Raw genomic sequence first — 71,840 nt, 5'->3', positions numbered from 1 at the left:
TTGAGAAAGTCGAGTTCTTTTCTGTGAAGAATTGATTTGGTGGGATATCATTTGGGAGTGCACAAGTTGAGATGACACATAGTGAGTATGGTTCCTTTTACTTGCATTTGGAATCACATGTGATAGGTTTTGAGCTGCTTCCTTTAGATCTGGTTAAAGTGACCTGGTATATTGTCTGGTGTGCCCTGAGCTGAGTCTGAGACTCTTGAGGAATACTGAGTCCCTGTGGTAAATGGAAAACCCATTTATCTGGAGTTTTATCTGAAGATGCCTGAAAAGAGTTGGATATGAGATTTAATGTAGTGATCCCCTTAACTTAATATGTATCTATCAGACTTTCTAAGTCTATGAAACTCTATGGAATATATATGAGTCCATAAGATATTTTTCCTATGGTACTATGGAGTATTGTCTGAGGGATGTTTGAGCAGTGTATATGTTTCCCCAAATTAAGGCAGGGTCCAGTGAGGTGGGTGCAGGGCTTATTGTGAGAGCCTGAGACCCTGTGAGTTGCCTGGGGATCCTTGATCTGAATCTAGGTTACCTGGTTTCTCTGGTGAATTCCTAGGTGATTTGTGGGTCTGGGATCTCTTGAGCTGAGCCAGGGTACCTGAGATAGGTCTAGAGTCTCCCAAATTGTATCTGGCACTTAGAAAGTGGATCCAACTGAGTATGCCTCTTCAGATTTGTTTGGGGTCTCCTGAAGTGTGTTAAGTTTAGTTGACATGTGTTCAGTGCCCCTAAAGTTTGTCTAGGGTCTCCTGTAAAGTTTTGGTCTACTGGAGTGTTTGGATTCTCCCAAAGCAAGTTTAGTGTTTTGTTAAGTGTTTCTATAGTCTCTTGACATGAGTCTGATGGGAAAGTCTGCTTATGTCTACAGTGTTTAGGTGAATGTGTATCCTCTGATGTGGTCTTGGGCTGCCTGGGATGGTTCTGGGGCCTTAAGATTTATTGTATGGGGTTACATGAGTTCAGTGTGGGTTCCCTATGTCGATCTAGGGTTCAGCAGTAACACCTGGGTTCTTTGAGGTTGGTCTGCACTTTCTGAAATGAGTCTGCATCCATAAACTAAATCTGGATGCCCTGAATTTTGTTGGAGGCCCCTGAGATATGTTTTGAAATCCTGTTGTTGGTGATGTCCTAGTTTATTCTGAATATCTGAAATATATCCTAATTGACCTGAGTAATTCTGGGCACCTTGAGGTGGGTCTAGGACCCCGAGTTGTATTTGGACTTCACTGGGGTGATTTTGGTAGCCATTATGACTCCCTGTTCCTTTCAAGATGGTGTTGGATCTCAGATGCATATGCTATTCTGGATATTTGTGTGGAAAGGCTCCTTTGCTTTTGACCTTGGGTTGAGACTTGGCTTTTCAGAGAGATGTTTTGGAACCTGTTGCTGGTGTTTAAAGTCGTGGTCATTTTTGTCATTTATAAAACACACAAATAAACATCTGGCTCTGTGGTCTCTGTTGTATTTTTACATGGTGAGACTTCCCTGATAAAGACTTGGGCCCTCTTTAGCCTAGTTCCAGTTATCTTAGCTGAGCCCAGGTTTCCTGAGCTGAATATGGGACCCTGAATTGGGTTTTTGGACACCTGTACTGCGTGGGGGCCAAATGGTGTGTTGTTTGAGGATTTGAGCTGACAGTGGGTCCTCTGTGCTGAGACTCTGTCTTCTGTGGAGGGTCTTACATACCTTGTGCTGAGTATGGACCTTTTGAGGTACTGGTTGGAGATACCAGAGCTGACTCTATATGTGATTAGGTGCATATAGAATGGATCCCCTGTGGTATTTCTTAAGTCTCTTTATTGGTCTAGGACTCCCTGAGTTTATTTTGGCACCACTTATGGTATTGACCCTGGTCCTCTCAGTGGGTAGGTTCTTGAGCTGAATCTCTGTATCACATAAGGTGGATTTAGTGTTCCTTGTGTTGAATGTGGTTATGTTGTATTATTTGGAGATGACTGGGCTGAGTTGAGTCACATTCTGAGCCCGTGTCCCTTTCATGGTAATTTGAATCCCTGTGTTAGTTTTTGTGCCTCCCTATATGGATCCCTGATTTTAGTTTGTAGCCACCCGGTGTGTACTGTGAAGTCCTCTCATCTAAGTCTGGGTACCCTTAAAATGTCTGGATTATGTGTTGTTTTTCCTGGTTCCTATAGGTTTTATCTGAGATACCTAGGTAGACTTGGTTCTCTATGGTTAGGTTTGGTCTATTGTGGTGGAACTGGGTCTTCCTTTGAGGGTCTGAGACCCCTGTGATGTCATCGGGGAATGCCTTAGCCCAGTCTGTATCTCATGAACTGGGTCTTGGATCTGTTAACTTGGATCTCTGGTCTCCAAACTGATTCTGGATCACTTGAATCTGTGATCTGGAATATCTGGAGAAATAACAGGTGTGTTTGGGTTATCTTATTTGAATATGGGATCTTCTACACCTGTCCTGGGGAAGCTCTCTGGGGTCCCCAAAGATGTTTGTGTGGTTCCTGAATTGAATTTACATTTCTTGAAATGAGTCTGAGGATTTTGTGAATGTCTGAAACCCAATGCTGATTTCTGAGATATCTGAGCCAAGTTGTGGTCCCTTGATGTGAGTCTAGGTGCCCCTGAGTGTAGAGAATCCCTATTGAATTTTGATTGCCAAATATGAGTTTTGTGTACCCAAAGTATGTTTGGGTTCCTTATGAGGTGTGTCAAGATCTCAGCTCAGCTAAGATACCCCAGAGTGGTCTGGAATCCTGTGTGGTGGGGTTGCCAACTCCAAGGTGGACCGGGAGTGGCCAGAACTGGGTGTGCCTCTCACAGTTGGATCTAAACATAGATGTGGTGTGTCTATTCCTCTTTGAGGCAGGCTTGAGACCCTTTGAAGTGGCAAGTAGACACTACAGTGATGAGTGATGTGACTCTGCATACCCTGAATTTGGTTTGTGTTTTTCTGAGATGTGCTGGAGTATCCAGAAATGAGTTTGTGTTCCATGGTGTGTGTCTGTACTCTTTTGAACTGGATATACACCACTCTGACATGGTTGGAGATATACTTAGCTGGAATCTGAGTATCCTTAATTGTCTTCTGTATTCCAGTGCTGAACTTCCGTAACCTATCAGAGATCTGAGATCCTTACAGGTGGATCTGAGATTCTTGTGTTGAGTGTGGGCCCATCAGGATAGTCAAGTCAGCTTGAGTCAAGTCTGATATCAATAAGCTGATCTGGGATACACCATGTGTAGTTTTTAACCCTTCATAGGGTCTGAGACTTGCAGAGTAGCATCTAAAGAACTACCTGATGTGTTGTCTAGAGTTTCCTATGCTGAGTCTGTGTCCTTTTAGCTGAATCAAAGTCTTCTGGATCCCTTGCAGTTAGTCTACAGTCCCCTAAGGTGGGGCTGAAATATGTTTTGAGTATGGGATTAAGTTAGGGTGTTCTTTGAGGAGGCCTCTGCTTAAGTTTACATTCCCTATGCTAGTATTTGTTCTCTTAGTTGGGTATAAGATACATTTAATTGGATTTGTTCCTTCAGTTTGGTCTGTAAATCTGAATTTGTTATGGGGTCCCTTCGCTAGTTTGAAGTTCCTTAGGTACATTTCAGTCTCTGAGGAGGTCTGGTTTGCATGTAGTGTATCATGTGCCCCCTGGATTTTATCTGGGTATTAATGAGCAGAGTTGAGTCTCCTAATATGGAAGTGAGTTCCACCATGCAGGTCTAGGTTTTTTCTTTTCTTTTTTTTTTCTTTTTCTTTTTCTTTCCCTTTTCTTTTTTTTTTTCTTTTCTTTTCTCTTTTCTTTTCTTTTCTCTTTTTTCCTTCCTCCCTTCCTTCCTCCCTTCCTCCCTCCCTTCCTCCCTCCCTCCCTTCCTCCCTCCCTCCCTCTGTTCCTTCTCTCTCTCTTTCTCTCTCTTTCTCTTTCTCTTTTTCCCCTCCCTCCCTCCTTTCCCCTCCCTCCTTCCCTCCCTTCCCCTCCCACCCTCCCTCCATCTTGTCTTATCTTCTCTTTTCTTTTCTTTTTTTCTTTCTTTCTCCCTCTCTCTCCCTCACTCCTTCCCCCGCCCTCCCTCCTTCCCCCCCCTCCTTCCTTCCCTCCCTCACTCCCTCTTTCCCTCCCTCCTCCCCTCCCTCTCTCCCTTCCTTCCTTCCTCCCTTCCTTTCTTTTTGAGAGTATAAGACCCTGTAATGTTGTTTTGGATACCTAAGCTGAATCTGGGTGTTGTGAGGTTTCTCAGAACTCTCCTAGTTTGATCCTATGTTTCTGAGGTTTGTCTAGATTACTTAAGTTATGTTTCAGGCATGTTTGGGCCTTTTTGTGGTATATTTATGCACCCCAGCTGATGTCTGAATGCCATATCTGAGTTTATATTTCCAAATTTAGTCCCAGTTTTTATTATGTGGGCCTTGGGAAATGACTCTGGGCTTTCTGGTGTGGGTCCATATATCTTTCTGGTCTCAGGTGGGCTCTGTGAGATGGATTGGGATACTCTTAAATGATTCACTGAGGTAGATCTGTGTCCCTTAATGTGGACTTGATCTCTCCTGTTCTAAGTTTCAGGTTGTTGAGAGTGTTACTTTCAGATGCTTCAGTTGAGTCTTTGTTTTAATAGGTCTGAAATTCCTTGTTTCAACTCTTGGAACCCTTCATTGGAGTCTGAGATAGCTTTTCTTATGTCTTGGAAATACCCTATGTCTTATGAATGGAACATTTAGTCCATTTACATTCAGAATAATTATTGAACAATATGAATTTAATACCATTGTATTACCTGTAAAGTTGCTGTTTCTATAGATAGTCTTTTTCCGTTCTGATCTTTGTTACTTTTGGGCTTTCCCTGTGCTCAAAGACTCCCCTTAAAATCCTTGCAAGACTGTTATAGTGTCCATAAATTCCTTTAGTTTTTGTTTATCTTGGAAATTATTTATCTCTCCTTCGATTCTGAGTGACAGCCTTGATGGATAAGGTATTCTTGGCTGCATATGTTTTCCATTTAGCACATTGAATACATCATACCAGTCTTTCTGGCCTGCCAGACCTTTGTGGAAAGGTTCCTGTGAGCCTTATGTTTTTACCCTTATAGGTTAAGGACCTCTTGCCCTGAGCTGCTATCAGGACTTTTTCTTTATCTCTGAAATTTGCAAGCTTCACTATTATATGTCAATTTGTCGACCTATTTTTATTGATACCAAGGGGCATTGTCTGTGCCTCCTGGATTGAATGCCTGTTTCCTTCCCCAGATTAGGGAAATTCTTACCTATAAATGGTTCAAATAAACATTCTGCCCCCCTCCTCTGTCTCATTTTCTGTGCTCTGTTATTCAGATATCACTGTGCTTTATTGGTATCGCCGATTTCTTGAAGTCTCCCCTGATGATCCAGTAGTTGTTTTTCTCTGTTTGTCTCAGCTTCCTTATTCTCCATCATTTTGTCTTCTCTGTCACTGACTCTCTCTTCTGCCTCATTTATCCTGAGCCTCTATCTTTTACTGCATTACAGTAATAACATTTTTAATTTTGGCCTGATTAGATTTAGTTCTTTTATTTCTACAGTAAGGGATTCTCTAGTGTCTTCTATGCTTTTCTTCAACCCCAGGTAGTATCTTTATAATTGTTGTTTTTGAATTCTAGTTCCAACATATTACTTATATCTGTATTAATTAAATTCCTGTCTGTGAGCACTACCTCCTGTTTTTTATTTTGGGGTCAGTTATTCTGTCTCATCATTGTCTCCAAAAAAGAAAAGAAAGAGAGAGAAGACAATAACAACAACAAAAGAAAATAAAACAAATGAGAAGAAAATAAAAAACAAAATAAAATAAAAGACAAGAAACAGAACAGAACAAACAACTAAATTCTGGGTGTGTTTTGTTCTGCATATAAAAAGAAGCTAAATCCCAGCATAGGAAAGAAAGAAAAACTTACATGTATGCAAAAACAAAACAAAATAAAATGGAACCATCAATCAATCATGTATATATAAAAATTAAAAAAGAAAAAAGTTGAAAAAATAAGAAAATAAGTGAAAAACATAAAACTGGAAAGACTAAAGAATAAGAATAAGAATAAAACATGTATGCTACATACTGTTTTCCCAAAGGCCTGGAGTTTTACAGTTCTCTGTGATAGGTAAAGTTGGTGCTAGCCAGTTGTTCCTGCTGGTGCTCTTGGGGAGGGGCCTCTTGCTCTGATTTTCAGGTTACCTTGTACTTGTGGAAATGTGCCTCCCTTGCCAGGGGGCCGGGCTTAATGTAAGTGGCTCCGGATTGCACTCTGTGGTATTATCTTGCTCCCTGAAAGCTTTCAGCACTGATGGGGGGATGAATATGGTAGCACCACAATCTCTAGCCCTAGAGCTGAAAGTTCATATCCTTCACACTTTAGTGAGCCCTTAAAGAAAAATAATCATTTTTGTCTCTGTGATTTCCATCTGAACCTTGTGTTCACCCAACTGAGTGTTTTTCTTTCAGGCACACAAGTGCCTTTCAAGTCTCTAAATTTTATGGACTCCTGTGGTGAGAACCCATACTTTTCCTTCCAGGGGAAGCAGGGGAGTCTCACCTCACTTCTGTCTTTTGCTGGGCCCCTGCCCAGAGAGTGGTTGCTCGACTGTAGCAGTTTTCCAGTTTATGGCAACACTGAGCAGAAAGCCAGCACCTAGACTTGCTGTTCTCAGCCAGCTTCCCTGCTCCAATGCCTGGGAACTCTGTTGCACTCAGTAATCCCTGTTCTTCTTGTTACCCCAGGGATCCTGAGACCACACTGTCATACCTGTGATTCTGCCCCAATTTGCCATCTAACCGCCTATAAGCCAGACACATCCCCACTGTGGCAGACTTCTGAATGTTCCCAGTTTGTGCTCTGCTGCTTATAATCCTTTGCAGTAGACTGCTCCAGTAGTCTCCTTCCCGCTGTCCTATTCACAGCTATATTCCATGGAGTTCAAGTCTCCACATCTCCTACCTTCCAAACGGTGGTCACTTTTCCATTTGTATAATTGCAGCATTTTATTCTCTCAGATCCCTGATTGATTTCACAGGTGTTCAGAACGATTTGATAACTATCTAGCTGAACCCCAGGGACAAGATGAGCGCAGGGTCCCCTACTCTCCCAACATCTTAACTCCCACCTCAGTTCTTTTTTTAAATGTTTTATTTAAATTCAATTCATTTAACACATACTATATTATTGGTCTCAGGGGTAGAGTTCAGTGATTCATCAGCTGCATATCACACCCGGTGCTCATTACATCACATGCCCTCCATAATGTCTATCACCCAATTACCCTATCCCCCCACCCACCTCCCCTCCAGCAACACTCAGTTTGTTCCCTACAGTTAAGAGTCTCTTGTGGTTTGTCTCCATCTCTGGTTTCCTCTTGTTTTATTTTTCCCTCCCTTCCCCTATGTTCCCACCAGCAGGGTACAGGGTTTCCAAATTCACCAAATTCTTGCCAACTTTTATTTTTGTTTTGTTTCTTAAGTTCCACATATGAATGAAATTATGAGATATGTATCTTTCTCTAACTTGTTTCACTTAGCTTAATACACTCCAGTTCCATCCATGTCAGGATTTCATTCTTTTTATGCCTCAGTATTTCCTATTTTAGTGTTTTTATTTGAATGTAAGTGTGTGTGTGTAGTAAAATATATGTATATCAGTTGATGGACACTTGGGCTCTTTCCATATTGTGGCTATTGTAGATAATGCTGCTATAAATATGGGGGTGGGTGCATGTATTGTTTTGAATTAGTATTGTTGTGTTCTTTGGGTAAGTATCCAGTAGCAAGATTGCTGGATCTTATGGTAGCGCTATTTTTAACTTCTCGAGGAACCTCCATACTGTTTTCCAGACTGGCTGTACCAGTTTGCATTCCCACCAACAGTGTAAGAGGCTTCCCCTTTCTCCACATCCTCGCCAACACCTCTTGTTTCTTACGTTGTTAATTTTAGCCATTCTGACAGGTGTGAGGTGATATCTCATCGTAGTTTTATGATTTTCATCTCCCTGATGGTGAGTGATGTTGAGCATCCTTTCATGTCTGTTGGCCATCTGGATGTCTTCTTTAGAGAAATGTCTGTTCTTGTCTTTTGCCCATTTCTTGACTGGGTTATTTGGTTTTGGGGTATTGCGTTGCATTGGTTCTTTATATGTTTTGGATACTAATCCTTTATCAGATATGTCATTTCCAAATATTTCCTCCCTTTGTGTAGGTTGCCTTTTAGTTTTATTATTTCCTTCACTGTGCAGAAGCTTTTTATTTTGATGAAGTCCCAATAGTTCATTTTTGTTTTTGTTTCCCTTGTTTCTAGAGACATATGCAAATACACACACACACACACACACACACACACACACACACACACACGGCTACTGCTCATTCAGGGAAATTATTCTCTGTGCTCTTTTCTAGGATTTTTATAGTTTCAGGTCTCACATTTAGGCCTTTAATGAATTTCAAATTTATTTTTGTGCGTGGTTTAAGAAAGTAGTCCAGTTTCATTCTTTTCCATGTTGCTGTCCAGTTTTCCTAGCATGATATGTTGAAGAGATGATCTTTTCCCCATTCTTTCCTGCTTGTCAAAGGTTAATGGCCACATAGTTGTGAGTTTATTTCTAGGTTTTCTGTTCTCTTCCATGGACCTGTGTGTCTGTTTTTGTGCTAGTACCATACTATTCTGATTACTAAATCTTGAAGTCCAGAATCTTGATGCCTCCAGCTTTGCTTTGTTTCTCCCAAACTGCTTTTGTTATTCAGGGTCTTTTGTGGTTCCATACAAATGTAAGGTTTGTTTGTTCTAGCTCTGTGAGAAATGCTGATGGTGTATTCCGTTGTTTTGGGATGGATGTTCTGGATATATATGTTAGATCCAACTGGTCCAGTGTGTCATCCAAAGCCATTGTTTCCTTCTTGATTTTCTATTGCATGATCTATCTATTGATATGAGGGCTACTAAGTCCTCTAGGTTTATGTGGCACCATTAATTTCTTCCTTTATGTCTATAAATGGTTACTTATGTATTTAGCTGTTCCCATCTTCTTTGTCTCCTATTACAGGCTTTACTTTAAAGTCCGTTTTGTCTGATGTAATATTGTTATTCCAGCTTTCTTTTTGCTTTCATTTACATTATAAATGTTTTTGCGTCCCTTTACTTTTGATCTGCATGTGTCTTTAAGTCTGAAGTGAGTCTCCCATAAGCAGCATATAGATGGGTCTTGTTTTTATCCATTCAGTCTCTGTATATCTTTTTATTGAAGGGTTTAATCCATTTATAATGAAAGTAATAATGGATAGGGATGTACGTTTTGCCATTTTTAAACTTGTTTTTGTAATTCTTCTTTATCCTTTCTTCTCTTGGTCTCTTCCCTTGTTCTTTAATGGCTTTCTTTGGTGTTATATTTGGATTCCTTTCTCTTCATTCCTTGCATATCTATTATTGGTTCTTGCTTTGTGGTTACCATTAGGTTTGTATACAATGTCTTCTGTATATAGCAGTCTTCATTAACTTGATGATTGCTTAAGTTTGAACCCATTCTAAAAGCACTAAAATTTTACTGCCTGCCATGTTTTGTATATATAATGTCATACTTTACATCCTTTTATTCTGTGAATCCCTTTGACTGATATTATAGACACAATTGATTTTATTGCTTTTGTGCTTTAACCCCATAGTGATTTGGTATGTGATTAATCTACTACTTTTACTTTGCCTTTTCTTTCCATTCAAGGAGTTCACTCTAAAGTTTCTCATAAGGTTGGTTTAGTGGTGACGAACTTATTTAACTCTTGTTTGGAAGACTTTATCTCTCCTTCTATTCTGAATAATAGCTCAGCTGGATACAGTATTTTATTTATTTGTTTGTTTATTTATTTTAAATTTTTTATTATATTATGTTAGTCACCATACAGTACATCCCCGGTTTCCAGTGTAAGGCTCGATGATTCATTAGTTGTGTATAACACCCAGTGCACCATGCAATACGTGCCCTCCTCACTACCCATCACCAGTCCATCCCTTTCCCCAACCCCCCTCCCCTCTGTAGCCCTCAGTTTGTTTCTCAGAGTCCATAGTCTCTCATGCTTCATTCCCCCTTCTCATTGTCCCCCCTTTCTTTATCCCTTTCTTCCCCTACCGATCTTCCTAGTTCTTATGTTCCATTGATGAGAGAAATCATATGATAGTTGTCTTTCTCTGCTTGATTTATTTCACTTAGCATTTTCTCCTCCAGTGCCATCCATGTTGCAGCAAATGTTGAGAACTTGTTCTTTCTGATAGCTGAGTAATATTCCATTGTATATATGGACCACAACTTCTTAATCCAGTCATCTGTTGAAGGGCATCTCGGCTCCTTCCACGATTTGGCTATTGTGGACAATGCTGCTATGAACATTGGGGTGCATATGGCCCTTCTCTTCACTACGTCTGTAACTTTGGGGTAAATACCCAGTAGTGCAATGGCAGGGTCATAGGGTAGCTCAATTTTTATCTTTTTAAGGGACATCACACTGTTTTCCAGAGTGGCTGCACCAACCTGCATTCCCACCAACAATGTAGGAGGGATCCCCTTTCTCCACATCCTCTCCAGTAATTGCAGTTTCCTGCCTTGTCAAGTTATGCCATTCTAACTGGTGTAAGGTGGTATCTTAGTGTGGTTTTGATTTGAATTTCCCTGATGGCTAATGATTTTCAGCATTTTTTCCTGTGTCTGTTAGCCATTTGTATGTCATCATTGGAAAAGTGTCTGTTCATATCTTCTGCCCATTTTTTTTTATTTGTTTATTTGTTTCTCACGTATTGAGTTTGAGAAGTTCTTTTACATCTTGGATTCCAGTCTTTTATCTGTAGTATCATTTGCAAATATATTCTCCCATTCCGTGGGCTGCCTCTTAGTTTTTTTGACTGTTTCCTTCGCTGTGCAGAAGCTTTCTATCTTGATGAAGTCTCACAAGTTCATTTTATCTTTTGTTTCTCTTGTCTTTGTAGATGTGTCATGAAAAAAGCTTCTGTGGCCGATGTCTTAGAGATTGCTGCCTCTGTTTTCCTCTGGGATTTTGATGAATTTCTGTCTCACGTCGAGGTCTTTCATCCATTTGGAGTTCATCTTTGTGTATGGTGTGAGAGAGTGGTCAAGTTTCATTCTTTTGCATGTAGCTGACCAATTTTCCCAGCACAATTTATTGAAGAGACTGTCTTTTTTCCACTGGATGTTTTTTCCTGCTTTATCAAAGATTAGTTGCCAACAGAACCAAGGGTCCATTTCTGGGTTCTCTATTCTGTTCCATTGGTCTGTGTGTCTGATTTTGTGCCAGTACCATGCAGTCTTTGTGATCACAGCTTTTTAGTACAGCTGGAAATCCGGCAACGTGATGCCCCCAGCTTTGTTTTTCAACAATTTGTTTTTCAACAATTCCTTGGCGATTCGGGGCCTTTTCTGGTTCCATACAAATTTAAGGACTATTTGTTCCAGTTCTTTGAAAAATGTCATCGGTATTTTGTTCGGGATAGCATTGAAAGTGTAGATTGCTCTGGATAGCATGGACATCTTAACTATGTTAATTCTTCCGATCCATGAGCATGGAATATCTTTCCATCTTTTTATGTCTTCTTCAATGTCTTTCAAGAGTGATTTGTAGTTTCTAGAATATAGATCCTTTACGTCTCTGGTTAATTCCAAGGTAACGTATGGTTTTTGGTGCTATTGTAAATGGGATGGATTCCCTAATTTCTCTTTCTTCAGTCTCATTATTCGTGTATAGAAATGCAACTGATTTCTGAGCATTGATTTTGTATCCCGCCACCTTACTGAATTGCTCTATAACTTCTAATAGTTTGGGAGTGGCTTCTTTTGGGTTTTCCATATAGAGTATCATGTCATCTGCAAAGAGAGACATTTTGACTTCTTCTTTGCTGATTTGAATACCTTTGATCCCTTTTTGTTGTCTGATTGCTGTTGCAAGGACTTCTAGTACTATGTTGAATAATAGTGGCGAGAGTGGGCATCCTTGTCGTGTTCCTGATCTTAAGGGAAAGGCCTCCAGCTTTTCCCCATTGAGAATAATATTTGCTGTAGGCTTTTCATAGATGGTTTTTATGAGATTGAGGAATGTACCCTCTATTCCTACACTCTGAAGGGTTTTAATCAGGAAAGGATGCTGTATTTTGTCAAATGCTTTTTCTGCATCAATTGAGAGGATCATATGGTTCCTGAGTCTTTTCTTGTTGATATGATGATCACGGTGATTGATATGCGAGTGTTGAACCACGCTTGAACCCCGGGTATGAATCCCACTTGGTCATGATGGATAATCATTTTAATGTACTGTTGGATTGTGTTACTGCACTTTTTTTTTTCCTTTTAAGCACGTGGAATATACTGCCACTCACTTTTGCCCTGTGAAGTTTCTAATGAAAAATCAGCTCATAGCCTTACAGGGTTCATCTGTATGTAAGCACTTGCTTTTGCTGCTTTTAAAGTCTTTTTTATTATTATTATGATATGTTAGTGACCATGTAGTACATCTTTAGTTTTTGATGTAGTGTTCCATGATTCATTGTTTGCATATAACACTCAGTGCTCCATGCAATATGTGCCCTCCTTAATACATTACCATCACCGGGCTAGCCCATCCCCCCACCCGCCTCCCCTCTGAAGCCCTCAGTGTGTTTCCCGGAGTCCATATTCTCTCGTGGTTCATTTCCCTTTCTGTTTACCCCCCTTTTTTCTTTTTTAAATATTTATTTGACAGAGAAAGAGAACACAAGTAGGCAAGGTGGCAGGTAGAGGAAGAGGGAGAAGCAGACTCCCCACTGAGCAGGGAGCCCAATGTGGGACTCGATCCCAGGGCTCTGGGATCATGACCTGAGCTGAAGGCAGTTGTTAATGACTGAGCCACCCAGGTGCCCACTTTTGCTGCTTTAAAATTCTCTCTTGATTACTACTTTCTGTCAATTTAATTACCATGTGTCTTGGTGTGTACCCCCTTGGGTTGATTTTGATGGGAGCTCTGCATGCCTCTGGATCTGGATGTCTGTTTTCTTCTCCAGATTTGGGAAATTTTCAGCTATTACTTCTTCAAATAAATTTTCTGCCCTCTTTCTTCACTTCCTGGGATCCCTATAATGTAAATTTATTATGCTTGATGATGTCACAGAGATCCCTTAACCTATTCACAGTTTATATTATTCTTTATTCCTTCTGTTGCTCAGCTTGATTACTTTCTATACACTATCTTCCGGCTCACTGATCTAATTTGTTACTGAGTTTTTCATCTGAGACTGCTTCTTTATTTTATGTATTTGTGTTAAGGGTCTCACTGATGTGTCTACTCTTTTCTCAAGTCCAGTGAGTATTTTTATGATCATTACTTTAAATTCTTTATTAGGCATATTGCTTATCTCCATTTCATTTAGCCCTTTTCTGTGCTTTTTGTTTCATTCTTTTATTTGTGATGTAATATCTGTCTCCTCATGTTGTTCAACCCTCTGTGTTTATTTCCGTGTGTTTGAGAGGTAGGCTACACCTCCTGGTCTTGAAAGTAGTAGTCTTAAGAAGAAGTTTTGTATTGCTCTGTAGTGCAGTATCCCCTAGGGTACCTGAGTATCTCCTATTTGTTCCTGCATTTGTGCTATATTGTGGTCGAGGCTTATTTACCTTCACTTCAGTTGGCTTCAGTGTTCCCCTTTTCTCTGCTGTGGGTGCAGTGGCAAGGTTTGGTGCCTGTGCTATTAAGGAGTCGTGTGGAGCCAGCATGGACTTGTATTTGGGTTATGCCAGATGGCTGTCTTCAGCACATTTGCTGGACTGCATTCACATGGTTGTGTTCCCATTACCATATGGCAGGATCACTTTGGAGTGGCACCAATTGCTGCTCAGGCTCCTTGCAACAGTCTTTTGGGGCAAGAGCAACTTTAGATGGATAATAGTTGAATGGGGCAGGTTGAATGCAGTGGATCCACCGGAGCATAGGCAAATGGGGCAGGTGATGTTAGCAGTCTGGGTGGAGAGTGTTTGCACGGATTCTTGCATGTGTCTGGGTATCTAGACTCAAGGTGTGAGGGAAGTGGCACATGTCACTTCTTTTGTTCTTTGAAAAGTCTCGTAAAGGTCACTGCCCTTCCAGCACATGTTCTGAGATTAGTAAATACATTTCCTTCCTGTGTACCCTAGTAGTTTTTCAAATTGCTGTTGCTGTACTATATTTCAAGGGAGCTGTTTCTTTAAGGCCATAGACTCAGTTTCTTCTTGCCCTCTGGCTCTCCCAGAGCTGTGCCTGCTGATTTTTAAAGTGCACAGAGTTAAGTACCACTTATTGTAACATCTGAGAAAATTAAACTCTGATTTTTGAAGTCAAATTATATGGGGACTCATCTTCCCAGTGCAGGTCCACCATGTCTACAATACCTTGTGTGGGGTCTATTCTGTTTCTTCTCCATGCTTGTGGTGTCCCTCCCATTTTGGTGTTTCATCAAGAACTTATTCCCCACCATGTCTTTTCCCCTTCTACCCTTTTTGGTATGGCCTCTTTTCCATGATTAACTGTGAAAAGTCTGATCTGCTAGTCTTTGAGTCCTTTTCTAAGTTGGGTGTACTGAAGTAGCTGTTATCTTGGTATGTGTATGGGATGAGGTGAGTTTAGGGTCTTCCTACTCCACCATCTTTTCTAGTTACCTTGTAGAATAATTAAAAACCCAGTATAAAAACCCCTGTCACTGTTATGGGTAGGGGGCATTATGGTTTTGTTAACATTGGGTGAATATCTTCCTCTCTAGCTTTATGTTGCTTCCACTCTCTTCTTTTTACTTTATTTACACTGGCTTTCCTTAAATGTCTTCAACACTGAATGTTTTTTTCCCCACATAGGCCTCTAAACCAAGAGTAGGAACTCCATTCCTAGTCCTATTTTGTTCGCTTAATTTTATCCTTAACCCAGATTTCAATACAAGCATTAGCTTAATAGCACTTAAAATCAGTGAATCCATTATTTGTTATTATAGCATTGTGCTCTCATTTTTACTAATTTTTAATATAAAAATTATCACTTTATAAGTTTATTACCTTTAGACATTTTGAGGGCTGTCATAAAGCTTAAGTTATTAGAGCAGTGCCTTTCACAGACTAGAGGAAAGGGGAAGGAAAAAAGAAACAGTTGGGGTTGCTGTGGAAATACATGAAAAGACTACTCATTGAGTTTTTTAATATCTAAATCTGCTGGAAGACATTAGTCTTTTTTAAAGTTTTTATTTAAATTCAAGTTAATTAACATATAGTGTAATGTTGATTTCAGGAAGTGATTCACCCCTTACATGTAACACCCAGTGCTCATCACAAGTCCCTCCTTACTATTCATCACCCATTTAACCCATCCTCCACCTACCTCACCTCCAACAACCTTAGTTTGTTCTCTATAGTTGAACACCTATGGTTTCCCTCCCTCTCTTTTTTCCCCTTTCCCTGTGTTCATATGTTTTGTTTCTTAATTCCACATATGAGTGAAATCATATGCTATTTGTCTTTCTCTGACTGACTTATTTCGCTTAACATAATATCGTATTGTTCCATCCATGTCATTGCAAAAAGCAAGATTTCATTATTTTTGATGGCAGGTAATATTCCATTGTATATGTATATCACATCTTCCTTATCCATTCATTACTCAGTGGACATTAGGGCTCTTTCCATAGTTAGGCTTTTGAATTTAATGCTGCTATAAACATTGGGGTGCATGTGCCCCTTTTAATCCCTACTTTTGTATCTGTTGGATAAATACCTAGTAGTGCAATTGCTGAGTCGTAAGGTAGCTCTATTCTTAACTTTTTAAGGAAACTTCATACTATTTTCCAGACAGGCTTTACCAGTTTGCATTTCCATCAACACTGTAAAAGGGTTCCCTTTCTCTGCATCATCACTAACACCTGTTGTTTCTTGTGTTGTTTATGTTAGCCATTCCGACAGGTGTGAGGTGAATTCTCAGTGTAGTTTTGATTTGTATTTCCCTGATGATGAGGATCTTTTCATGTATCTGATGGTCATCTTTATGTCTTCTTTGGAAAAATGTTTGTTCCTGTCTTCTGCCCATTTCTTAACTGGACTTTTTATTTTTAGGGTGTTGAATTTGATCATTTCTTTATAGACTTTGGATACTAACCCTTTATCAGATATGTCATTTGCAAATATCCTCTCCCATTCCATTGGTTACCTTTCTGCCTTGTCAATTGTTTCCTTCATTGTGCAAGAACTTTATATCTTGACGAAGTCCCAAAAGTTCTTTTAGGTTTTGTTTCCCTTGTCCCCAGAGACATGTCCAGTAAGAAGTTGATACAGCTGAGGTTCAAGAGGTTGCTCCCTGTGTTCTTCTCTAGGGTATTTAGGAGAGCATCTGTTGTGATGAGCATTGGGTGTTATATGCCACTAAGGAATCGTTGAACACTACATCAAAAACTAATGATGTACTATATGCTGGGTAACTGAACATAATAAAAAAGAAAGAAAGAAAAGAAATTGATCCCATTTATAATTACAACAAAACCATAAGATACCTATGAATAAACCTAACCAAAGAATAAGACATCAGTACTCTGAAGTAATTACACTTATGAAAAAAAAAATGAAGGAGACACAAAGAAATGGAAAAATATTCCATTCTCATGGACAGGAATACAAAACATTGTTACAATGTCCATGGTTCCCAAAACAACCTACACATGTAATGAAATCCCTATCAAAATACCACTATCATTCTTCACGGAGCTAGAACAAGCGTAAAATATGTACAGAACCAGAAAAGACCCCAAGTAGCCAAAGCTATCTTGAAAAAGAAAAGCTGTGATCACCAAGACAGCGTGGTACTGGCACACAAACAGACACATAGACCTATGGAACAGAATAGAGAGCCCAGATATGGACCCTCAACTCTATGGTCAACTAATCTTTGACACAGCAGGAAAAAACATCCAATTGAAAAAAGACAGTCTCTTCAATAAATGGTGCTGGGAAAATTGGACAGCTATGTACAGAGGAATGAAACTGGACCATGCTCTCACACCATACACAAAGATAAACTCTAGATGGATAAAAGACTTCAATGTGAGACAAGAATCCATTAAAATCCTAGAGGAGAACACAGGCAGCAACCTCTTTGACATCAGCGACAGCAACTGTGACCCATCTCCAAAGGCAAGTGAAACAAAAGTTAAAATGAACTTTTAGGACTTCATCAAGACAAAAAGCTTCTGCACAGCAAAGGAAACAGTCAACAAAACAAAGAGGCAACCCACAGAATGGGAGAAGATATTTGCAAATGACATTACAGATAAAAGGCTGGTATCTAAGATCTATAAAGAACTTCTCAAACTCAACACCCAAAAAACAAATAATCAAGTCAAAAAATGGGCAGAAGACATGAACAGACGCTTCTTTTTTAATAATAATATTTTTATTATATTATGCTAGTCACCATACAGTACATCCCCAGTTTTTGGTGTAAAGTTCCATGATTCATTACTTGCGTATAACACCCAGTGCACCATGCAACACGTGCCCTCCTTAATACCCATCACCAGCCTATCCCATCCCCCCCTGAAGCCCTCAGTTTGTTTCCCAGAGTCCATAGTCTCTCATTGAACAGACACTTCTCCAAAGAAGATGTACAAATGGCTAACAGACGCATGAAAAAATGTTCAAAATCATTAGCCATCGGGGAAAGTCAAATCAAAACCACACTGAGATACCACCTTACACCAGTTAGAATGGCAAAAATTGACAAGGCAGGAAACAACAAATGTTGGAGAGGATGTGGAAAAAGGGAAACCATCTTACACTGTTGGTGGGAATACAAGTTGGTACAGCCACTTTGGAAAACAGTATGGAAGTTCCTCAGAAATTTAAAAATAGAGCTATCGTATGACCCAACAATGCACTACTGGATATTTACCCCAAAGATAAAGATGTAGTAAAAAGAAGGGGCACCTGCACCCCAACATTCATAGCAGCAATGTCCACTATAGCCAATCTGTGGAAGGTGTCGAGATGCCCTTCAACAGACGAATGGATTAAGATGTGGTCCATACATACAATGGAATATTACTCACCCATCAGAAGGGATGATTACCCACCATTTGGATCAACATGGACAAGACTGGAGGAGATTATGCTAAGTGAAATAGTCAAGCAGAAAAAGACCATCACCATATGGTTTCACTTATATGTGGAATATAAGGAATAGCACGGAGGACATTAGGAGAAGGAACAGAGAACTAAAGGGGGGAGACAGAGGTAGGGGGATGGGCTAGCCCCGTGATGGGTATTAAGGAGGGCATGTGGTGTAATGAGCAAATGATCATGGAACACTACATCAAAAACTAATGAAGTGCTGTATGGTGACTAAATAACATAATAAAAAATAAAAGATAAAAGATACATTGGGGAGGAAAAAAGAAAAAGCTGGAGGCATCACAAGGCAGACTTCAAGCTGTATGACAAAGCTGTCATCATCAAGACGGTATGGTACTGACATTACGTCAAAAACTAAGGATGCATTGTATAGTGACTAACATAACATAATAAAAAATTATTATTAAAAAAAAAAGACAGTATCGTACCAGCACAAAAACAGACACATAGATCCATAGAACCGAATAGAGAGCCCAGAAATGGACTCTCAAATCTATGGTCAACCAATCTTCAACAAAGTAGGAAAGAATATCCAATGGAAAAGAAAGGGAAGAATGAAGGGTGGGTAAACAGAAGGGGGAATGAACCGTGATAGACTATGGACTCTGAGAAGCAAACTGAGGGCTTCAGAGGGGAGGGGGGTGGGGGAATGGGATAGACTGGTGATGGACAGTAAGGAGGGCACATATTGCATGGAGCACTAGGTGTTATACGCAAGTAATGAATCATGGAACACTACATCAAAAACTAGGGATGTACTGTATGGTGATTAACATAACATAATAAAAAATTATTATTAAAAAAAGGAAAAAAAAGAATATCCAATGGAAAAAAAGACTGTCTTCAATAAATGGTTCTGGGAAACTGGACAGCCACATGCAGAAGAATGAAACTGGACTATTTCCTTACACCATACACAAAAATAACTCAAAATGGAATAAAGACTTAAATGGAAGACATTAGATTTTGCCCTTGCCCTCTCTTCTGTGTTTTTAATTGCTGTTTTGAATGAGGACATGGTAGAGATAAAGCATTTTTTAGTCATTTTCAGGATGGAATTCAAGTAATAAAATTGGTGAACAGAATGATAGAATGAGCTCAAATAAAATCATGAAGCTGATTTCACAGGTAGCTCATATGAAATATATATTTATTTTTATATAATTGATTTTATATTTTCTGTCCAGTATAGCAGAAACTAACCTTAACCAATATATTCCTCCACTGAATTGAAAATCCTATGATGTGTTCAACTTATGGCACACTCCAAATGAGATTAGGTAAAAATTTTTTTTTTAAAGATTTTATTTATTTATTCGACAGAGATAGAGACAGCCAGCGAGAGAGGGAACACAAGCAGGGGAAGTGGGAGAGGAAGAAGCAGGCTCATAGCGGAAGAGCCTGATGTGGGGCTCGATCCCATAACGCTGGGATCACGCCCTGAGCCGAAGGCAGACGCTCAACCGCTGTGCCACCCAGGCGCCCCTGGGTAAATATTTTTTGAATTGTTGCTCTTTGCCTGAGATTGTCATCAGAGAGAAGTATTTGCAGCTGTTGAGATAATTTTCTACAGTTGTAATTTCTATCATTTTCTATACTGATCTGTAAGTTATTTTAATCTATTATTGATCGGTATTTTATAAACTTATTTCTCTCTTAGCACATATGGGTTTAATTCTTTTAATTATTATGTATATGTAGAAGGTAAGTAAAGTTACATGGTAATACCAAATAGATGATATTCTTTACAAGGTGTGGGAATGGGATATTCATTGTCTCACTCCAAAAATGAAAGTTAATATTGAACTAAATAAAAGTTTGTTTTAATTTTTAAATTACATTTAACTTTAATAAATTTGTTATGTGTAACATTTCTGGTTGGGTAATTATAAGAGAAGAAGGCAGTTATCTCATAAATACGTATTATGATGTCAGACATTCTATATGCTATAATTTCAATCTCAACCCTGGCAGCAACTCGACTAGAACCCTATCTTGCATTCACTTCCACTTGAGCCAACATGAGATCTCCACTTTGCTTCTACCAGTTATGGGGATTGTTTTTTCACTGCTGTGGTGGTAAGTTACACATAAATGGAATTTTTTTTCCTCTTCTTGTTTGTCTTATTACTGGGGAGAATATTTTTGATTTTACCTAACTTTTTAAAATATCTTCTGTTTATCTCATTTCCTGCTGCTTATTCATGCTTCTCTTTTACTTAATCTTACATTTACCTTATATAATCTTTCATTTACCTTTCTCATTCTTCTCTATATTTTCTTATTTCTCATCTTCAACAAACAAAAGATAGGATGACAAATCTCATTAATCATTCAGCAAGATGTTGTTTTTCATGTTATAATTACCTCTTCCCCTCCCTATCTGGCCTTTTAGTACCCAGTTCTCAAAAGCAGTGGTTAACCTCATTGACCCCAACGATTGCCCCATTGACAGCGTCCAGCAACATCCCATGGCTAGTGTCCATGGCTGAAACCTGCCAGGGCATTATTCTGAGTCGGTGGTGGATCCTTTCCACAGCCAGCTGTCTGAGTAAATTGTAAGTACATCTAGAGTAATGATAAAGGGATCATAGTTATGTATACATTTTATATTTGTTTGTCAAAATTACTTTAAGAGTAATTTTTTATGTTATACTCACCATACTATACATCTCAAGTTATTGATGTAAAGTTCCATGATTCATTACTTGTGTATAACACCCAGTGAACCATGCAATACGTGTCCTCCTTATTACCCATCACCAGGCTAGCCCATCTCCCATCCCTTCTAAAGCTCTGTTTGTTTCCCAGAGTCCCTAGTCTCTTGTGGTTCATTCCCCCTTCTGTTTACCCCCCTTTCTTCCCTTTCTTCTCCTACCGATCTTCCTACTTCTTATGTTCAAAAAATGAGTGAAACCATATGATAATTTTCTTTCTCTGCTTGACTTATTTCACTTAGCATTATCTCCTCTAGTTCCGTCCATGTTGTAGCAAATGTTGAGAACTCGTTCTTTCTGATAGCTGAGTAATATTCCATTGTATATATGGACCACAACTTCTTAATCCAGTCATCTGTTGAAGGGCATCTCTGTTCCTTCCACGCTTTGGCTATTGTGGACAATGCTGCTATGAACATTGGGGTGCATATGGCCCTTCTCTTCACTACGTCTGTATCTTTGGGGTAAATACCCAGTAGTGCAATGCCTGGGTCATAGGGTAGCTCAATTTTTAACTTTTTAAGGGACTTCCACACTGTTTTCCAGAGTGGCTGTACCAACTTGCATCCCCACCAACAATGTCGGAGGGATCCCTTTTCTCCACATCCTCTCCAGCAATAGTTGTTTCTTGCGTTGTCAATTTTTGCCATTCTAACTGGCATAAGGTGGTATCTCAGTGTGGTTTTGATTTGAATTTCCCTGATGGCTAATGATTTTCAACATTTTTTCATGCATCTGTTTGCCATTTGTATGTCTTCATTGGAAAAGTGTCTATTCATGTCTTCTGCCCATTTTTGATTTGATTATTTGTTTCCCGTGTATTGAGTTTGAGAAGTTCTTTGTAGATCTTAGATACTAATCTTTTATCTGTAGTGTCATTTGAAATATCTTCTCCCATTTCTGACTGCCTCTTAGTCTTTTTTGACTGTTTCCTTGGCTGTGCAGAAGCTTTCTATCTTGATGAAGTCCCACAAGTTCATTTTATCTTTTGTTTCTCTTGCCTTTGGGGATGTGTCATGAAAAAAGCTGCTGTGGCCGATGTCTTAGAGATTGCTGCCTCTGTTTTCCTCTGGGATTTTGATGAATTTCTGTCTCACGTCGAGGTCTTTCATCCATTTGGAATTTATCTTTGTGTATGGTGTGAGAGAGTGGTCAAGTTTCATTCTTTTGCATGTAGCTGACCAATTTTCCCAGCACAATTTATTGAAGAGACTGTCTTTTTTCCACCGGATGTTTTTTCCTGCTTTGTCAAAGGTTAGTTGCCCAAAGAGCCATTTCTGGGTTCTATATTCTTTTCCATTGGTCTATGTGTCTGATTTTGTGCCAGTACCATGCAGTCTTTGTGATCACAGCTTTGTAGTACAGCTTGAAATCCGGCAACGTGATGCCCCCAGCTTTGTTTTTCCTTTTCAACAATTCCTTGGCGATTCGGCGCATTTTCTGGTTCCACACAAATTTAAGGGCTGTTTGTTCCAGTTCTTTGAAAAATGTCATTGGTATTTTGATCAGGATGGCATTGAAAGTGTAGATTGCTCTGGGTAGCATGGACATTTTAACTATGTTAATTCTTCCGTTCCATGAGCATGGGATATTTTTCCATTTTTTGTGTCTTCTTCAATGTCTTTCAAGAGTGATTTATAGTTTCTAGAATATAGATCCTTTACGTCTCTGGTTAAGTTAATTCCGAGATAACTTATGATTTTTGGTGCTATTGTAAATGGAATAGATTCCCTAATTTCTCTTTCTTCAGTCTCATTGTTCGCGTGTAGAAATGCAACTGATTTCTGAGCATTGATTTTGAATCCCGCCACAGTACTGAATTGCTCTATAACTTCTAGTAATTTGGGGGTGGATTTGCATTAGATATTGATGCATTCAAGGGACTTTGTCTTTGGAAAATAATATATTACAAATGAAGCTTGAGGAGTGCCTGGGTGGTTTAGTCTTTAAGCCTCTGATTTCGGCTCAGGTCATGATCCCAGGGTCCTGGGATCGAGCCCCGCATTGGGGTCCTGCTCAGCAGGAAGCCTGCTTCTCCCTCTCACACTCCCCCTGCTAGTGTTTCCCTCTCTCACTGTGTCTCTCTCTGTCAAATACATAAAATCTTTAAAAAAATGAAGCTTGGCATTCTAAAATCAAATTCTATTCAGTGTATATTGTAGAGCATCATTTTACAGGGATGTAAATAGAAATTTGTTGGATTACATTGCTAAGCAAGCAAAAGCTTTACATTAATATTTCAGCAGAAATGGAAGTTTAATGAAATGTTTTCTTTTCAGTATTATTTCATTATGCTGTTTTTCACTTTTCTATTCTTTTAGGAAACATTTGCATTCTGACATTTCAGGAGTCATTGACCAAGAAGATATCTTACTTGGCCATAAAATATGCCTGCACCCCAGTTTTGCTGCACAAGGTGGAACAGATCCAGTCAAAGGAGACATAGGAGTGGTCCTCCTGCAGTACCCTATCAGGAGGGAAAAAATACCACTTTATCACACTTATAACATCTTCTGGAAGAGCTGTTATAACTGCCAATACAGACACTGCAGGGTATACCAATATCAGAGTAAGCCACAAGAGTCATATTCTGTCATATCATAAATGTAGCTCGTATAATGATACAGAAAAAGGAAAGCAAAATAATGGAAAATAAAATAGGAGTTAAAAAAATCTGGTAAATAATTAAATCCATATTACTCCACTTTACATGGAGTAGAGAAGGTAAAGTGACAATATCATGGGTTATAATATTCTGTGTTCTATTAAGAAGGATTTAGGAACAGCTAAAAAATCCAAGAAAGTGTGAGATAAGTTGTATGAGATAAGATGGTAGGAAAAGAGAAGTCAGAATATGTCAATAATTTTGTGTAATTAAAAGATTGAAAGCTATACCAATCTAGTAATAGATCATATAATGTAACAGCCCATAACTCATAGTCCTTTCTATTTCTATTCCTTAAGACCACAATAACTTTGGCACCAGTATCAAGAAGCTGTCAGTTAAGCTGCTGGATCTCTCATTCTGCCACCACCAACATATTCACTTGACTAAAAGTAACAATTTATGCATCTGGAGTCAGCCACAAGAAGACTGCTGGGTACTTACTATATAAGGGCAAAGTTACTATTGCGGGGAGATGTAAAAGTGTATTTAAAATATAAAATGGATACAAGTTCATTTATGTAAATTGAATAAGTTCTGGAGATCTGAACAATCTAGTATATATAGTTAAGAATCTTATACTGTGCACTTAAAAATTTAAGAGGTTTAGATAACATGTTTACTATTATTCCTTTAATAAAAAAGAAAGTTTCTTTACTTTCTCATGCAGTTACAGATGTAATGTTTATGTGATTATATAATCATAAATACATGTCAAAAAAGATTCAGAGATGTATTTATTGTTAAGATCACAAAAAAGCAGAAATATTTACATCAATAAAATTTCAGAATTAGAAAACTTGCTAAAGTATGTTTGAAGAAATGGGAAGAACAGGTTATCCTTGGATTGTTAGAATAGAATAAGAATTTTGTTTTACAAATACAAACTGAGTATTTACTTAAAAGTCTTCAGTTATGAGATATAATTATTATCCCTCCATCCTGAAGCTACAAAAATATTGTAACATAGAATTAGTGATGAGGAGTACCTGCTACCAATATATATTTTTAAAGAATACGGTGGCATTTTTTTCTAAAGCTCAACAAGGGGATCATGTAATACATTTTAGAAAGAGTAATATTTAGTTTGTAACACAGATAAAATTTAAAAAGTCCCAAATGGCAACAAACAAATTTAAGGCAAAACAAAATAAGAGAGGCAAAAGTAAAAACATTGAAATTTACAAATAAGGAGGATGTTAGAATACATTATGAAAAAGGGATATGATATCAAATTCTTCTTCACAAACATATTGCCAAAACTTTGTCAAGCCCAAAAGACCAAAGAAAGAAACAATGTTGAAATCAATATTTGAGGAGCTTGAAATTAAGCAAGACAAGGTAACCGCAGCATGGTACATTACAAATTAATAGGTACAGAGAGAAAACAGGCCTGGTTCCAGTTCTTAGAAGATCCCAGCCTGGGCCCAGTCACCAGAGTCTATGATTTGATAGAGAATAGTGCAATATTTTGGTATGATATAATTTTGTTAATTTTCTTATAGAAATCTTTATTGTGAACAGTGGAGATACAATTATACATACGTTTGGCTAGGTAAAGGGGATGCTTAAAATTTTGAGAGGAAAGTAGCTCTTCACAATAGAGACAAGATGTGTAAATGTAACAACCATTTAATTCATAGAAAATATTTGAATGGTAAAATGTGTAGGGGCACATGGTGGTAAGAAAAATATTCAAAAAATGAGGAAAAAAATAGGGGCGCCTGGGTGGCACAGCGGTTGGGCGTCTGCCTTCGGCTCAGGGCGTGATCCCGGCGTTCTGGGTTCGAGCCCCACATCAGGCTCCTCTGCTATGAGCCTGCTTCTTCCTCTCCCACTCCCCCTGCTTGTGTTCCCTCTCTCACTGACTGTCTCTATCTCTGTTAAATAAATAAAATCATTTTAAAAAATGAGGAAAAAAATCGCTTTGACCATATTACAAAGTAATGGTCCATTGACTTGATTGTTGAAGTCCTTGGAGTCACAGAAAGATTTTAATACAAAAAGATGCATTTTAGAAGAATCACACATTTTCTGTTCTGAAAGGTGGTATGAAAGATGGCCTTTAAAATTAAAGAAGCCAGATTTATTTAGGACTCTAACCAAGTCTATTAAAAAGTATCTTTGTACTCTTCACATTTATTTCCTCTGATCTGGCATGAACTGAAAAAAACAATAAGAAATTATTCATTCATTAAATATTAAATGCCTAAACATGATTTAGTGCTATGCTAGAATTTAGCATTTTAAAAAAGCATATAATTATCCTTATCCTTATGAAGCTTGCAAATTATGGGAATGAAATAGAAGAGTAAAATGTTGAGGGTATAAAACATACTTTTAAGAAAACAATTGGTGATAGCAAAATGATGAAAATGTGCTATCAAAAAAGGAGAAATGCAGAACGTCTTTAAAAATGTTCTATTTGACCAAAAACCTAAAGCGCTTGAGAAATCAATCAAATGCAATTCCAGGCAGAGGAAACTACTGTGGAAAAATTTCTGTGAAGAATGAAGCAAATATAATGGTACCAAAATGAACAAAGGAAAAATTTGAGCTGAGATCAGAAACTAATTAAGAAAGACTTTGACTTGCCAGGAGGAGAAGAAAGCATGGAATAAGGTTGGGTATGACAATGGCTTGAAAATAAGAAACGATGACAACTTGAACCACAGTAATGGCAGTGGAGGTGATAAGGATAAACACAGTCATTACATATGATTGTATAAGTTGTGCCTTGCCTAAAAATATTCAGCAAAGGGAATAAGTGATATCCAAATAAGGAATGTTGAATATGTAATTGCTATTTAGAGTCTGGAAGTTTTCTCTAAAAACCCTCTGCCATTTGGTTTTTCTCTTTTAACTGGAGTTACGCTTACGTGTAAGTCATATTCTGGAGTTTTGTGAAGTATACACCAGGTAACATTTATTATTGTGCACCATGTCATATGGGTATGTGGTAGAGAAATACATAAATTGTACGTATTTCAATGTACATATAGACAATATTATGTATATAATATATAACCTTTTTACAATGTATATATGTAGCCATATATCTTATAATTAATATATATCATATATTTATATATGGCTTATGTTACATATATTTTAATATATGTTTACTCTGTATGTTTATGTATCTGCCTGTTTGTCTCATATAAATATGCCTTACATTTTTTTCATCATTCAGGTACAGCAGGGTAGTCCTGTTCTCTGCCTCTTTGGCAACCGCTGGGAACTGGTAGGCCTGGTCAGTGAGTCCTCAATGGCCTGTTACAACCCTATTCTTGTCATCAAGACAGCCCCATATTTATCTTGGATGAAATGGCTTATCAAGACATCCCAGAAGCCGTTGGATCCGATTTTTTCCATACCCTGCAGTTTTACTTCTGGTGTAGAACATGGCCCACAAGACAGGCTTACCCTGAACAGGGGCACTGCCATTTTGACCTCCCATGGATTCTCTGTTCAGACATGGAAGAGAAGATTAGGCACTTCCCCACTGAACAGACAGCGCCGGAATCCTTCTCCTGTATTTTTCCGTTCAAATAATAGAGACTCTTTTCTTGTCAGTAGACAGTCACACCTTCAAACTAGTCAGCTACCCTCAACTATCAAATTCCCAATGATACAATCTTGGACCTCTCTTGTTACCAAACAACGGGATCCTTCTGATATGTTTGAGCCCTGGAATACCCCAATAACTGATACTTCTGAAACTTTGGTTCTTTCTGGACCCCCAAAGCCTCGAATACCTGATGAATTTATACCCCAGGACCTTTCTCTGAAAGATAAAATGAAATATCAATACCAGACTATGACCAATTCAGTAAACTCCTGGGTTAATCCTTTAGCTGGTATAATTGGGCTTCATACTCTACCACTAGTTAATTCTGCTATATCCTGGCTTTTGTTTTCAAGTGGCATAGATGGGTCCCAACTTCTTTCTGGGGTTAATACTGTACAGTCTCAAGTTCAGTCTAGTAAGGTTCCTTTCCATGGTCAAATTCTAGCTAAACCGTGGTTAGAAATCACCCCTGATGTTGGACCTTGGACACATTCTGTACTTGATAAAACAGGAACAGTGATGCAAATCCAATCTAGTGAAGAGAATATTGGAAGCAAAATACACCATGTAGTTGATAGAGTTCACACTTCTTTTAAAACAGTAACTTATAACTTGAATGCATGGGTTCCTTTAACAGTTAATAAAAATGAATTCTGGACTCATTCCACACTAAATGCAGATGGATCTCAGTATCCTATAGGAACTCTTACCTTAGAACCCTGGTTTCAGTCAGTCTTAAATTTAGATGGATCCCAAGAACTTGTAGAAAAGACTAATGAATACTGGATTCACCCTGAATCTAAGTCACCTCAGCTATGGACTTCTTCAGCACTTAATATGCCTCTTACTTGGGTTCCATCTGCAAGCAACACTATTAAGTCTTGGGCACAATATAAAACTAGTCTGATCAAAGTATCAAGTCAAGTGGATAGAATAAGTCCATTGAGTAAACATGAGTCTATTATGGTCAAACCCCAGATTCAAACTGAAGATACAACCTGGTTTTTGATACAAACTATTACAAATGTAATTATGCCTTTTATTCAGTCTAATGCTGATACAGTCAGACCCTGGACTATACCTGAAGCTGACATAGTCCAAACTTGGACCCAGCAAGAAACCCAAAGAATAAACCCACTAACTCAGCTGAAATCAAATATAATCAGACCATGGTTACAGACTAAAACTGAAAGAAACAGACCCTGGATTCAACCTAAGTTTCAAATAGTCAGACCTAGAGCCCAGACTGAAAATGGTAAAGACAAACATTGGACTCAGCCAGAAGCAGATATGATTAGATCCATGACCCACACTGATATTAAAACAGTCAGGCTTGGGAACAAGCCTAAAGCTGGTACAGCCAGATCCTGGTCATGGATTAGGTCTAATCAAAGGAGAGCTAGGTCCCAGCCAGACTTTCAAACACTCTACCCTTGGACTCAGCCTGAGGTTGATATAGTGAGATCATGGATGAAGCCTGAAGCATCAATATTAAGAATCTGGACACAGTCTAAAGTTAATACAGTTACACCATGGACAGGGCCTGAAGCTGAGGCAGCTAGACTTTGGTTGCAAATTCAAACCAATACAGTCAGATCATTGAGCCAATCCGAATCTCAAACAACCATTTCCTGGTCTGAGCTTGAAGCTGATAGAGTCAGATCTTGGCTGCAGAGTCAGATGCATACATTCAAACCTTGGGTTGAGACAGAATTTCAAACAGCCCACTCCTGGACCCAACCTGAAGGTAATATAGCCAGGCTTTGGGCTAAATCTGAGACTGACAGTGTCAGACATTGGTTTCCGACTCAAGTAGAGATAGCCACAACATGGACAGAGCCAGTATCCCAAACAGCCCACCACTGGATACAGTCCAAAACAAAAATAGTCAGGCCCTGGAACCAGCCTGTGGGAGACAAGCTAAGAGCCTGGATACAACATGGCATTTATACTGTAAGGCCCTGGGATGACCTTGAAGGTGATAAAGTTAGATTCTGGATGCAATCTGAATCTGATACAAGACCTTGGATTCAGCCAGATGTGGGTATAATCAATCTTGGGACACAAAATGAAGCTGATACATCAACACCATGGGCATGGGTGCAGGATGAGAATCCAGAAGTTAATCCCTGGGCACAGTCTGAAACTGAAACAGCTATACTCTCAACCCAGGGAGAAGTTCCAGCAATAAATCTTTGGACAGAGATTTTAGTTGATACTGTCACAACATGGGCAAAGACTGAATTTCCAGGACAAAAGCTCTTGATGTATCCTTTATCTCATATGGTCACACAGTGGACTCAGCCTGAACTGACAGCGGCAAATCTCTGGACACAGCCTGTAGATGATACGGTCACTCAGTGGACCCAGGGTGAACCTTCAGAAATAAATTCCTCAACAAAAACTATAGCTGACACAGCCATGTGGACACAGGCTGACTCTCCAGCAGTGAATCCCTGGATATGGTCTGAAAATGATACAGTCATATCATGGACCCAGGATGAGTCCGTAGGAATAAATCCTTGGACACAGCCTATAGCTGATACAGTCACACAGTGGGCCCAGGATGAACCTTCAGAAGTACTTCCTTGGGTGAAAATTATAGCTGATACACCATGGATGCAGGCTGAATCCCCAGCAATAAACCCCTGGACACAGACTGAAAGTGATATAGTCACACCATGGATGCAGGCTGAGTCTCCAGCAGTAAATCCCTGGACACAGTCTGAAACTAACACAGTCCTACTGTGGACTCAGGCTGAATCTCCAACAGTAAATCCCTGGATAGATACTGTAGCTGGGGCAGGCACACAGTGGACCCACGCTGAATCTCTGGCAGTAAATTCTTGGACCCAGCCTATAGCTGATACAGTCACACTGTGTACTCAGAATGAGTCTCCATTATTACATTCCTGGAAAAAGTCTGAAACTCATACACTTACAACATGGACTCTGACAGAATCTTTAGCAGGAAATTCCTGGAAACAATATGAAACTGATAGTGCCTCAATGTGGACCAAAAAAGGAAATCTAGAAGTAAATCCCTGGACACAGTCTGAAACTGATACAACTTGGACCCAGGCAGAAACTCCAGGAGTAAATTTGTGGCCACAACCTATAACTGAAATAGTTTCACCATGGACTCTGGCTGAATCTCCAGCAGTAAACCCCTGGACAGAGACTGTATCTGATAGTGGTATACCATGGATCCAGGTTGAATCTCCAGCAGTAAATCCATGGACACAATCTATAGCTGATGTAGACACACTGTGGACTCTGGCTGATTCTATAGCAGTAAATCCCTGGACAGAGCCTATATCTGATAGTGTAATACAGTGGACCCAGAGTGAACCTCCAGCAATAAATCAGTGGACACAAACTGTATCAGATACAGTCACATCATTTACTGAGTTTGAATTTCCTGCAGTAGAAACCTGGACAGACCCATTGGCTGATGTCACATTGTGGACCCAGACTGAAACTCCAGTAGTAAATCCCTGGACAGAGACTGTAACTTCCACTGTCACACCATGGACCCAGACAAAATCGTCAGCAGTAAATCCACTGACAGAGGCTATAGTTGCCACAGTAATACCATGGAATCAGGCTGAATCTGTAGCAGTAAATCCCTGGATAGATGCTGTAGCTTTCACACTGTTGACTCAGGATCAGGCTCTATCAGTGAAACCCTGGACAGAGGCTGTAGCTTTCATAATCACACCACTGACTCTGGCTGAGTCTTTAGCAATAAAGTCTGTGAGACAGGAAGTATCTGATACAATCATATTCTGGAACCAAGCTGAATCACCTCTAGTACATCCCTGGACACAGTCTGAAACTGATGCAATCACACAGTGGACTCAGGGTGAGTCTCTAAAAGTAAATCCTTGGACACAACCTGTAGTTGACACAATCACACCATGGACTCATGTTGAGTTCCCAGAAGTAAATCCCTGGACAGATGCTGTAAGTGACACAGTAACACCAGTGAGCCTAGCTGAATCTCCTTCAGTACATCCCTGGACAACATTTGAAATTGATACAGTCACACTGTGGACCCAAGCTGAATCTCCTGCAATGAATCCCTGGACACAGTTTGAAACTGACACAGTCACACCATGGACCCAGGCTGAATCTGCTACAAGAAATCTGTGGATCCAGCCCAAAACTAATCTCGTCACACTGCAGACCCATGGTAGATACCCACCATTAAATTCCTGGGCACAGCCAGAAACTGACACATTTACATCATGGTCTCAGGTTGAGTCTCCAGCAGTCAACCCATGGACACAGTCTGAAACTGACACAATCACAACATGGACCCAAGCTGAATCTCCTGCAGTAAATCTCTGGACACAACCTGAAAATGTTACAGTCACACTGTGGATCCAGGCTGAATCCCTTGCAGTAAAACTCTGGGCACAGCCCGAAAATAACACAGTCACACCATGGACCCAGAATGAATCTCCAGAAGAAAACACCTGGACAGAGACTGTTTCTAAAACAGCCATACCATGGACCATGGGATTTTTTCCAACCATGAAGCCCTGGATAGAGACTATATCTGTTAAAGTCACACCAGCCACCAAATCTCAATTTTCAGAAGTAAAACTTTGGACACTGCAGTTGTCCAAAACATTGGACACTGATGTAGGTACAGTCAAAATGTGGACTCAGTATGAATCTCCACCCTTAGTTCCCTGGACAGAAGCTATAGCTTCCATAGTCCCACTATGGACCCAGGTTGACACTCTAGCTGTAAATCACTGGACACAGCCTATAGCTTATAAAGTCACAAAATGGACACAGACTAAATTTCCATCAGTAAATACTTGGACTCAAGTTCAATTTCCAGCAGTAAATCCCTGGACACAATCTGAATCACCAGCTCTAAATATCTTGACAGAGTACAAATCTCCAGCCCTTAAATTATCAATTGAGCCTGAGGCTACTATAGTCACATTGTGGACTCAGATTGAATCTCCAGCAGTAAATCCTTGGATAGAGCCTGTAGCTTCCATAGTCATACCATGGACACAAGCTGAATATCCAGCAGTAAGTTCATTCACACAGGCTGTAACTGATAGAATTATACTCTGGACTCAGACAGAATCTCCAGCATTAACTCCCTGGACAAAGTCTGTAGCAGATACAGTCACAGTGTGGGCCCTGGATGAATCTTCAAGAGAAAAACTGTGGACACAGTTATTATCTTCATCAGATATATTTTGGACTCAAGCCAAAACAGTAAATCCTTGGTCTACTTTTGAAATATTCCCACCATTCACCCAAATTCAATCTGTAGTGGTTAAAACATGGACACGATTTGAGAGTGACACAGTCACAGCATTGACTCAGGGTCAGGCTCTTGCTATGAATCGCTGGACAGAGGCTGCCACTATCAGAGTCACACCATGGATCCAAGTTGTACCTCCAGCAGTAAATCCCTGGATAGAGGCTCGTGTATCCAGATTCACTCCATGGACCCAAGGTGTTCATCCAGCAGTAAATCCCTGGACAGAGGCTGGTGTATCCAGAGTCACTCCATGGACCCAAGCTCCTCCAGCAGTAAATCCCTGGACAGAGGCTGGTGCTTTCAGAGTCACTCCATGGACCCAAGGTGTTCCTCCAGCAGTAAATCCCTGGACAGAGGCTGGCATATCCAGATTCACTCCATGGACCCAAGCTCCTCCAGCAGTAAATCCCTGGACAGAGGCTGGTGCTTCCAGATTCACTCCATGGACCCAAGGTATTCCTCCAGTAGTAAATCCCTGGACAGAGGCTGGTGTATCCAGAGCCACTGCATGGACCCAAGGTGTTCCTCCAGCAGTAAATCCCTGGACAGAGGCTGGTGCTTTCAGAGTCACTCCATGGACCCAAGGTGTTCCTCCAGCAGTAAATCCCTGGACAGAGGCTGGCATATCCAGATTCATTCCATGGACCCAAGCTCCTCCAGCAGTAAATCCCTGGACAGAGGCTGGTGCTTCCAGATTCACTCCATGGACCCAAGGTGTTCCTCCAGCAGTAAATCCCTGGACAGAGGCTGGTGTATCCAGAGCCACTGCATGGACCCAAGCTGTTCCTCCAGCAGTAAATCCCTGGACAGAGGCTGATGTATCCAGATTCACTCCATGGACCCAAGGTGTTCCTCCAGCAGTAAATCCCTGGACAGAGGCTGGTGTATCCAGAGCCACTCCATGGACCCAAGCTGTTCCTCCAGCAGTAAACCCCTCAACAGAGGCTGGTGTATCCAGAGTCACTCCATGGACCCAAGCTCCTCCAGCAGTAAACCCCTCGACAGAGGCTGGTGTATCCAGAGTCACTCCATGGACCCAAGCTCCTCCAGCAGTAAATCCCTGGACAGAGGCTGGTGCTTCCAGATTCACTCCATGGACCCAAGGTGTTCCTCCAGCAGTAAACCCCTCAACAGAGGCTGGTGTATCCAGAGCCACTCCATGGACCCAAGCTGTTCCTCCAGCAGTAAACCCCTCGACAGAGGCTGGTGTATCCAGAGTCACTCCATGGACCCAAGCTCCTCCAGCAGTAAATCCCTGGACAGAGACTGTTGCTTCCAGAGTCACTCCATGGACCCAAGCTGTACCTTCTGCCATAAATCCCTGGACAGAGGCTGGTGCATCCAGCGTCATGTCATGGACCCAAGATATACCTTCTGCAGTAAATCCCTGGACAGAGGCTGGTGCATCCAGAGTCACGTCATGGACCCAAGCTATACCTTCTGCAGTAAATCCCTGGACAGAGGCTGGTGCTTCCAGAGTCATTCCATGGACCCAAGCTCCTCGAGCAGTAAATCCCTGGACAGAGGCTGGTGCTTCCAGAGTCATTCCATGGACCCAAGCTCCTCGAGCAGTAAATCCCTGGACAGAGGCTGGTGCTTTCAGAGTCACTCCACGGACCCAAGATGTTCCTCCAGCAGTAAATCCCTGGACAGAGGCTGGTGTATCCAGATTCACTCCATGGACCCAAGCTGTTCCTCCAGCAGTAAATCCCTGGACAGAAGAAAGTGCATCCAGAATCAGTCTGTGGACCCAAGATGTTTCTCCAATAGTAAATCCTTGGACAGAGGTTGTTGCATCCAGAGTCATTCCGTGGACCCAAGGTGTTCCTCCAGCAGTAAATCCTTGGACAGAGGCTGGTGCTTTCAGATTCACTCCATGGACCCAAGCTCCTCCAGCAGTGAATCCCTGGACAGAGGCTAGTGCTTCCAGAGTCACTGCATGGACCCAATCTGTTCCTCCAGCAGTAAATCCCTGGACAGAGGCTGATATATCCAGAGTCACTCCATGGACCCAGCCTGTACCTCCAGCAGTAAATGTTTGGACAGAGGCTGTTGCTTCCAGAGTCATTCCATGGACCCAAGCTGTACCTTCTGCAGTAAATCCTTGGACAGTGATACTTGTTTCTACAGTTACACAATGGACCCAGGCTCCCTCTCCCCTAAATCCTTTGGCAGAGACTAAAGTTTCTACAGTGGGACTAGGAACTCAAAGTGATCATTCGTTAATAAAAATCTGGACATATTCTGTACTCTCCACCACTACATCCTGGACTCAGGCTGAATATCAAGCAGTAAGTTCATATATACCAAGTGTTACTAATACAGTCATATTTTGGACAATGCTTAAATCTGAGTCTAAGAAATCTTGGATACTACCTGAAGCTGGTATATTCAGTATTTCATTGCATCCTCACAGTGATATTTCTCAATCGTTGATTCAAGGAGAAAATCAAGCATCTCTTCTGTCAACACATCCTGGAATTAATAATGTCAATACATGGACTTTGCCTGAATATGAAACACTGGTATCATGGATAGCGGCTTCGTCTCAAGCAGCCAGACTTTCACCCCTATCTGAAACTGGTATTAGCAGATATTGGTTTAAAACTGAAACAGAAAGAGTAAGAATCTTGACCCACTCAGAATTCCAAACAGTGAGTACTTTGACCCAGTTTGAAACTGGAACATTTGAGCCCTTGGCCCAACATGAAACTCATACAGTCATATCATGGATTCCAACTAAAACTGGTATATTCCACCTCTGGAATAAGTCTGAAAGAGACAGAGTAAGAAACGGGACCCTTTTTGGAGGTGATGCCTTACGACCATGGATTCAGATTGAAGCTAGTATGTTCAACCTCTGGATCCAGTCTAAAAGTAGTACAGTCACACCCTGGACCCAGCCTGAGTCTCAGTCAGTCAGTATCTGGACTGAAGGAAATACAGGCATATTTTGGTACTTGACTCAAAATGATGCAGTTAGTCCCTGGTCCCAGCTTGAATCTCAAATGACATCTTCTGGGACCCAAAATGGTATAAGTAGCTCTTGGACTCCGTATGAAACTAGTAAAGTCAGATCCTGGACCAAGCTTGAAATCAGTACAGTGCAACCCTGGATTCAGGCTGAAACCGCTACAATTAGATCATGGGCCCAGTCTGAAAATGTAGGAATATACCCTGTGACCCAGTCAGAAACTGATACAATAATAGGACATTGGTTCCAGACTCAAATGGATTCAATGAAACCGTGGAACCAGCCTGAAGCAAATACAATTAGATCACGGACTCGACCTGAAACTGAAACAATCCAAATTTGGACCGAGAGAGAAAGTGAAGTAGTAAAACCTCCAACCTTATCTGAAGTTGATACAATTACATCTTGGTTAGAGACTCAAAGTGATACAACTCGACTGCGGATTAAATCTGACTCCCAGTCTGTCAGTCCTTGGAGTCAGGCTGATGTTGGTATAAATCACCCCTGGACTCAGCAAAGAGGTACTGTGAATCAACCCTGGACCTACTCTGAAATCCAAACAGTCAGACCCTGGATGAAGCTAGAAGCTGATGCACTTAGATCTTGGTTCTACATTCAGATGAATAAAGTCAGACCATGGACCAATTCTGAATCTCAGATCTTCAGCTCCGGATTGCAGCCTGAAGTTGGTATGGTTCATCCTTGGATCCACCCTGAAACCCAAGCAGTCAGATCCGGGGCTTACCCTGAAACTGGTATTATTGCATCCTCTGCTATTCTTAAACATGAGAAAGTAAGAACATGGATCTGTACTGAAGTAGAAATCAGACCTGACAAGGCATTATAAACCTGATAGAATTATATCATTTGTTCCCTCTGAGGTTGAGCCAGATGGAGCAACTCTCTTAACTAGCCATTTCAGTTCCTGGTCTAAACATGTACCTTTTTTACCAATAGAAGTAATTCCTTCCCCAGATCAGTATTTTATAGCTTTGTCAACTGAGATAGCTACAACAGAAAGTCAATATCAAATCAATTCTCTCTGTTTTACTGAGCGCACAAACATTCCCTTTCTTCCCCTTTCAAATGCTTGGCTTCCTGAAAGACTTCATTACCTGAAGTTTGGCAATAAATTACAAATTACTAAAACAAATGAAAGTCCTGATGTAACATCTACTTCTCTTAGCTCCCTCTCTCCATCATTTTCCTTTCTCGTTCCTTGTTCTCTCCCATCACCATGTGCATTGTCCCATTCCTGTTCAGTCATTTCTTCTTGCACATTCCCTTTATTCTGTAGTTTCCCTTCTTGCGCCATTCTTTCTCCAGCAGCCTCCTCTCCTTTTCTCCTGCCCTTAGCCTCATCATCTGATAGCTCTGTCAAGGAACTGTCTTCCTTAAAATTTACTGAAGAGAGCATTTTTTCTCATACTTTTTTCATATCTGCTTCCAGCGACACTTTTAACAAAAGAACCTTCTCTGATGCCTGGATCTCAGTCTGGAACCAAGTCTGATCAGCCTGAACAAGATCCTCTCAAGTATTCAGAACTCAACGTTTCTTTGGCTGAGTGTCAACTGGGTGTGGTCTGGAAAGAGAGTGTCCAGGCTTTCTGGCTCTTCAAGACAGCTGTTATTTCTCATGAAACCACAGGCAAGTTCAGTGTAGTCATCTATTTGAGTTATTATCCTTGAGACCAAGCTCATTGTTAGAGTCCAAAGCAAGAGTTTCTGTATAGGTCAGAAGTCATGTCCTCATATTTGGACAAAACAAAATTCAAACCTTTGTTTAGATCAGAGAATGGGCAACAGACAATAAAATCTTAACAGACATCTACATATTATGAGAAGACTAATTTTTGCTAGAAGCAGTTTGTTTTATAAATATAGTTCCTTTCAGAACATAATATAAAAATACTTTTAATGCTTAGAAATGGTTTATTCCATTTGAGAAATGAATAGACATGTTATTTTCAGTGAGTGTATTCAGACAGTCTCTGTTCCTATACCAATCTCTATAGGGTTAAAATTATGTATATTCAAGCACTTTCTTGAATTTGAAAATTTACAAGCACTTTTATAAACTTGAAAAATAGGAAATCAAACTGTTCAGGTAAAACAGGTGATAATACTAACTTCAACCTATTGAATGGATTCTTTCTGCAGAGTGTGGATTACGAACTGGCCTTGTTCCCCACTGTCCCAACTGCTGGGAGGCAGAAGTGGGTGAATTTCCTTGGATGGTTTCTGTGCAACTGTCTTTCTCCCATTTCTGTGCTGGCTCTATACTGAATGAACAGTGGATCCTTACCACAGCTAGATGTGCAAATTTCATGTAAGTCTGAGTAAGTTGTTTCAAGGTTGTTTAAAGAAGGTACATATCCATAAACATAATTAAAATTATTATAAAAAAGAATATTATATTTGTTAAGCCTTTGTTGTTGTTGTTGTTGTTGTTGTTGTTGTTGTTGTTGCCAAATGCAGGAACCAAATTCAGCTAATTGAAAGATACTTTGTATCCAGTGTGGACACCAGTAACTGGGGGGCAATGAGTAAACTCTCTACCTCAGTCTCTAATTATACAACATTAATTATTGAAGGGAAATTACAATGAAATAAACTTTTCTAAGCATAAGAGAATTTTCAAACAAATCAAACTATAATAATTCAGTGGGAGTTAGATAAAATTGAATGTCCTGTGCCATGTTGAAGAGTTGGGTAAATGTTCATTTGTTGGAGATGCAACTAAATTAACTTTTAACTTTATACAAGTTGGTTCCCTCCCTTGCTAAATGGTATATTTTAGGTATTCAATTAAAAATTCTAGATATTAATAAAATTGATCTCACTGTATTGCAGTGACCACAAATAATAAAGATGGCAAATACTTATTTAAAAAAAAAGAAGGTACATATTCTGTTTGCTACAGAAATCAAATTTAGTGTATCTTCTTGTAGTAATCACATCTGATATATTTTCTTAACTAAAGAGAAAGTATCTCCTCTTGTATCTTGTCATTTCCTTAAGTATCCCTAAATTACTGTTTTACCTATTTTTCAGGGCTAATTTCATGATCCAAACCAATAGATATGTAAAAAGATACCTGTTTTGTATAATTTTAGCTATAATAAAATGAAAGTTTAAATAACTAACATACTAGGTTCACAGTTTTCCATTTTTTACTTCAACCATGTTATCTCTTAAATATATGAATCTGTAGGAGAATTATAACTATTTGAAAAATATTCTATTGAGTATAGTTTTATTTCTTCTTTTAATATAGTGAAATAAAGGCCAAAAAAGGAAGGGGCTCACTTGGCTGACGACATAGGGCTTTGTGCAATATTCATCGAAGTGACTCAAAATTCCCACCTGCACCCATGTGTCCTTTTGTTGTAGATGGCACACCAGAGGTGCCCCTAAGTCACCCTGCAAAAAACAAGGAGCAAAATGTCCATGTCAGTTTAAAGGAGAATAGGCCTCCAAAAAAGGAATAACTGTGCAATGTTTTTTACGTTTTATGAAGTGAGATATTTCAACTCCTAACGTTCAAAATGTATTTCATGAAGTGTTAAATAATAAATAGTAGAATGCCTAATAATTTAAGTTAGGAATTTTCAATAAAGAAATCCTTTGCATTGTAATATTTACCTCCTCATTCCTGAAGATGTCTAAACATAGCATTCCTAATAAGACACAAGTAGAAAGGGAATAGGAGTAGTACTTTAATGCTCATCTGGACTTTATCTAATTCATGTTAACTCTAGAGTTCTTTTTCACATTGAAATATGTAATAATAAAATGCTTGATAAATTTCCCTCCCAGAAAAAACTCAGAAGCATTAGCCGTGGTCCAAGTGGGGCTTATTGATCTTCAGGAGCCTGCTCAAGCTCAAACTGTAGGCATTCACCGTGCCATGCCCTATCTAGGTCCCAAGGGACCTTTGGGTCCTGGGTTAATCTACCTGAAACAGCCACTGCATTTTCAACCCTTGGTGCTTCCTATCTGCCTAGAGGAGAACCTGGAGCAAGAGAAAAATATACAGCTGTATGACTGCTGGCTACCCAGTTGGTCCCTCATGAGAGGTGAGTAATGCAGAATAATTACAGGGATTTAATAAGATTGATATATTTGGAAAGAAGGAGTAAAATCCTTTCATGTAGTAGGATATTTGTTATTACCTTTTTCTTCAGCCATCTGTCTCCCTCCAACCTAGGGTAAACCTAAAATCCTCTCTCTTCTCCATTTTCCACTAGGAAGTCCTGGGATTCTGCAAAAAAGGCACCTAAGCATACTTCAAGTCAGCACATGTGCCCAGTTTTGGCCCAAGCTGAATGAATTCACATTCTGTGTAGAAGCCAAGAAAGCTATGGGCGAGGCTGGCTGTAAGGTGATACAGTTGAGGGGTGTGGAAAGCAGAACTTACTTCTTCAACACCAGAAGTTACTTGCCAGTCTCCTTTAAACTGACATGGACATTTTGCTCCTTGTTTTTTGCAGGGTGACTTAGGGGCACCTCTGGTGTGCCATCTACAACAAAAGGACACATGGGTGCAGGTGGGAATTTTGAGTCACTTCGATGAACATTGCACAAAGCCCTATGTCTTCAGCCAAGTGAGCCCTTTCCTTTTTTGGCTTCAGGGAGTTACACGGCCCAGCCATGCACCATGGTCCCAGCACGGGGCCATGACTACCTCTGCTTCCATCTCCCTTTCAGTCTCTACCTCTATGAATGCCTCGGCTTTTACTGCTACTCCTGCCTCTATCCGACCACAATTCATCTCTCTGCTGCAGCCGCAGAGTAAGGCCCAAGAAAATGGTAGTGAGGGAGGTATGGGGGAAAAAAAGGAAGAGAAAAGGATAATGGAATTAGAAAAGGAGGGGGAGAGATTTTTTCCAGAGAAATGCATGAGTTTTTAATACCAACCAAATAATAGGAATCATTAACCTCATAACTTCCAAAGGTATTTCATACTTGGTGTATTATTTAACTTTCATAATATTTCTTTCTGATATAGATGACATGATTATAATAATTTTCTTAATTACTGTGATACCCATAGAAATAGAATGGTTTCATCACATTATTAGAATAGAAAGAGGAAACAAGCTTAGCATAGACACTCAAACTTTTTATTCTTCTAATACAAACTTCTTTACTACTACAGAGTCTTACAAATGTAATGTCAGAATTTTAAGTTAAATATATACTTTCCTTTTTTTTCTTTTTATAATTTTTATTTTGTTATGTTAGTCACCGTACAGTACATCCCTGGTTTTTGATGTAAAGTTCGATGATTCATTAGTTGCAATAACACCCAGTGCACCATGCAACACGTGCCCTCCTTACTACCCATCACCAGTCTATCCCATTCCCCCACACCCTTCCCTCTGAAGCCCTCAGTTTGTTTTCCAGAGTCCATAGTCTCTCATGGTTCATTCCCCCTTCTGTTTATCCCCCCTTCATTCTTCCCTTCCTTCTCATACCGATCTTCCTACTTCTTATGTTCCATCAATGAGTGAAATCAATATATACTTTCTTGCTAGTAATATTTAATGATTTCTCTAATATGCTATACTGAAATCTATTACATTGTGATCATCTTTCTTTTCCTGACTATTATGAAGTCTTATCATGCTGTCATACCTCACTTTATTTCTTTCCTTAGAAATTGATTTCTAGCACAATCATATTTCTTCATGTTATATGCTCATGTAATTAAACTTGTTTATCATGTTCATACTCCATAGTATACTCATATCCATAGTAAACAATGCTTTTAAAACATAACTGAGATTATCTAACAACTTTGGTCAGATATTTCAAAGTCCTTATCACTTTGACAATTTAAAGACTGTAATTCCCTGAATAGTCTAGATTCTATCTTCACCTATTCTCTTCCCTTTTTCCTTTTTATACATACCTTATCTATTACCATATTTTTTGTGTATGTATTAATTACTATTACTTCAACTCAAAACTTTTATGACAGACTCTAAACTTCACTTTCCTAAGTTGCAAACCTGAAAATTATATCTATTTATTTTTTTAATATTTTATTTATTTATTTGACAGACAAAGACAGCCAGCGAGAGAGGGAACACAAGCAGCGGGAGGGGGAGAGGAAGAAGCAGGCTCCTAGTGGAGGAGCCTGATGTGGGGATCGATCCCAGAATGCCGGGATCATGCCCTGAGCCGAAGGCGAACTCTTAATGACTGCACCACCCAGGCGCCCCTGAAGATATTTAAACTAACAATTGCCTATCACATTAAAGTTTTATTTTTTAAGTTTTTATTTAAATTCCAGTTAACATACAGTGTAATATTAGTTTCAGGTGTAGAGTATAGTGGTTTCACACTTCCATACATCATTCAGCATTCATCATGACAAGTGCCCTCCTTCATCCCCATCACCTAGTTCGCCCATCCCCCACCCCTTGGTAATCTTCACTGTGCTCTCTAGAGTTAACAGTCTGTTTCTTGGTTTGCCTGTCTCTCTCTCTTTTCCCCATGTTCATTTGTTTTGTCTTAAATCCCAAATGTGAGTGAAATCACATGGTATTTGCCTTTCTGTGAATGATTTACTTTGCTTAGCATAATTCCCTCCAGTCCTGTCTATGTTGCTGAAAATGGTGAGTTTTCATCCTTTTTGATAGCTGAGTAATATTCTATTTATATATGGAGCACGTCTTCTTTTTTTTTAATGATTTTTTATTATATTATGTTAGTCACCATACAGTACATCCCCGGTTTCCGATGTAAGGCTCGATGATTCATTAGTTGTGGGTGTTAACCCAGTGCACCATGCAATACGTGCCCTCCTTACTACCCATCACCAGTCTATCCCATTCCCCCACCCCCCTCCCCTCTGAAGTCCTCAGTTTGTTTCTCATAGTCCATAGTCTCTCATGTTTCATTCCCCCTTCTGATTACCCCACCTTTCTTTATCTCTTTCTTCCCCTACCGATCATCCTAGTTCTTATGTTCCATAGATGAGAGAAATCATATGATAGTTATCTTTCTCTGCTTGACTTATTTCACTTAGCATTATCTCCTCCAGTGCCAACCATGTTGCAGCAAATGTTGAGAATTCTTTCTGATAGCTGAGTAATATTCCATTGTATATATGGACCACAACTTCTTTTTTTTTAAGATTTTTATTTATTTATTTGACAGAGACAACCAGCGAGAGAGGGAACAGAAGCAGGGGGAGTGGGAGAGGAAGAAGCAGGCTCTTAGTGGAGGAGCCCGATGTGGGGCTCTAACCCAGAATGCTGGGATCACGCCCTGAGCCGAAGGCAGTTGCTTAACCGCTGCGCTACCCAGGCGCCCCCTGGACCACAACTTCTTAATCCAGTCATCTGTTGAAGGGCATCCTGGTTCCTTCCACGATTTAGCTATTGTGGACTTTGCTGCCCTGAACATTGGGGTGCATATGGCCCTTCTCTTCATTATGTCTGTGTCTTTGGGGTAAATACCCAGTAGTGCAATACCTGGGTGACAGGGTACCTCTATTTTTAACTTTTTGAGGAACCTTCCACACTGTTTTCCAAAGTGGGTGCACCAGTTTGCATTCCCATCAACAGTGAAAGAGGGTTCCTCTTTCTCTGCATCCTCGTCAACATGTGTTGTTTCTTGTATTTTTTATTTTAGTCATTCTGACTGGTGGGGTGGTATCTCATTGTGGTTTTGATTTGTATTTTCCTGATGACAAGTGATATTGAGAATCTTTCACATGTCTGTTAGCCATCTGGATATCTTCTTTGGAGAAATGTCTATTCAATTATTTTTATATTTTATATACTAAACCTTTATCAGATATATTGTTTGCAAATATCTTCTCCCATTCTGTAGGCTTCCTTTTAGTTTTATTGACTGTTTCTTTTGCTGTGCGGAAGCCTTTTATACTGATGAAGTCTTAATAATTAATTTTTGCTTTTTGTTTTCCTTGCCTCTGGAGATGTAACTAGTAAGAAGTTGCTGCAGCTAATGTCAAGAGAAGTTACTGTTCTGTGCTCTCTTCTAGGATTTAATGGATTCAGCTCTCACATTTAATCCATTTTGAATTTAGCTTTGTGTATAGTATAAGAATGGTCCAGTTTCATTCTTCCACATGTAGCTGTCCAATTTTCCCAGCACCATTTGTTGAAGAGACTGTCTTTTTTCTTTGGATGTTTTCCTCCCCCTCCCCTCCCCTCCCCTCCCCTCCCCTCTCCTCTCCTCTCTCCTCTCCTCTCCTTTCCCCTTTCCTTTCCCCTTTCCTTTCCTCTCCTCTCCCCTCCCCTCCCCTCCCCTCTCCCCTCTCCCCTCCCCCCTCCCCTCTTCACTCCTCTCCCCTTCCCTTCCCTTTCCCCCTTCCCCCCTCCCTCCATCCCTCCCTCCCTTCCTTCCTTCCTCTCTCCCTCCCTCCCTCTCCCTCCCTGCCTCTCCCCCTTCATCCTTCCTTCCTTCCTTCCTTCCTTCCTTCCTTCCTCCCTCCCTCCCTCCCTCCCTCTCTCTCTCTCTCTCTCTCTTTTTCTTTCTTTCTTTCTTTCTTTCTTTCTTTCTTTCTTTCTTTCATTCTTTCTTTCTTTCTTTCTTTCTTTCTTTCTTTCTTTCTTTCATTCTTTCTTTCTTTCTTTCTTCTTTCTGGTTTAATATTCTTTTTTTCCTTCTTTTTTATTATATTATGTTAGTCACCATACTGTACATCCCTAGTTTTCTATGTAAAGTTCCATGATTCATTAGTTGTGTATAACTTTGGATGTTCTTTCCTGCTTTGTCAAAGATTAGTTGACCACAAAACTGTGGGTTTATTTCTGGGTTTTTTACTCTATTTTATTGATCTGTTTTTGTGTATTATATATCTGTGTGTTCAGGACCTGTCAAATACTGTTTTGCTCATGACAGCCTTGTGATATAACTTGAAGACTAGAATTGTGCTGCTTCTAGCTTAGCTTTTCTTTTTCAACATTGATTGACAAAAAAATTTCTTCAGTTGGCCAACTGAACATAATAATAAAAATATATATGTAAAATAATTTTAAAAATAAAGCTCTTCTGTGGCTCTGCACAAATTTTTGGATTATTCTAGCTCTATGAAAAACCCTGGTGGCATTTTTTCTAATGTTTTTTTATTATATTATGTTAGTCACCATACAGTACATCCCTGGTTTCCGATGTAAAGTTCAATGATTCATTAGTTGCGTATAACACCCAGTGCACCATGCCATACGTGCCCTCCTTACTACCCATCACCAGTCTATCCCATTCCCCCACCACCCTCCCCTCTGAGGCCCTCAGTTTGTTTCTCATAGTCCATAGTCTCTCATGCTTCATTCCCCCTTCTGATTACTCCCCTTTCTTTATCCCTTTCTTCCCCTACCGATCTTCCTAGTTCTTATGTTCCATAGATGAGAGAAACCATATGATAATAGTCTTTCACTGCTTGGCTTATTTCACTTAGCATTATCTCCTCCAGTGCCGTCCGTGTTGCAGCAAATGTTGAGAACTCGTTCTTTCTGATAGCTGAGTAATATTCCATCGTATATATGGACCGCAGCTTCTTAATCCAGTCATCTGTTGAAGGGCATCTCGGTTCCTTCCACGATTTAGAAATTGTGGATAATGCTGCTATATGAACATTGGGGTGCATATGGCCCTTCTCTTCACTACATCTGTATCTTTGGGTAAATACCCAGTATTACAATGGCTGGGTCGTAGAGTAGCTCAATTGTTAACTTTTTAAGGGACCTCCACACTGTTTTCCAGAGTGGCTGCACCAACCTGCATTCCCACCAACAATGTAGGAGGGATCCCCTTTCTCCACATCCTCTCCAGAAATTGCTGTTTCCTGCCTTGTTAATATTTGCCATTCTAACTGGCATAAGGTGGTATCTCAGTGTGGTTTTGATTTGAATTTCCCTGATGGCTAATGATTTTGAACATTTTTTCATGTGTCTGTTAGCCATTTGTATGTCATCATTGGAAAAGTGTCTATTCATATCTTCTGCCCATTTTTTGATGTATTTATTTGTTTCTCGTGTATTGAGTTTGAGAAGTTCTTTGTAGATCTTGGATTCCAGTCTTTTATCTGTAGCATCATTTGCAAATATATTCTCCCATTCCGTGGGCTGCCTATTAGTTTTTTTGACTGTTTCCTTGGCTGTGCAGAAGCTTTTTATCTTGATGAAGTCCCACAAGTTCATTTTATCTTTGTTTCTCTTGCCTTTGGGGATGTGTCATGAAAAAGTTTGCTTTTTCCAATGTCGTAGAGGTTGCTGCCTATGTTCTCCTCTAGGATTTTGATGGATTCCTGTCTCACATCGAGGTCTTTCATCCATTTGGCATTTATTTTTGTGTATGGTGTGAGAGAGTGGTCAAGTTTCATTCTTTTGCATGTAGCTGACCAATTTTCCCAGCACCATTTATTGAAGAGACTGTCTTTTTTCCACCGGATGTTTCTTCCTGCTTTGTCAAAGATTAGCTGCCCAAAGAGCCGAGGGTCCATTTCTGGGTTCTCTATTCTGTTCCATTGGTCTATGTGTCTGTTTTTGTGCCAGTACCATGCTGTCTTTGTGATCACAGCTTTGTAGTACAGCTTGAAATCCAGCAACGTGATGCCCCAGCTTTGTTTTTCCTTTTCAACAGTTCCTTGGCAATTCGGGGCCTTTTCTGGTTCCATACAAATTTAAGGACTATTTGTTCCAGTTCTTTGAAAAATGTCCTCGGTATTTTGATCGGGATAGCATTGAAAGTGTAGATTGCTCTGGGTAGCATGGACATTTTACTATGTTAATTCTTCCAATCCATGAGCATGGAATATCTTTCCATCTTTTTGTGTCTTCCTCAATGTCTTTCAAGAGTGATTTGTAGTTTCTAGAATATAGGTCCTTTACGTCTCTGGTTAATTCCAAGGTAACGTATGATTTTTGGTGCTATTGTAAATGGGATGGATTCCCTAATTTCCCTTTCCTCAGTCTCATTATTTGTGTATAGAAATGCAACTGATTTCTGAGCATTGATTTTGTATCCCACCACATCCTGGTGGCATTTTGATAGGATTGCATTAAATTTGTAGATTGCTAGGTTGTAGACATTTTCACAATAACTTTTCTTCCATTGCATGACTGTGGAATATCTGTCATATTTTGTATGCTTTATAAATTCTTTCATCTGTGTTTTACAGTTCAGAGTACAGATATTTCATCCCTCTGGTTAGATATATTCCTAGATATTTTAATTTTTGTGTGTGTGAAACTGTAAATGGGATTGCTTTCTTAATTTCTTTTTGCTGTTCATTATTGATGTGTAGAAATGTAACAGATTGCTGTACATTGAGTTGTATCCTGTGACTTTATCAGTTCAACCTGAATTTTTTTTGGATTCTTGTGGATTTTCTATATATAGCGTCATGTCATCTGCAGGTAGTGAAAGTTTTAGTTCTTTCTTGCTGATTGGATACCTTTTATTTCTCATTCTTGTCTGATTGCTGAGGCTAGACTTCTAATACTATGTTCAGTAACAGTGGTGAGAGTGGGTATCCTTGTTTTTTTTTTTCCTAACCTTAAGGAGAGAGCTCTGTTTTTAGCCTTTACAGATGATGTTTTCTGTGGGGTTTTCATATATTACATTTATGTTGTTGAGGTATGTTCCTTCTAAATCTACCTGGTTGAGAATTTTTATCATGAATGAATATTGTACTTTGTCAAATGCTTTTTCTGCATCTATTGAAATAATCATTTGGTTTTATCCTTTTATTGATGTGGTTTATCACATTGATTGATTTGTGACAATTGAACCCCCCTGCAGCTCAGGAATAAATCCAATCGATTTGGTGAATGATTTATTTAATGTATTGTTAGATTTGAATTGCTAATATTTTATCAGGAATTTTTCCATCCATGTTCATCAGAGATGTTGGCCTGTTGTTGTCTCTTTTAGTGGAGTGTTTGTCTGGTTTTGATTTTAGAGTAATTATGTCCTAATAGAATGGATTTGGAAGTGATCCTTCCTTTTCTGTTTTTTGGGATAGTTTGAGAAGAATAGGTATTAACTCTGAATGTTTGGTAGAATTCACCTGGGGAGCCATCTGGTACTGGACTTTTGTTTGTTGGGCGTTTTTAAATCATTATTATAACTGATTCAATTTATATGTTGGTAAATCAGTCTTTTCAAATTTTCTATTTCTTCCTGTTTCTGGGAGTTTACCCAATTCTTCCATGTTGTCCAGTTTGTTGGCATATAGTTTTTCCTATTTTCGTATAATTATTTCTATATCTGTTCATATATCTGTGGTGTTGGTTGTTAATTTTATTTATTTTAGTCCTTTCTCTTTTCTTCCTGGAGGGATAAATCTGCCTGGAGGCTTATCGTATAATTATTTCTATATCTGTTCATATATCTGTGGTGTTGGTTGTTAATTTTATTTATTTTAGTCCTTTCTCTTTTCTTCCTGGAGAGATAAATCTGCCTGGAGGCTTATCAAATTTATTGGTATTTTTCAGAGAACCAATTCCTGGTTTCATTGATCTATTCTATTGTTGTTGTTTTTAGTTTCTATATTATTTATTTCTGCTTTCATGTTTTGAATTTCCTTCCTTCTCCTGGTTTTCAGTTTTGTTTGTTGCTCTTTCTCTAGCTTCTTTAGGTGTAAGGTAAGGTCGTGTACTTGAGATTTTTCTTGCATATTGAGGTAGGTCTGTATTGCCGTATACTTCCCTCTTAGGACCACTTTTGATGCATCTCAGCAATTTTGGATTGTTGTATTTCCATTTTCATTTGCTTCCATGTACGTTTTGATTCCTTCTCTGATTTCCTGGTTGACCCATTTATTATTTAGTATGTTGTTTAACTTCCATGAATTTGTGGCTTTCCAGATTTTTTTCTTGTTGACTTCTTGTTTTATAGCATTGTGGTCAGAAAAGATGCGTGGTATGACTCTAATCTTGAATTTGTTGAGGCCTGTTTTGTGGGCTTACATGTGATCTGTTCTGGGGAATGACCCATGTGCACTTGAAAAGAATGCGTCCTCAGCTGTTTTAGGATGGAATGTCATGAATATATATGTTAAGTCTATCTGGTCCATTACTTTATTTATTTATTTATTTATTTATTTATTTATTTATTTACTAATTTACTTACTTATTTACTTATTTATTTACTTATTTATTAAACATTATTATCATTTATTTTTTGAGAGTGTGAGAAAACTACATATGGTAGTAGATAAGAAATATTTTAAAAGAGTTTTTAAAAACCATTAATTAGGTAGATGTAATACAGTGATCTGAAGATTCTGTCTTGCTTTCCTTTTTTAAAATATTTTTTATTATATTATGTTAGTCACCATACAGTACATCCCCAGTTTTTGATGTAGTGTTCCATGATTCATTACTTGCGTATAACACCTAGTGCTCCATGCAATACGTGCCCTCCTTGCTACCCATCACCAGTCTATCCCATTCCTCCACCCCCTCCTCTCCGAAGGCTTCAGTTTGTCAAAGCCCTTGTTTCTTTTTGATTTTCTGTTTGGATGATCTGTCTATTGATGTAAGTGTGGTGTTCAAGTCCCTTGCTATTATTGTATTATTACTGCTGAGTTTCTTAATGTTATTAACTACTTTATGTATTTGGCTGCTCCCATGTTGGGTGTATAAATATTTACAATTGTTAGTTCTTCTTGTTGGATTGTCCACTTTATGATTATATAGTGCCTTTTTTTGTCTCTTGTTAACAGTCTTTATTTTAAAGTCTAGTTTGCCCAATAAAAATATTGCCACTCTGGCTTTCTTTTTTACAGCCATTCACATGATAAATGTTTTCCATCTCCTCATTTAAATCTGCAGATGTCTTTAGGTCTAAAATGAGTCTGTGGTAGACACCATGTAGATGGGTCTTTTTTTTTCATCCATTGTGTCAATCTTTGTCTTCTTATTGGAATGTTCGTCTATTTACATTCAACATAAATATTGCTAAAGACATATCAATGTATTTGTTTTGTGATTGTTTATGAAGATTTTCTTTGATCCTTTCTTGTCTTTTCCTCTTTAATGATTTGCTGATTTTCTTTAGTGATATAGTTGGATTATTTTCTCTTTATTTTTCGCATATTTATTAGTGGTTTTGATTTGTGATTACCATTAGGTTTGTATATAATATCTTCTACATATAGCAGTCTATATTAAGTTCATGGTCATTTAAGATTGAACCCATTCTTTACTCATTTACTCCTTTCATTTTAATATATTCTGTTATTTATTTAGTTAGTTTACTTAGTTATTTTTGAGAGAGAGAGAGCATGAGCAAGAAGGGAGGGACAGAGAGAGGGGGAGAGAGAGAATCTTAAACAGGCTCTATGCCCAACATGGAGCTGGACTTGGGGCTCCATCTCACAACCTTAAGATCATGAACTGAGCCGAAATCTAGGGGCTTAACCAAATGAACCCCCCAGGCCCCCTATGCTGTCATATTTTAAATCCTTTTATTTTCTGAGTTCCTTGCATGAAATTTTATAAAAATATTCATTGTACTGCTTTTATGTTTCCTCCCTTCATATTGTAACTTTTGGTTTCCTGTTTCTACGCAAAGAGTCCCCTTTTAATATTTCTTGCAGAACTGGTTTACTGGTCTCCAGCTCCTTTAGTTGTCCTTTTTCTGGGAAACACTTTATCTTTCCTTCTATTCTGAATGATACTCTTGCTAGGTAGAGTACTCTTGGCTGCAGATTTTTCCCATTCAGCACTTTGAATATATCAGGCCACTCCTTTCTGCTGAAAATCCACTCTTATCCTTATGGGTTTTCCCTTGTATGTAACTGTCTTCGTTTTTCTAGCTGCTTTCAAAATTTTGTCTTGTTACTATATTTTCCTAATTTGATTACAATATATCTTGGTGTGGATCTGCTTTTGTTGATTTTGTTGAGGGGTTTCTGTGACTCTTGGATCTGGATATGTTTTCTTCTTCAGATTAGGGAAGTTTCAACTACTATCTCTTTAAATAAATTCTCTGCCCCCTTTTCCTTCTTCCTGGCTGCAATAAAATGCATATTATTACATTTGATGGAGTCACTAAGTTTATTCTCTTTTTATGTACTGCTCTCTTCTCTCTTTTGTCCAGCTTGATTACATTTCATTATTCTGTATTCTAGATCATTAGTTTCTCTGTTTCTTCTAACTCAGTTCTTCAATTCCATCAAGAATGTTTCTCATTTCATTTATTCAGCCATTTATCTGTTATTTTTTGTGTTAGTTGTCTCACTGATGCCTTCCGCTCTATTCTCAATCCAGTGATTATCCTTATGACCGTTATTTTGAATCCTCTATCAAGCGTGTTATTTATATCTGTTTTGCTTAGACATCTGGCCCTGTCCTTTTAAAAAAAAAAATTTTATTATGTGATGATAGTCCCATACAGGGCATCATTAGTTTTTGATGTTGTGTTCCATGATTCATTCTTTGCATATAACACCCAGTGCTCCATGCAATATGTGCTCTCCTTAATACTCATTACCATGCTAGCTCACCCTCCCCACCCCCCTCCTCTCTGAAACCCTCAGTTTGTTTCCCAGAGTCCATATTCTCTCGTGGTTCATTCCCCCTTCTGTTTACTCCCCCTTCATTCTTCCCTTCCTTCCACTGTCTCTGCTATTCCTTATGTTCCACAAATGAGTGAAACCATACGATAATTGTCTTTCACTTAGCATAATCTCCTCCAGTCCTGTCCACTTTGCTGCAAATGGTGGGTAATCATTCTTTCTGATGGCTGAATAATATTCCATTATATAGATGGATCACGTCTTCTTTATCCATCCAACTGTTGAAGGGCATCTCGGCTCCTTCCTCCTGTCCTATTGTGGACAATGCTGCTATGAACATTGTGGTGCATATGGCCCTTCTCTTCACTACATCTGTATCTTTGGGTAAATACCCAGTAGTGCAATGGCTGGGTCATAGGGTACCTCTATTTTCAACTTTTTGAGGGACCTCCACACTGTTTTCCACAGTGGCTGTACTAACTTGCATTCCCACCAACAGTTTAAAAGGGATCCCCTTTCTCCACATCCTCTCCAACATTTGTTGTTTCCTGCCTTGTCCATTTTTGCCATTCTAACTGGCATAAGGTAGTGTCTCAAACGGTTTTGATTTGAATTTCCCTGATGACTAATGATTTTGAACATTTTTTCGTGTGTCTGTTAGCCATTTGAATGTCTTCATTGGAAAAGTGTCAGTTCATATCTTCTGCCTATTTTTTCATTTGATAATTTGTTTCTCGTGTATTGAGTTTGAGAAGTTCTTTGTAGATCTTGGATACCAGCCTTTTATCTGTAGTTTCATTTGCAAATATCTTCTCCCATTCTGTGGGTTGCCTCTTTGTTTTGTTGACTTTGCTGTGCAGAAAATTTTATCTTGATGAAGTCCCAAAAGTTCATTTTTTCTTTTATTTCCCTTGCCTTTGGAGATATGTCATGAAAGAAGTTGTTGTGGCCAATGTTGAAGGGGTTACAGCCTATGTTCTCCTCTAGGATTTTAATGGATTTCTGTCTCACATTGAGGTCTTTCATCCATTTGGAATTTATCTTTGTGTATGGTATGAGAGAGTGGTCAAGTTTCATTCTTTTGCCTGTAGCTATCCAGTTTTCCCAGCACCATTTATTGAAGAGACTGTCTTTTTTCCACCGGATGTTTCTTCCTGCTTTGTCAAAGATTAGTTGCCCATAGAGTTGAGGGTCCATTTCTGGGTTCTCTATTCTGTTCCATTGGTCTATGTGTCTGTTTTTGTGGCAGTACCATGCTGTCTTTGTGATCACAGCTTTGTAGTGCAGCTTGAAATCGGGGCAACGTGATAAACGCAGCTTTGTTTTTCTTTTTCAACATTTCTTTGGTGATATGGGGTATTTTCTGGCCACACAAATTTTAGAATTGTTTGTTCCAGCTCCTTAAAAAATGTCATTGGTATTTTGATCAGGATGGTGTTGAAAGTGTAGATTGCTCTGGGCAGCATAGACATTTTAACTATGTTTATTCTTCTGATCCATGAGTATGGAATGTTTTTCCATCTTTTTGTGTGTTCTTCAATGTGTTTCATCAGTGTTCTGTAGTTTCTAGAGTATAGATCCTTTACCTGTCTGGTTAAGTTTATTCCGAGTTATCTTATGGTTTTTGGTGTTATTATAAATGGAATCAATTCCCCAATTTCTCTTTCTTCAGTCTCATTGTTCATGTATAGAAATGCAACTAATTTCTGAGCATTGATTTTGTTTCCTACCACTTTACTGAATTATTCTATGAGTTCTAGTAATTTGGGGGTGGAGTCTTTTGGGTTTTCCATATAAATATAAAGTATTATCTTTTTCTTTCATTTAAGATAAATTTCTCCATCTTTTTATTTTATCTAAGTCTCCATGGCTGTTTCTCTGTGTTAGGAAAGTTAGCTACATTTCCTCTTCTGGAGGGTAGTGGCCTTAGGAAGAAGAGGTCCTGTAGTGCCCTGCTGTATAGTGTCATTGTTCCCCAACAGCTGCCACTTCCAGGCATGCCTCCAGTGTGTGCTACCTTTTTTCTTTTGTTTCTTTCTGGCCACTTTATCATTCCAGTCTGTCTTCTACATAGGCCTGTTGTGGGCAGTGTTTGGTCCCTGTCCTGAATGTGGTAGGTTTTTTTCTAGGTGTGCTCTGATCAGATTGTGAAATGAGATGTGTTACCACTGTCTCTGGAACCCAGGCTTCACAAAACTCTCAGGTTGGGAGATGTGGTGTAGGCAGGTGTTTGTGCTGGGCTTATGGGAAGCCCACCATGGTGAAAACCCCACCACGCTGAGACTGAGGCAGATTTGACTGAGAATGGCAGTCCTGCTAGAACACAAGGGGGTAGAGCTTGGTGTAAACAAGTTGTGTAGCAAGTGATCATGCTGCACTGGTTATGACATGTGGCCCTGTGTTTATTCTGAGGGGCGGAGGAAGTAAATGGTGTTCCATGATTTGTTTTTAGATCCTTTGTTCCTAGAGATGGTCTGCTAGATCCTTTGTTTCTAGAGATGGTCTGTCTGTGAACGCTGCCTCTCTGGGACATTCTCTGAAATGGAGCCTCTCTGATTGTGCCAAAGGTGCTCTTCAGATTGCTGTTTCCACACTCTATGTTCCTGGGCTGTTTCCCTGCCTTTTCAAATGGGGCAGCCTCAGTGTCTCTGGGCTTTCCCAGAGCCAAGCCTACTGATGTTTAACTACAGACTTCAGCCCCACTGGTTGCAAGAAATTACAAAATTCAGCTCCGTTCACTTTCCAAGCTAATTCCTATGGTGTTTGTTTTCCCTGTGCACTGCCATGTGTGTTAGTCTGTCTGTCACCCTTCTTCTCCATCATTGTTCCCTACCCACTGCAGTGGCCATGATCCATTTCTCTCCCAAACCACATCTCTACACTTCCTGCCTTCTTCAATATGGCTTCTTCTGTCTTTAGTTTGTAATTTGTTCTCTCAGTCTTCATATCAATTTCTGTTGCATTTCAGATAATTTGATAGTTATGTAGTTGTGTTCACTAGATGGGGTGACTGTAAGGTCCTCCTCCTGTGCCACCATCATTACCTCCTAAGTGTCACTAAATTTTTCAAAGTATTTAAGCTCCATTCCTCCAGTTCCACTTTAATTAATTTTTAAAAATTTATTTCTCTAATAAATGGTCAAATAAAATTTTCCTTTTTATTGCTTATTCTGTTAATGACACCTAACTAGGCATGCTAACAGTTGAAAAAGAATTCTACTTGGGAAGAGACCTATAATAGTTCCCAATATTTTGACAAATGAAAGGTAATTAAACTGGGCCATAAAGTAATGATGGATTTGGAAACATAACAATAAGGCAATTATTCTTTTTAGAGAAGTAGCACATATGTAGTAGTACACACTGTGCGTTTGTGATTCAATTTTAGTAATGATAAGCTTAGCAGGGCTAGGAAGGATAAAAAACTTCTAAGAGGGACTACGGATGACAATTCTACTGAATTTACTTTTATTCCCAGCTTTAGCAGATCGAATTTCTCTACGATATGCCATGCCTTGGCAGGCCATGATTGTCAGTTGTGGCAGTCAGATTTGCAGTGGCTCCATTGTTAGCAGCTCTTGGGTTCTCACTGCTGCCCATTGTGTCAGGAACATGTAAGTTTGCATCCTGCTTCATCTAATACAGTATTATACATATATTCAAACTAGTTTGTTGAAGTATTCTTTGGATTAATTCACTTCATATTATGTCTGAACAGTATCTCTTATCTCTATAGCATCTTTGCATCAGGCTAAGCAAGAAATTTGCATCAGCGTGTTTGATTGATATCTCTCTTAGTTAATACCTCTATAATTCCACTGTGTATGAATTTTGAGTTTTCATAGGGTTCTGATGGCCCTACAGGTAAAGTAGGAGCATTGTGTATCATAGCTAATGGAATACATTAGAAAGCCTAAAACTGATGGCTGCTAAAGGCTCGTATTTCCTAGTGAATATATTCTAATTCATTTCTTAACTACACACTTAGGAATCCTGAAGACACTGCTGTAATATTGGGCCTGAAGCACCCTGGAGCACCTCTGAGAGTTGTTAAGGTGTCTGACATTCTATTGCATGAGAGATTTCGGTTGGTGAGTGGGGCAGCAAGAAATGATCTAGCACTGCTACTCCTTCAAGAGGTCCAAACTCCCATTCAGCTCTTAGCACCATTGGGATATCTGAAGAACCTCAATAGCTCAGAATGCTGGCTTTCTGGGCCAAGAGTTCTCAAACCAGGTCAGTAGTTACTTTGCTTATTAGGACAGTGATTCTAAAACATGTGAGATGGAGTGTCCATTTGTTTGATGTTAAAATTCAGGTAAGAAAGCTAACCAATATTGTCTCTATTATGAATTTTAATTTTTTTCTTAAAGATTTTATTTATTCATGAGTGACAGAGAAAGAGGCAGAGGGAGAGGGAGAAGCAGGCTCCCTCCTAAGCAGGGAGCCTGATGCTGGACTCAATCTCAGGACCCCGGGATCATGATCTGAACTGAAGGCAGATACTTCACTGACTGAGCTCCCCAAGAGCCCTATTAATTTTAATTTTTAATCAAAATCGGAGATATAGTCTGGGATTGGTTTTTGTTTTATAAAATGATAGTTTTGATAATCACTCTATAAGATTTCAATGTGCAAAATAAACAAGGAAGATCTTTCTGTGCACTATCAAGTTTCATAAATAAAGTAAACATGAACTGCTTCCTAAGTCGACTTTTATAATGAAAAACATAGGTTTTTGTTTTTATTTATGCTTAAGAAAGTGAAGCTAAACTTGACTCAAAATTTATTTTACAAATGAAAATCAAATGTTAATTATTTGGAATGGCATTTAAAAAGTGGGGGAATTATTAGAATGGATAAATTTGCATAGTAATACAGTGATTACAAAATAAATTTCTTATTAAAACTTAAAGATAATTTAAAGTGATTATGATATCATCTCATTAGTTAGTGTTATGCAGTCTGTCTCCCTTGAACTTCTTATTTTATACCTGTTTTTCTAGGTGAGACAGATGAGAATCCAGAAATGTTACAGATGCAGGTGATAGGAGCTTCAAGCTGTGCCCACCTCTACCCTGACATTGGCAGTTCAATTATCTGCTTCATTACTCAGGAGAAAGGCTCTGATTCAAATGTGGTAAACAGCCCCTTTTCCTTTTTTAAAAATTTCTAATTTGGAAAACAGTGTGGAGGTCCCTTAAAAAGTTGAAAATTGAGCTACCCTTTGATCCAGCAGTTGTACTACTGGGTATTTACCCCAAAATTACAGACATAGTGAAGAGAAGGGCCATATGCACCCCTTGTTCATAGCAGCACTGTGCACAATAGCTGAATCGTGGAAGGAGCCGAGATGCCCTTCAACAGATGACTGGATTAAGAAGTTGTGGTCCAGATATACAATGGAATATTACTCAGCCATCAGAAAGAATGATTACCCAACATTTGCAGCAACATGCACAGGATTGGAGGAGATTATGCTAAGTGAAATAAGTCAAGCAGAGAAAGACAATTGTCATATGGTTTCACTCATTTATGGAACATAAGAAATAGGAAGATTGGTAGGTGAAGGAAGGGAAGAATGAAGGGGGGTAAACAGAAGGGGGAATGAACCATGAAAGACTGTGGACTCTGAGATACAAACCGAGGGCTTCAGAAGGGAGGAGGGTGGGGAATTGGGATAGGCCAGTGATGGGTAGTAAGGAGGGCACATATTGCATGGTTCACTGGGTGTTATACGCAACTAATGAATCATGCAATTTTACATCAAAAACTAAGGATGTACAGTACGGTGACTAACATAACATAATAAAAAATTATTTTTAAAAATTCTAATTTATAGAAACTATAACTTTTTCTGTATATTAAGTTGAGCTCATGCAATCAATAAGTTACAAATATGAGAAATAGGATTTTTATTCAGTGGGAAAAAACAAAGTTACTTAAAGAAGAAACTTCCTCAAAAAATTATGTTTTTAAACTCTAGTTTATCGGAAAGATAAGAATTTAACAGAGTGACCTGAATCAAAATTCTACCATTGCCTTCACAGGAACCTGTGACTCCTGGCAGTGCTGTTATGTGCAGACCAGTGTCTGGAAATGGCAGCTGGAGACAGATAGGTCTTACCAGTCTAAAGGCACTCGCTACCATAATCAGCCCACACTTCTCCTGGATATTATCCACATCGGCAAAAGCAGACCATCCCCTAAACCAGGCCCTAATGCCTTGGGCAGAGAGGCCAAAGTCATCTAGTCTTCATAAACAGGCAACAACCCTACCACTTTCATCATTAATAATTCTTGCAATGCAGAGTCTGTTATAAACCAGGGGTTATGGTGACCTCTACTTATCCAGTTAAATTGTGATTTAAAAAGATATCAGAACATCAAATTAAAGCAAAACAGTTGAATTAAGACCCTGAGTTCTCCCCAGTTATTCCTTACGAAAGCATCAATTCTATCCATTAAAATGACAGTCTCTTAACTCTAAATAAATAGAGTTTAACAATTTCAAATTTCAAAATTTAAAACCTTCCACATGACTTTTGTATAATAGTGAAAAAGATAATATAAAAAATAAATCTCTTTGACAAGTACACATTCAATGATCTCACTATATATAACTTCAAGGAGCCTATGTGCTATATCAAAAACATACACAAATAACCTAATCTATTTCAATTGTTAAAGAGAAAAAAGAGTATTTTACAACTCTAGTAATAAAAACATACTACACAATGTACACAAACAAGTTAAATTAGTACATAAAAATAAACAGTAAAAAGAATTAAGTACTTTTGCTTTGGATTCCCCTTATGTAATAAAACAGGTTAACATAGGGGGGAAAAGGAAAAGGCAAACAAAAAGCACAATTAATTATTAAAAAACACTAGGTAAGAAAACAAGGGATGGTGCCTTAGATTAATAATTATAGGAATTAAGGAGAGAACATGATCAAACGCAAGGCATTTGTATGAACCTGAAAATCACTATAATCATACACAAGAAATATAGCACAAAATATTAAATTTCCTGAAATTGAAATTATTTTGTTTTTAAACGGAGTTTAGGGAAAAAGAAAGAAACAAGAATACAATTGGCTGTAGAGCTATGATCATCAGGGTCAAAAAAACCTTTTATTTTGTACAAAGAAAATCCAGTGAGCCACACTGGATGACAGAAAACGTGAGCCTTTCATGGACACAAGAGCATAGAGCAAAGAGGACTAGGAGGGAGAGAAGGGGAGGAGGACAGGGAGAGAGGTAGGAGAGGGAGAGGAGGGAGGGAGACTGAGAGAGGAGGGAGAGGGACACAGAAGGGAGAGGGTGAGAGGAGAGAGAGGGAGAGTAGGGAGGGAGAGGAGAACAGGAGACCGCAGTAGGACACTGGAAGACAGACTAACACTGGCAAAGACAACACTTACATAGGACAAGTCACAGACACACTGCTTGGAGCAGTTAGTTTGCTGCCAATGCAGGCCAGTCTCTCCACACATGACTGAAAAGTATGGCCTTTGTCCACACCACTTAGTCCTCGGAGCCTGCAAAGTGCCCTGGATCCATGCTGGGGAGAAGGCGTGGCAACATAAGACTTACTCCCTGGCAGCTGATGCATGCGTCCAATCATCCCCACCTAATTCCACAGCAGACAGGTCTTCCACGTGGCCAAGTCACCATGGTGCCTGTGCTCTGGTAGCCCAGGGCACATGGTTCAGGGCTACCGCCAGCCTTTCCTCTCCACTTTATCGCAGGGAGGTCCTTCCTGAAAGCCCAAAGGAGGCCCAGAAGGTTCCAAAGAAAACAGGCATGCTGCACAGACCCTTTCTGGAGAATCTGCGACCTGAGCCATGCTGGTTGACCCACTGCGACAGGCAGGGTTCCTGGGACTTCACCTCCACCCTACAAAACAAGGAATCCGAGACACCAGACGATGGGAACTGCCAGGTTGCCCTGCAGCTTAAGAGTCAAGGAGCTGGGAAGATGTGTATGAGGGAACAGCCTTTCCAGTGGCTCAAGGGATGCTCCCTGTGCCCACGGCATTGTGGCATCCAATGCTCTACTCTGTTCGTGAGGAGTGTATCAGGCTTCAGATCCCCAATACCACCTCACAACGGAGCCACATACTGCTGTTCCGAGCAGGGACCATAAGCTCAGCATGGCTTCCTGAGCCCAAAGGCCAGAACCCTCCTCTACCTACAGCTAGCTGCTCCGACAGGCAGGAAGGAACAGAGTTCCCCAAAGATGAGAGTCCAAGAGTCCAAACAGGCTGAGCTGTCAGCACAGCAGCCTAGGGGCCACTGGGTCCTTCACATTGATTGGCAACAGGAAGACAGAGCTGGGGCCCACGTTGCGAGGTCCAGTTGTGGCAGAGCTAGTGGGGAACGTCACCTGGGGAAGTGCGTCCTCCGGGGCGTGCTGGTGGTGGAAGCCAGCTCAGGGGTAGTGAGAGGTGTTGATTTGGGAAGCGCCTGTCGACTCAGGAGCAGCAAGCTAGGTGCCCCTCGGTGAGGCAGAGAACACGGGCCCTGAGGGTCCACCTCCTCTCCTTTCCCTCTTCTCCACCTGGTCCACAGGAGGCAGAGATGACTGCCCCAACCTGGAGCTCATCGGACACCAGGACGGCCCTTCGGCCAGGAGGAGCGCTCCCCTCAGGACTCTTTCCTCTGCAGAAACGTACTGCCAGTGGGGACTTACTTACTCTTTGGGACCCTTGGCCGACAGCGCAAATCGGGGCACAAGTTCTTAGCCCCTCTGTAGCACATGCTGAAACCTCACGGTGTTTCCCACAGCTGGGACCAGCCGTGCCAGCAGCACAGATGGGAGGTCGCTTGACATACGCCTGCCAGCTCCCACCCCTCCCTGCTCCCCTTGGCCCCTCTGCGTGTGGCATCCAGGGGCAGACACACCCCTGAATACCCAAGGAATGCCCACGACGTCTGTGTGTCAGGAGGGATGTGGCTGCAGTCAGCCACTGGCCCCTTTCTCCTCAGTCAGCAGAGCTAGAAACCCCGCAGTCCCTCTCCATCATCGAACAGGGCCTACAACCACACTGGGACAGGTGTGTGCTCATGCAGACAGTTGAACACACAACACACAGACACACACACGCACACACACACACACACACACATGCACGCCGGTGGGAGGGTGGTGCAGAGGGACAGGATGTGGGTTTGGAGGGACCGTGAGGGACCCTGAGGAACCGCCTCCTTAGTCCTCCAGGGACACGTGGTTTTGCGGTGATCCTGACTAGAGGAAGCATGCACGGGACGGCATCACAGCAATGCAGGGCACGCTTCCAGGAGAAAGGGTACAGGGAGAAGCTCTCCAAGCGGGGTGAACGGGGCGGTAGCAGAGCCACCGGGCCACGAGTGCCCCGCTCGGCACGCCCCTTCCCCTGCCCTGAAGAACACGGCTCCCATGTAGAGAGGTGTGCCCTTTCCCGTCCTTCTCCCTGACCTGCCAAGCAAGAGCGGTGGTCTCTCCACAACCAAGCCCTGCCCTGCCCTGCCCCCGTGCCTTACATCCCCCGCACACACGGAATCCCACAGGCCAGGGCTGATCTCCTACTGGCCGTGTGCTGGGTCCCCCATACACATCCACACACAGACACATAGGGCTTCTGAACTTGTTTATGACTCGCCCGCCATCCCTGGCGATCTGGGTGCTGGACACTCTCTAGAGCTGGCCCTGAAGATCTGTTCCCCCACGTCTGTCCTGTGCAGGCAGAGCACCACGTAGACTCGTCCACCCGTCTCTCACAACGCTGGACGCCTCCTCCACTGCTTCTCGTTGGTCCAACTCTGATGCTCTGCGGTGTCCACGTCCGCACAGCTGCCGTGCCCGCGACACACACACACAAACACACGACACACGGACGCACAAGGGAGGTGTTCGTGACACTGCCTCATGCCGAGGATCGCTAAGGCGGCGGTGACCGAGGGCCCTGTCCTTGTGGGATCCCGCTTCCTCCTCCTCTAGGGCTTCACCACCCTCCTCCAGATGGCCTAGTACCATTGCCAAGAATGGCCCTGTGAGATGGGTGAGTGTTCAGAGAAATGGGGTGGAGGAGCCTTGCTTCTCCGGAACGACCTGAGACTTTCTGGCTCACACCTGGCTCACCGGATGAACTTGCCCCAGTGGACACCCTGCCCTGGGTGTGTGCCCTGAGTTCCCTCGCCAGGGTCCCTACTCTCCCTCCAGCCGCTCCCTGGGTGATCCGGGGCCCAGGGTCCTCTGAGCCTCAGTTTCCAAACTGAGTCCCAAACCCGACTGTGCCCTGGCACCTCCCACACATATTTCAGGACGCAGTGGCCCGGCTACTCACCGACAGGTCCTCCTGTCTGCTCAGTGTCGTCGGCTGCCTCCCTGCCTCAGGTAGTACCGCAAGGGATTGCGCCACAGGTCCTCGATGATGATCTGGTAGGGGAAACCGCCCAGGTGAGCACGGGGCCCGGGCCCCCTTCCCAGGCTGCCCCCATTGCCATCACCAATGCTAATGAAGGCCTCAGCGGCCCCACCTCGGCAATCTTGTTAGACCCTGGGCAGCTGGGATCGCACAACCACTTGAAGAAGGTAAGGCTGGTGGAGTCGAGTCTTCGGCTGGGAGCTCCACGTTCTTCATCCCAGAACCACTGCACTGGAGTGGACCGAGTCGCCCTGTATCCTGCAGGAAGGGAAAATTCAGGGGAGGCCCTGCACTGCCTAGGACCCACACCCTGTCGCCCTCTCTCCCGCTCTCCTCTCAGCCTCTCTCCATCCTGTGCCGGCTCTGGCTTCCACTTGTGTCCCTGCACACTCCCTGCTCCTCCCGAGTGCCCACCTGCCCCCGCCGGCCCGCCCCCGGCACGCTCGAAGCTCTAGCCCACTCCTACCGGCAATGCTAAGGTGATACTCCTTAAGGATCACTTTGTTCTGGAAGTAGGGGTTGTTCCCAAAGAAGAACATCAAGGTGCTGTGGTCCTTGGGACGGCCCAGTTCCTCCACCTGCAACATAAAAGAAAGACGAGGGGAAGGGGACTTGTCCTCCACGGGTCCCGAGATGCTCCCTGCATCCTCCGCTGAACAATACTACCGGGCCCTCCCTTGCCCAAATTCCACTCCCAGTGGTCCTACCCCCGCCACCCACTCCCAGCGCTGACCTCCAAATCGGTCATGTAGCTGAGCACATCTTTGTCCTGGTCACCCGTCACGGCTGATATCTGGGGGTGATTCAGGATCTGCCTTGGGTCAAGGAGCCTCGCCTTCAGCGCTATGGAAGGAGAGCCAGGACCAACCCAGCCCTTCCCGGTGAGAGGAAGGGCCCCAAACAGGGCACGGGTAGAACCACCAGGCCCTGCTGCCCTCCCAAGCCACTCAGCTCCTGCACTTTCATCACAGCTGCTCAATATCAGCAGGTGCCTTGGCTTCCAGTGCCTCCGAGAGGGTCTGCGCCCGGCAGGACAAGGTCAAGGGCCTGCCTGTTCTCCCTTCCACCGTCGTCACCCTGGCCTGTGTGTTTGGCAGGCACGCAGTGACTGCTTTGGGTGTCCAGATGTGGTCGGTCGCGCTCTCAGGGCCGTGTTTGCTTATGTGTTGGCCTGCAGGCCTGTGTGCTGGAGGGGCCTTCTGCGCCCACAAAGGGGCCACTCATCTTCCTTAGCCTGGCTGCACACCCACAGGGCAAAGGGAGGGCCCGTTAGGTTCAGCGAGAGAGGGAGGGAAGGGGGTTGGGTGGCAACGGGGGGGAAAGCAAAGGAGAGACAGAGACAGAGATACCCACACAGGAGGAAGGGACACAGAGGGAGGGCAGAGGGGAGCGAGGGAGAGGGTGGGAGGCACATAGAGGGGAGAGACACGGAGGGAGCAAACGGGGGGTGGGGGGGCGCCTGGGCATGTGGCCGCAGCCTGGCTGTGTAGGGCCTGAGGAGACAGTTTGCAGCACCGCATACAGCGTGTCTGGGTTTCTGATGTACGGGGAAGCCTGGCGGCCTGCTGAATGACTCTGGAAGCCGCATGAGGACGCAGCAGTGGGTGGGCACTGTACTCTTTGGAAAAGAACACAGGCTCTGAAGGACAGGGAAGGGGGTGGCCTGCCTCTCAATGGGCATGCCCCACGCAGCCGGCAGGACGTTTCCTTCCAGGACCTGCTCCGAGCCAAGGGTGGAACTACACTAGACATGCAGGGTGTGGACATGTGATCCATGACACCTGGGAGAGGGTTGGGAGTGCTCCCTGCAGTCCCAGAGCATTTGCCTGCAGCTTCTGCTCAGACGTGGTCTCCACAAGCCTCAGCCCTTGCCTTCGCCCCACCTTCAAGGCCCACGCCCCTGTGCTGCGCCTTATACGGACGGGGGACCCACTCCCACTGGGGGTGGAGAGGGGCCGGGGACCCTTTCCCCCAGCGCTCCTGCCCCTGGCAGAGCCTCTGCTGGTCCCTTCCTCCCAGTGGACCTCCACCGCAGACAAACCCAAGCCCAGCAGGAAAAAGGATACCGCCTGGGCCCAGAAGCCGGGGATGCGCTGGATGATGGCCCTTCTTCGAGCCAGGTGAGAACTCCGCTTCTGATTCATCCTGCGCTTGAGCCGCAAGTAGGCCCTGGTAGCTTGGGCATCCACAGAGCTGAGCGCGAACTGAACCATCTCCAGCGCGGCAAGTGGTGCGCCGGCTGTCTCGGGACCCGGCCCTGACTCCCCCTGCTGCAGCTGCTGCAGCTGCTCTTCCTGCTGTGCTTGCACCGCCTCCTGGTCTTCCTCGGCCACGACCTCCACCACCGCCATGATATCCTCCACCACCAGCACCAACTCGTCCCCGGGGCCGGCCTGCTCTCTGCCCTGCTGGGCCTCCGCACCCAGCACAGCCTCTGCGCCCATCCCCCCGGCACCTAGGGCCTGCAGCGGCCCCGCCTCACCCCAGGCGCCTGCCTGGGCGCAGGGCTCCGGCGCCTCACGGCCCCCCTCCAGGAACAAGGTGCTCCACGATGGCAGGGCAGCCCCGCCTTGCCCGGAGCCCGCCGCGCTCTCCATGTGGTGCTGGTGCTGAGGGAGCAGAGCCCGCAGCGGAGGGAAGGAGCTGGAGGAGCCAGCACCTGGCTCCCGCACGCGCCCGGCAGGTGGAGCTCTGGCGCCCCCAACTGGTGGCGGGAAGCAGAGGCCTCCAAGAGGCCGGAGGCTGGTGAAGGCATGCGCAGAAGAGCTAGGGACCAGATGGCCACGGGGCGACGGTGACGCGACGCCACGCATGCGGCCTTTGTGACACGGAGCCCTGAGTCACGCCCAGGCCGCTGGACACAGCGCGTAGGGACAATGACAGGGCGGAGCGTGTGCCCGCCCAGACCCCCGCCCCTCGGCGCCCAAGGCACCAGCCAGGGAGCCGGCCTGTGTGCCTCCTCCTCCGGGGTGGCCTCCGCATCTGGAACCTGGTCTATTCCCGGCTATCACCTGCCAGGCCATGAGCCGGAGGTCCCTCATATCACACAGCCCGTGTTGCCTTTCCCGGCCGTCCAGGGGGACCAGGCTGCTGGCACTGGGGAATTCCAATGCAACGGCTCATGAGGGTGACCCCCTGACCCCCGGAAGCCTCCCCCGGCCCTTTCTTAGTGACCCTGAAGGAAAGCCCTGGAGCCATTCCCTGGTGCTCCAACCACCGCCAGATCGCTGTGCCCATGGCCTTCCCGCATTTACCCGAACGGTGGCGAAGGGTGTCAGGGGGCCGCCCATCAGGATCCAGGATGCAGGGGCTGCCTCCCTCACCCCCTCCGCGCCCGGACTCTCCTCAAAAGAGAGGAAACACACACACATAAGTGGCCTCAAATTAGCAAAGAGCCAAGGTCCCTGGCCACCCCACGCTGCCTACAGAGCTACTAACACAGCCCCAGGGAGGTCCGGGATTCGGACTCGGTGGCATGCCAATGGGCAGGCCATGTAGCCTACACAGTGACTCGGGGTAGTCTTTCGTCAAAGCCGCTGGTAGGACTTGCTCCCGCTGTACTTTCCTCTGCCACACCCTTCTCTGTCTGGCTCTCTTCCCATCTTTGCTTTCTCCTTCCTTGGGTGACTCTCGTGTCCTCCTTCCCTCCTGCTCTAACTGCCAAGGATGTCAGAGCTCCAGCAGAATGGTCCACGGAGCCTGCTTTTATCCACCTTCCTGAGGAGCTGAGGCTGCTGGGCCGCTCCACTGCCTTTGGTCCCCCCACTGGCTGCATGTTCCTGCTGTGTCTGTCACCGAGTGGACTACCTGCCTGCGAGGGGATATGGCAGCGAGCATTGGCAGCACACGTGCCCTTTCTCCGGTACTCACCAGGTCCTTCGGGACAGTCCCACGCCTCATGGCGGTCCCCACCTTGGGTGAACATTGAGGTGCCCGAGGGACACCGCCTAAAGTGCCAGGAAGGCCCCGTGGGTGATGCCAAGGCCGCGAGGGTTAGTGTTGCATTGTGGGAGGGCCTCATTTAAAAGGAATGGGTCTGGGCGCCTGGAGGATTTCAACCGGAAAGGGGCAGGAGGGTCCCCCTTGGGGTAAAGTGCGGGGCTTTTGGCGGTAGCACGTTTCAGTGTTTCAAATCTGCTTGTCGACGCAAATGAGGAAGGGAGCAAAACCAAAGGCCATATGGCGGGAGAAGCAAAATTTTCTACCACCGTCCCTGAGACAGCCCAGACGTTGGAGTTACCACTACAGTCCTAAGTACACTAGCTCTTGTCATGTTGCTCGAGCCCCTGAAGGAAGCTCCTGAGGCAATACTGCACCAGAAGCAGCACAGCCGTGGAAATGGAGAAGGCTGGGGGCTCCAGGTGATGGGAGACGGGGAAGAGAGCAAGAGGGGGGAGAGAGGGAGAGTAGGACTGAGGAGGGAGGAAAAGGGAGGGAGGGGAAGGAAGAGAGAGGAGGGAGAGAGGAGGGAGAGGGACACAGAAGGGAGAGGGGGAGGAGAGGGAGAGGGTGAAGAGAGGGAAAGGAGGGGAGAAGTAGAGGAGGAGGGAGGGGGAAGAAGAGAGAGGAGGGAGAGAGGAGGGAGAGGGACACAGAAGGGTGAGGGAGAGAGGAGGGAGAGGGAGAGGAGGGATGGAGAGGAGAAGCGAGGGAAAGGGAGAGGGAGAGAGGAGGGAGAGACTCTGCAGGGAGAGAGGAAGGGAGAGAGGGAGAGGGAGGGAGAGGGGTCAGCTCATGCTGACCACCAGCAGGCACAAATTGGGAATGCCAGGAAGAGGTGGGAGAGAGGAAGAGGCAGCCAGTGCATGAGGACCTAAGGTGATAAAGCTTTGCCACTTTGCGGACAATGCTGACTCTGCACATCCAAGGAGCCCAATGCAGTCCTAGTGGAAGGAAGGATCCAAAGGGATGCCCAGGCCAATGGGCTCTTGTCTTTGGTGCAAAGGCAAGGACAGGCCTCTCGGCAGCCCACAGAGGCGGGACTGACCCATCACACCCCGGGGTTCCTCAGTGGGAGGAAGAGCCAGCTTCCCCTTAGGATGGACGGTGGCCAGAAGGCAGTGGGTGATAACCTTCAACACGTTCAGGGAAAAAGAGTGTAACGTAAAGGTTATGGTCGCCAAGGACGCCCGAGAAAATATGCACCAGGCATCAGGAGAAGGAGTGAGAGGATGAGCCTAGGGTGGTAGGGAGAGGGCCGTGGGGTGGCGGTGGGGGTGTGTGGCTCTAAGATAAGCAGAGTCCTACCCGCTGAAAGGAAGCCGGTCACTAGACCCTTAAGTCAAAGGGCTAGCCTGAGATACAAGGCATCCCCGTAAAGTACTCGCAGAGGAAACAGGAGAGCAGGATTTGCCTATGGAACCACGCTGCGTTGCCTGTGTGGCCTGAAGGACAAGTGCATCCAAGCAGGGGCACGTGTAGGATCGTCGGCTCAGCATGCACAGAGCTGGGTCTTGTAAGCTGTGGGAACGTGAAGTGGAGGCACGACACCCAGCCGGGAGCAGGCCCCTCGCCCACTACGTCAACCAAGTCCACCTATGGGCAAACCTGGGTTCCCCCAGGCTGGGGTGTTCCCTGCAACTGTGAGTGGGGAGGGTCCCCAAGAAGGGGCGTTCAGCGTAGAATCGGTAAAGCACTGTCTACCGTGGAGGAAGCCAGCCCCTTCCCAGAAGGAAGCCTACGGGTGGGAGCACCCATGTGTAGGAAGCTAACAGAGCAGGAGGCGGGCAAGCAACCCCAGGGTAGAGCAGTGATGACGGGGTGAACAGGGTCGGGGAGGGCTCAAGGGTGTGAACACTGAGTTCCGCCAGGCGCAGGAGTTCTACCGACCCAAGGTGCCCCGGGCCTGCAGGTGGCAATATTGGCTGCGTCCGTAGCGTTGGGATCAGCCAAGCGTTTGCGGAGGAATTTCAGAACGAAGGGGCAGGAAGGGCCTCTTGGAGGTCCCCGCATGTCCCTGACGGTGCCTTGTGTACCTCGCTCACGCACAAGGTCTCGGAGGCCTAGCGGAGCTCGATCCAGTGGTGCCAGAGATGTCCGCCTGTCTCCCAGACACACGAAGCGGACAGCAAAGGAGGACGTAACGCAGGAATTGAGGATGGAAAGGGGCATGGGTTACACAGAAACCAAGTACCACAGTGGCGGACGTCAGTCGGTCCTGCTCAGGAGCAGGCTACGCGGCAACACAGCAAGATGGGGAGGGCAGCAGGATGTTCTGCCTTTGAAAACCTGCCCACATCAACGCACTGTGCAAGAGACTGAGGCCACAAAGTAGTTGAAAGCGGGAAAAGGGAGAACGATGAGTGACCTTCGGCCCTAAGCGGGGCGGCTGAGGACCCTTTGGTGAGCCCCTCGCTGCCCGGCAGGAGGATCTTGGCCCTTCCTCTGTTTCCAAGGAGGCGTCACTGCGCCACCCTACGGTACAGGAAGTGAAGGACTTCTCGGGACTCACCAAAGATTCCTAACGCACCCCCGTCGGAGGAGGAGAGGATTCTGACCCCGAAATGGATGAAACGGGGTCCAATTCACAGGTGGACAGACTCAGAGACAGGAACCCTTACGCCAACCCATTGGCAGGCCAACGGCCCGGCAGCTGTAGCCAAGCAGAGACTCGCAAAGCCCAAAGCACTCCTAGAGGCACAGCTGTGCCTATCTGGGCTCAGCACGGATGCGAGATGGGAGACCTGACGGCACAGGCACAGCCGGGCCAAGACACGCCAAGGCATGTTCGGGAAGACAGACTAACACGGGCAAAGAGGGACGCTTTACACAGACAAGAACACGAAGATCCAGAAGGGCCAGGGACACACAAGTGGTTCAGAGCCATGGAACCAGAACACTAGTGAACTCCTGATGTGGTCCTCTCCGATGAGACAGCAGTCTGGGATCCAGGACTGTGGGTCCCTCAGTGCCCGGGTTCTCGGTCATGCCGCGTCGTGGAAAGGAGATGTAGTCCAGAAGAGGAGTGGTGGGCAGCAGGGCAAAGTTTATTCAGCAAGTGTACAGAGCTCCCCCAAAGGGTTGCTGCGTTCCTGTTCAAGTTTAGGGGGTTTGGGGCGCCTGGGTGGCTAGACGCTTAAGCGTCTGCCTTCGGCTCAGGTCCTACAGCCAGGCTCCTGGGATCGAGCCCCGCTTCGGGCTCCCTGCTCGACGGGAAACCTGCCTCTCCCTCTCCCTCGGCTGTTTCCCTGCTTGTGCTCTCTCTCTCTCTCTCTCTCTCTCTCTCTCTGTCAGATAAATAAATAAATGAATAAATAAATAAATAAATAAATAAATAAATAAATAAATAAATAAATAAATAAATAAGTTTAAATAAAATAAAGTTTCAGGATCTTGGAAGCCATGGTAATGTACAAAACAAAAGTTTAGGGAGTTGGATAAGCTCTTTCAAACCTGGAGTGTGGGGCCCTGTGGAATCCCTGATAAGGTGTTGCAATCACGGCTTTGATCCTGCCCCTGTCTACCTATGGGGTTATTGTTCACGTGTGGAAGGGTCTTGTGGGCTGACACCTGGAGACTAACTGTCTCAGCTTGTGACAGGGACCAGTGATTCGTGCCTCTTGGTGGTGCTTACCTTGTGGGGTCTTCAGCGGAGAGAGGGCCTTGGGCAAACGCCTTAAGCCCATGTGGAAACAGGAATCTCAGCACCACAGTGGTCATGGGACAGACAGCACACCGCTGCGTGGACTGGGCCTTGCCAGTCCTGAGGAACCATACCACCCCTCCCGCACGCCTCCGCCTCTTTGTCGTCTGGGGGAGCCCAAACGAGGGCCCTAGGGAGTCAGGGCACTAGAGATGCCCGCAGAGCGTGGCTGTGTGAGCTTGTGTGTGCCAGGACATGTGAGGGAGTGGAGTGTGTGTGGGGGTGGGTGACTGAGGGTGCACCTGAGTGTCTGTGTCAGCTTGTGGGTGCGGCTGTTTGAGTGTGTGTGTGAGGACGCAGTGTCTGTGCACCACTGTGTGTGAGCGTGCGTGTGTGTGTGTCCCCCTGCAATCTCTCCTTTCTCCTGGGCCCTTGTGCCGGGACGAGAGGGTCATGTTTCCTACCCTCCCAGCTCCCTCTGTCCCCTCTCCCACAGTCCCTCCATACAGCCTGGCCCTCACTCCTTAACGTGGTTGCTGGTCCTCAGAGCCTGACTGTGTCAGCAGGAGGCTGTGTGCGTTCCTAGACCTGGGGAGAGCAGTGGCACTGGGTTCGACAGAGTCATGGACCTTGAGTCCTCCCCCCATGGAATGTGCGGTGGGTGTGTCTGAGGCCATCCACCAGGGAGCATCCCTGGAGGCCACCATCGGCGTCCACCTAACCTGGCTACTGGACGTGTTTGTCCCTGGCTCGTTATTCCCTTTCCTTGAACTCCCTCATTTCCCCAGGGAAGAGATGAGCCCCGGTTGGCTGGCCTTTCGATCAGGTCTTCTCCCTGCCCAGCCCCACTGGGCCTGGGGGAACGGTACCTCTGCCCCCTGGGATGCAGTCCCAGACCATGCGTGTCCTAGCCCTGTGGGCAAGCCTACAGGACAGGCCGATCCACAGACTGGGGAAGCCCAGGCGCAGAAGGAAAACACCGACATGCAGCCGCTGTGTTCAGTCAGTCCCCTGGAGCCCCTTCCAGGAGGAAGAGTGCGTGTCCCAGAGCACACAGACACACACGCACACACACACACACACACACACACACACGGAAACACACTTGACGTTGTTTATTTACATTTCGATATTTCTCCAGGGCTCCCGGGGCCTCAACAGGCCGTGTTTCACCCCGGCACCTGTCTTCAGTTATTTCCTGCAGAGAGGAAGCGGGTTGACCCTTCGGCTCCTTCTGAAGTTTCCGGACTGCTTTCCGTCAAGTGCGATGGTCCTCATCCTCATTTCAACATCATGAAGCTCCCTAGACGAGATGGCACACACACACACACACACGCACACGCACAAGCACGCACGCGGGGACACACGTGCACTCGGACACAGGAGGAGAGCAGTGGGTATCTTCCCTGGGCCATACTTAAGGTTGCTTGAGGGTTTCAAGGTTCTTGTCGGGAATGGCGTTCATTCTCCCCTGGCCAAGCCCCTGCCCCCGACTGTGATCGCTTTATGTTTCCTCCAGCCACGTATGAACGAGCGTGCTCCTTCATGACTGCCCGCGGGCCAGTGGGCTTGGCAAAGGAGATGCCTCCGGAATTTAAGGGGACAACTGTGGTGATCAACACAGAGAAGGGACGGGAAGGCGGGGTGCGGCTTTGCACCAGGACACCCAGACATTTGGGCCAAGGGTGCCTCTGGTCACCCTTGTAATGCGCTGCTCACAGACCTGAGGCTGCGGTTCACGGGCCACAGAATGACAGTTGCCGCAAGTGCAGGCGCTGAGCCGGCTTTGCTTCTCCGGCTCTGCTCCATGACGCTGTGGCCTCGCCTGCCTCAAGCTTCCCCAGGCACAACCCGTTTGGCACTGCACCTCCCCACGTTCCATGTCAGGGTGACGTGCTTTGTCCCGGGGTCGCTGTCTCGGAGTGTTCCTGTGAACCTCAGTGTCTCCCTTTGTGTAGCCCAGGGCCCAGGGATCCCGACAGCACACGTCTCGGCGCCCACGCCCTGGGCTCCTCACCTGTCGTCCTCTCAGTTCCCTCTCCTGCTGCCTTCTTGCTCACATAATACTGCAGGGGATTGGGCCACAGGTCGTCCATGATGATCTGGCAGGAGAAACGGGGGCGGGGCTCAGGTGTCCATCCCAAGCAGCTGGAGAAGCCAGCAAGGTCATTTACGCTGTGTGTCACAGGGCCCCACCTCAGCTATCCTGCTAGCCCCGGCAAAGCTGTGGTCAGAGAACCAGTTGAAGAAGTTAAGGCTGCTGTTGTGGTGCCTGCGGCTGTGGGCCTCTCGTTCGAAATCCTGGTGCCACTGGATGGGAGGGGAATGAGATGGCCCGTACCCTGCAGGAAGACGAGTGTGTGAGAGGGTGCTGGGTAATGAGTCGGGGAAGGCAACCCGCCCTCCTCCACCTGCCACCGCCCATCCAGACAGCGGCCTCTTACCAGCAGCGCTGACGACATACTCCTTCACAACCACTTCATTCCGGAAGTAGGAGTTCTTGCGAAAGAAGAGCAGGATGTGGCGGCACTCACGGGGAAACCGCAGTTCCTCCACCTGCCCGGCGGGAAAGTGGGGCAGAGGCGTGAAAGCTCTGTCCAGCAGACCTTGACCCTCCTGACTTGGGGGAGGACTCACTTTGGCCACCCTCTCCTCTCCTGTCCCCCACCCCGGCCTCAGTCTCCCGGGCCAGACCTTCAAATCCGTCAGGTAGCCAAGTATGCCTTCATCTTGCTCACTGATCATGGCTGACATCTGCGAGTGGTTCACAAACTGCTTTCGGTCAAGGAGCTCCGAGGGCTGGAGATGAAAGAGCTACAGCAACAGAGCGAGTCTGGACAGCAACCGGGCACTGTCTCCCCTCTCCGCCGCGGGGTCCCACTACCTCCGCCCCGGCTGCCTCAAGGACTACGGCGCCCCGTGGTGCTACATATCTCAGCAGGGACACAGGCAGCTGGCATCCTGAG

At 43.1% G+C, this 71,840-nt stretch overlaps 2 protein-coding genes across 2 annotated transcripts; both read left to right on the top strand.

The window, feature by feature from the left end:
- Nucleotides 1–20,175: 20,175 nt before the first annotated feature.
- LOC148107024 (uncharacterized) lies at nucleotides 20,176–33,220 on the top strand. The gene is made up of 6 exons (XM_087859304.1): nucleotides 20,176–20,233; nucleotides 20,550–20,712; nucleotides 23,193–23,440; nucleotides 23,836–23,972; nucleotides 26,730–29,813; nucleotides 32,579–33,220. Exons 1-6 carry the CDS (start codon nucleotides 20,176–20,178, stop codon nucleotides 33,218–33,220), a joined length of 4,332 nt encoding a protein of 1,443 aa, XP_087715430.1.
- Nucleotides 33,221–35,369: 2,149 nt separating this feature from the next.
- LOC148107023 (serine protease 53-like) lies at nucleotides 35,370–57,208 on the top strand. Its single transcript, XM_087859328.1, has 9 exons — nucleotides 35,370–37,025; nucleotides 37,538–37,706; nucleotides 39,197–39,456; nucleotides 39,628–39,761; nucleotides 39,871–40,171; nucleotides 54,364–54,499; nucleotides 54,874–55,121; nucleotides 55,892–56,025; nucleotides 56,936–57,208. The coding sequence occupies exons 1-9, from the start codon at nucleotides 36,857–36,859 to the stop codon at nucleotides 57,206–57,208; spliced, it is 1,824 nt and encodes a 607-aa protein (XP_087715454.1). The 5' UTR covers nucleotides 35,370–36,856.
- Nucleotides 57,209–71,840: the final 14,632 nt, after the last annotated feature.

This window comes from Ursus americanus, chromosome 37, assembly GCF_024610735.1.
Source record: "Ursus americanus isolate L20-20 chromosome 37, mUrsAme1.1.p, whole genome shotgun sequence".
Classification (NCBI taxonomy): Eukaryota; Metazoa; Chordata; class Mammalia; order Carnivora; family Ursidae; genus Ursus; species Ursus americanus.
This window is presented reverse-complemented; position numbering and strand designations above follow the sequence as displayed.

What these genes read in the sequence shown, in the direction of transcription:
- LOC148107024 (XM_087859304.1), top strand. Translation starts at nt 20,176, where the DNA reads ATGAGATCTCCACTTTGCTTCTACCAGTTATGGGGATTGTTTTTTCAC. An exon ending in GTTTTTTCACTGCTGTGGTG is followed by an intron (nt 20,234 to 20,549) that starts GTAAGTTACACA and finishes CTGGCCTTTTAG; the next exon opens with TACCCAGTTCTCAAAAGCAG. An exon ending in TGCAGGCTGAGTCTCCAGCA is followed by an intron (nt 29,814 to 32,578) that starts GTAAATCCCTGG and finishes TCGTGTATCCAG; the next exon opens with ATTCACTCCATGGACCCAAG.
- LOC148107023 (XM_087859328.1), top strand. Translation starts at nt 36,857, where the DNA reads ATGCCTGGATCTCAGTCTGGAACCAAGTCTGATCAGCCTGAACAAGAT. An exon ending in TGGGCGAGGCTGGCTGTAAG is followed by an intron (nt 39,762 to 39,870) that starts GTGATACAGTTG and finishes TGTTTTTTGCAG; the next exon opens with GGTGACTTAGGGGCACCTCT. An exon ending in CTCTCTGCTGCAGCCGCAGA is followed by an intron (nt 40,172 to 54,363) that starts GTAAGGCCCAAG and finishes TTTTATTCCCAG; the next exon opens with CTTTAGCAGATCGAATTTCT.